The 72089-nt window shown below is 38.1% G+C and overlaps 1 non-coding gene across 1 annotated transcript; it reads left to right on the forward strand.

Moving 5' to 3' along the window:
• Positions 1-29389: 29389 nt before the first annotated feature.
• On the forward strand, positions 29390-29546 carry LOC121064213. Its single transcript, XR_005816416.1, has one exon. It is a non-coding gene; the product is annotated as a U1 spliceosomal RNA (small nuclear RNA).
• The last annotated feature ends 42543 nt before the right edge of the window (positions 29547-72089 follow it).

The following is a 72089-nucleotide window of genomic DNA, read 5'->3' on the forward strand; positions in this document are numbered from 1 at the left end:
TGGAACTCAATAGTGATAGGATAAATAATGTAAGATGGACAGATATTCTTAAAGACAAATGCAACAGGCTGCTAGTTCTAATGTAAATACATGCACACAGACATCTCTGCAGAAAGGAAATGTATCACATATCGCGCTGCATTCCTTGTCAAAACAATACCCATTGGCCTACGCCTAACTAATTATTAGCACACTAATGAAAATTACTGAATTGACAACCTTGGTCCCTCAAATACTCTTATTTCTTAGTATATTGATAAAATTTATTTCTAAAATTGCACTGTAAACTTCATCAATTGTTCATGATGTAGACTATATATTTTCAAATGTGAAAAAAAAATAAAGACATTTAATTTCTGTCAATGTAAAAAGTATTTATACTCGAAGGTTAGTTAGCATCTTGATAGTAGTTTTTCCAGCAGAAATGCTAACACTATTTCACTTAAAAAAAGCTCATATTCAGGCTTAATGGTTTTAATTACTGCAGGACAGGTGGTCATACATAAAATCCTTTTCTCAAAGAATGAGCTTTATTTTTCCATTGACTTCAATAGACCTAGAATCAGATTCCAGATTTCAAATTCACAAACCAGAAAAGAACTTTTTTTTCCCCCCATTCTAGTAAACAACATAGATCAAGAACAGCTTTAAATCTTGCAAGCTATAATAACAGCAACAACTTCCAAATATAGTTCTGTCTCTTTTCAATCTCAGTCAGTTGGCTTACATTTGCTTTTCTCATCGATATATTGGAAAAAATAGCAACATATTTATTGAATATATAATGTTAACACTCTCACAGCTCCAAAGCTATACAAATGATATATTAAAATGTAAAATTTAAATCTTTCTGAATATTTCTGAAATCCTAATAAGACCCACTTTATCTTACCATATTCATCTAGGCTTCCTCTATCAGCAACAGAGAAAAGCAGACGCTTCCAAAACAAATTTGTCCCATTCTATTTATTCCACCATCCACTGAGATGTCAAAGACAAATGGAACTAATTACTCTCCAGAGCACTTCTTTCTCTTCACTGGCTGTAGAAGGAATCTAGACAAATTAGTTTAGACTACTTTTAGGTGACTAATTTAAGATTTAAATGTGTACCACCCCTACATGGCACTTTATTATTTTTCCATTGTCTGCACTCTTGCAGAAACTGTTTTCCATCAGCTGTTAACTTCTGATAACACAGCTTTTCTTATTCCATCTCTTTTACCTACAGCAGTGAATCTCCATATGAGTAACCCTCTAGTTCATTTCAAATCTGTTCTGAAAAAAAAAAAAAAAAAATCTTCATCATTTTATTTTTTCACTGCTTTGCCTCATAGAGTGTTCTGAGGAGCTGAAAGAAAAGTATGGCAGTTTTTTTGTCTGTTTGTTTGTTTTTTGCTTTTGAGACATTTTATGTGTGTCTTTACTCCTCTCCATGCCTGTACTGCGAGAAACTACACCAGAGGGGGAAAACAAACAAACAAAAATCTACTAGAGTTTAAATATTCAAGGCAAAATTATCTTTACTGGATGACATATTCATCACTTTTATTTTTTAAATTACAGGGTAGCAGTGATGGAAAGTAAATAGATGCCTAAACTAAAGCTCATTCAAGTAAATAGATTTCAATGACATTTACATACAAGATGAAAAGAAGCAATATACACTGGTGATAAAAGAAACAAGAGTTATGTTACTGTTATCTGGGGTGATCCAAAGTTGTAAGAGCTATGAAATTACAGTGCAAAACTAAATTATATTTTCCATATATCCTAACCTACAGTACTGCATCTCCTTTTTTTTTTTTTTTTGTGTTGCATAAATCAAGTAAAAAATGATAGCTTTCACTCTCCACAAACTTATGTCTAAATGCTTCAGAGAAACCTTGATGATTCAACTACAGTTGTCTGCTTCATACGAACAGAAGGTTATAGCAACACTATGTCATGAATAGCTGAATTTTCTTTCCTATAGAAAAATCTGTTTTGTAACAGTTGTAACAGTAAGTTTTTGTTACTGTCTACAAATAACACCTTTCAGTACACCTCCAAATGGCTTGCGTACCTTCCTGTCCAAATGAGGATTTTCAGATTTTCATTAAAATGAAAGCAGGCTTAATATGTTTGCTCAGAAGAAAAATAATAATAATAATAATAATACAATAATAATTAAAAAATCTATCATCTAGTGACGATATTGGTAAGAAATTTTCAAAGATGTTGAGTGTGGTCTGCTGACTCATATCACACCATTCCACGTGGATTGTTACCCAGGTTTACAGAAGACAGGATGTGAGACAGACAAGCAAATGAGACAGATACTTAGGATTTATCTCTCCTTTAGCCCTCTTAAAACTGTGTGTCTTGTCTCAGTTAATTGTCTGCTCTTCCAGCTCACTTAAAATGATCATTGGAAAAAGATATATACCCCTATATTTCTATAGTTGCTGCCTCCATTAAAAACCTGTTAAGACAGGCTGCTGGGAAGTTCTTTCTCAATTTACAAAGGAGAACCTGAAGAGGGATATTAATCTCAAACTTAACATCGGAGGAACCATATGAGTAGTTAATAAAAAACATTTATTACTGCTATAGTTTTACTATCTTTGTCAGTGAACTTGTCAATTTTGCTTTCTTTATCCCATGCAACCATCATGGCTTGTTTGAACTATTGAAAGTTGTTTGTATTATTTGGTAATGTCAGCTGAGCTCTGCATAGACTTGTAAGTTGAACATATAATGAAGAAATACTTCTTAACTTTTGTTTTCCTGATCAGACGTAGAAAAAAATCACTTCTGTTTATAGGCTACTTTCTTGTAAAGACTTGTGCCTCTTTTCACCAGCATCTCTAAACAGAGGATGGCTCTTACATTTCTGATTATTTCCAAGTAAACAAACACTGAAAATACATCTAGATCAACTGTAAAAAATGAGTCATGAAATTTTAAACACACTATGGTAAAATATCTTTGAGATATATTTCATGTCAGTTAAAGGAACTGATACTTTGGTAGTCTTTATCCTTTTGAAAATGCAAAATTATTAATCTGGGCTGTGGATAAAATGGTGAGAACAGACCACTCGATAGAAAAGCTAAGACAAAAAAGAACTAAAAAAAAAAAAAAAAAAAAGACAGTTGATGGTTTGGGAGGATTTAGAAAATAAGAGGAAAATTAAGCGAAAACAAAGATCAAGAAGATCAATAGAGCAACACCACCATTTTATTTTTAATTAGTCACCCTTTCACCCATGGCTAACTTACTCAGTTACATCAGAGAAACCGAGGGCAGAGGCAGGATTTCAGGCAGTTGTTTTTTTTGTTTTTTTTTTCAGGTTGGAAACATGTTAAGTCAGCTTCTCTTGAACGACAGTATTAATGAGAAGGGTTGGTTCAGCACCAGTTTCAGAAAACTGGTCTATATTCAATGTTTGTTTCACTTACGCAACTAAATGCAGGCTGGTACCACCGGGAGTGTTTATAAATTGAACAGAATTTGGCCTTCAACATGACATTATGATCAAAAAGCCCAATCAGTGCAAAAAACAAGGAAGCTTAAGGCACACATTTTTCTGTATATATATATATATATATATATTATATATATATATATTATCCATAATGGGCAGCTATTAAAAGTTCTACCTACTTATTAGAAATGTCAACTTTCTAACCCTATATTGCACAATATCACTGTGAAGAAACAGAGATGCTGCCAAGAGCTTCAGGCAAAATTATTTTGGATCCTAATTTGTCAGGAAGCTTCTGTTCTGAAATGCTCCACAGAGCTGGCAGGACAACTCACACAACTGAATACAATAAATCAATAAACTCTTAGAACTGTTTTTAAATCAAAATTATTAACATTTTAGAAAAAACAAAGGGATATGAGGTACTAAAAAAGTGTAGTGGGGAAAAAAAAAAAAAAAAGCCAAACAACACAATGCATTAAAAACTCCTGAAAGAAAAATCAAAACAACTTATCTTAATTTTGACAAAATATCAAAATGACAAGAATGAAATTTAAAAAGTCCTGACAACTGTGAAGAATGTGAACACAAAATATGAGGAAATATGGAACACTGACAAAGGTTTATTTAAAAATCATGAATGTTATCACCATTGAATAAGCACGTTTTATGAACATTTCTACAAATGCACATATTTGCTTTATAAATTAAAAGAAAAGCTATACAAGTTGTCATGGTTACTGTCCCACAGATATAGTAGTCTGAATATGCATAAGGGGAAAAAAGTTAGAAATATCTTCCTACTCACCAAATAATTGACTATAATGGTATAAGAGCCATCTGTCTATTGCCTTTCCAAGATATACCCTTAATGGATATTGGTATTTCTGTAAGTGTTTTATTTGAATAGTTCACTTTCCTATTCAAAGGACAAGGTACTCCTCAGAAAGACAGGGTAGTTGTTGTTGTTGTTGTTTTCTTCCCCAAATTAAGTTCTGCTCTGTTACCTGGAGCGGGGAGGAGGATTCTCAGGCAACATCCTTTTCTTTGCCTCACCGATGGCAGCTGTAAACAAATGAAAGGAATTCATAATACGATGTGGAAAAAGTCCTAATGGGTTATTTTATCATCAGATAAAGAAGAGTTTCTCAATTAGACAGATGGCAGAATTTAAAATATATTAAAATGGAAATATATATACATATATATCTTTGCAATCTCTAGTTATGCTAGGGAAATAATTTCCACTTGTGTTCTATTGAAAAGAACCACCCAGATGTTAAAAACTTGTTTTCTTATAAGACACAGTTGATCCCAGATAAGGTACTATGTAGTTCAATGGTGTGGTCTCCTAGCATACCCAAGGTGCATCTCTAACCTCATAATTCAGTTGAGTCCTTGCCTTCTTAAAATTGTTTGGCTTAGACTTGTTCTAACAAAACAACTGCTGCATCAGCTTGTTTAGTATCTGTATAAACATAATCAATCTGCCAGCACACAAGCACTTACAGTGAACACATTTAAGTACTATTATTGTTCTAGAAAGTGTCATTGACACAATGAAAACAGAGAATTGATAGTGAAAATTGCATGAAAGTGTTTCTACAACTTTTTTTTTTTTTGTGGTCATGAGGGTTCAAGCTTATATTTTACTGCACACCAGAAAACCTTCAGAGTCACCACCCAGTGAAAGACAATTCTTTGTCCCTGGTTGAGCTAGTCCAGGTAGGCACTTGTTCTGCTACCCTTTAGAACACAATGGAATTTTCTGGAGGTGAGTTGGGTACTTGGGTTATGAGCCTAGCTTTTTAACATTTACTAGATTTGAGTTAGACAGTTGCTTTAAAATCATGCTTAACATGAGTGAGGAAAAAATGCAAGATTTTTTAATATCAAGAACAGTCAATCCAGTTGCAAATGCTTATAAAGCTCACAGGTAAGAAAAATCTGCTTAGATAAAGCTGGAGACTAAAAACTGTTACACCAGAAAGGCTTCCTTCGCTTCTCTCACTAGTTTCCTTCTTGATGAGGTGGTAGTCAAGGACTAAGGATTCACAAACTCCTCCTCCTCCTCCTCCTCCACCACCTCCTCCTCCTCCAAGTCTCTTTTCTCTTATGGTCAATCTTCTCTTCAGTGCCTGGCAGGAGTCCTCACTGGACACTTTATTCCAGAACCACAATATTCTGTTTTAGCAGGAACAAGAGCATTCCCCTTCCACAGGTACTTTGTTACAGTGGGAATTCTCTCTTGCATTTTTTTGGCTATTAACCAAACTTTGCTCTACTGTGGTTCAAAACTTTCTTTCTCTCTAGGTGAAATACTTGGTATTCTTCACTGAGAAATGTTGAACTTCACCATATATGCCAATCTGTACATTAAAAACATTCCTGATATAAACTTGACTTTCTAGCAGTCAGGAACTTTGAAGTGACTCATCCCCCAACAATTCCTCTTTACATACTATGATAGCAAGCAATTGTATTTCTTCAGAGAGTAGTGTTTTTCTGTAACTTGCAGACTATTTGCATCAGAAGCAGTCTATAGACTCCCACTACTTCAAGCTTGTCTGACAGCAGAAGACCTGATGAATTAGATGCCAGCTGGCTGGATGCCATATTTAAGCAAAGCATATTTTAACCAAGCTATAGGTAGGAGATACAATCTGGAGCCAGTTGGCAGCTGCAAATAAACACACACTGATTTATAAGCAAGCATTGTTAGGACCAGAAAATAAGTATTTGCAGCCTCCCGTTAGTAGTCCTATTATTGACTCACAGTGGAAAACACCATGCCTGGCAGAGCCTGCCAAATCAGGTTAAAGAACAGACTGTGAAGCTTGGATTCATGATGTATTGATGGTGTATCTAATTCAAGCTGTTATTTGTAATTAAAACTTAATTGCCAGAAATCATAAACATTTAAAATTATTCCTTTAACCCTGTTAAGATAACACTTTAAAGAAATGTCTGAATTTCAAGTTTCCTTAATTATCTTTCTTCCCTTCCCTACTACCCATAATTTTGAGGTGTGGTATGAATTAGAAAATATGTAATAGGCTAGAATAAATTACAATATACTTTCAAAATCTGAACTATTCTACTTAAATTTTAGTGTCAAACTGTATTTTCCTCCATGCAATTTCAATTCTATTGTTTCATTTATTTTTATTTTTCAGTGAAAAAACACACACACACAAAACTGTTCTCTGATTTTCCATTTTCTAAACATTTTAAGGACCCTCTAATCCATGAAAATAATTAGTTATGATTGTACATATAAAACAGTTTCTCTTATGTTGATCTTGAAATGCTAAATCCTGTATTGAAAATAAAGAAGTGAACTCATATATGTTCTATAGAAATTAGTTACTTCTATAAAACAACATGTTATCATAAAAGCAGTAAAAATTCCTTCCTAAAGCATTTTAGGAGTACAAATCAATTTATAAATCTAGAGTACTATCATTCATGATGAAATAAATCATTATGTACAGTTATTTTAAAAATAGAAGAGTCACTTCAAGATTCAACAGAGCAGATGATAATAAGAGAAATGCCCTTATTCCAAGAAATAGAACACATCACACAATTAGCAGATGTAGTCAACATTACAAGTTATGAAGTGTAAGAAATGCTAAAATAAAAACTATAGTAAAGGGTAATAGAGCAGGTCATTTCTCTCCTTTCAGTAATTTTGATATTTTAAAATGTTCTGCAAAAGTAGATTTAGAAAATGCGTAAGACATACATTAAAATATAATGGAAAAAATCTGATATTAATGTTTTCACAATTTTAAAGCATTAAACATAAGGCAAAAATTAAAACATGTTACATATTGAACAGCCTAAATGTGTTTTTGCACCTTTCTACAGTTACCGTGGTATTAGCACTTATTGGGAAGGGATTTTGATGGCAAGCTGTCTTTTCAGAGGGAAAAAATGTGAATACGGCACAAACTGGAGAACATACTGAGAAAGTTTTAATGCATTCTCTATTGGTAGTCTTAAATAATGTGACAAAGCAGAACTAATAAAACCCTCATTCAGTGCTTCTAGTATAAACTATACTTTTTTATTTTTTCCTAAACACACATTTTGGGAAATAAACTACAAACATTGATTAGTTTCTACATCTTAAAAAAGCATATATTGTTTTATTTGCCCATATATTTGCCTGGAGTCACAGGTTCCCCGGTCATCTAAAATGACTTTAGCTTCTTGGCACAGCTAGGTAAGACACTTAGCTGGCCTCACCTTTCCCTGCCGTCAGTAGAGAGATATCACCATGACACATTCAGCTGAAACGTATTGTCCATGGGTAATGAGTATGAGGTTCTTGCTTGAGCAGGTTGCTATTTTAGAGGCATCAGTAAATAAATGTAGGTACTAAAATACCTGGACCTTTGAAATGTGTTTTTTGTTGTTGTTTTTTTCTTCTTTTCTTTTATTTTTTTCAGTTTATCATAAAGTTTTAATATTGATGTTTCACAGGTCTCTAACTAAAATTAGTAATGTCCTGAAAAATTTGGAAAATGTTTTCATCTAGACCAATGCTTTCATTGTTTTCAGAAGTTTGTGTCTATATTTATTACATTCACAGATGAAGGCTTCTTCCCCCATCTTATTTAGCAACTGCATCAAAGCTGATCAGTACACAGGTGATCCTATACTATACTGCCTTCATCCTAGCAAACACCATCTCTATATTTCATTTTTATGTCCCTTTTCCCATTAATTTTCTAACATATACTTATATGAAATAAAACAACACTTGACATTTTTTAAGCCCATAAAGCAACAAATTTTCAGTAGAGAGATTTTCTCATGTTGTTTTTCCAATATAAGAATTTAAATTTTAATTCTATCTTAATATTTAAAATTTAAAAAGTGATATGTCTTTTCTAAATATCTGGATGGATGGCACATAGTATCTTAGCACTTATGCTCTATCCATTTCACTGTTTTCTCTTCTGTTTGTTTTCTAAATTTCTACATTACTTTTCAAATGCTCCATTGCTAGTTTTTTCCACCCTCCCTAGAATGTGATGAAAAGTTAAAATTCAGGTGGTAGTTGTCACTTGCACCCTATTTTGGGTAGAAAGGTTCGCTCATTCTCTGAAAAGGAATGTGAAGGGGCTGATTTGTATGCATTCAGGCAAACATGTGCAGTTGTTTAAATGTTACTGTCCTCTCACTTGCTGCCCTGCCTCTCAGTGCAGAGCCCCACTGCCTCAATTCAAGCTGTCACAAACACCACCTTGAGCCATGTGACTGTGCTTTGCTGACCTGGGCTCTCCAGGGAAAGTATATCCCCAAGTGGCTACAGTATTGACTGAACTAGGAAAAGCTGGGAGCTGGACAACTTGTTTTGTTAGATCCTAATCTACTGCACACAAATTTTCCAGATCTAGTCTGTCAGAGGAACCCTGTCCGATATTCATGTTTGAACAGCATGCATGCTCTGCCTCATTCCAAGTATATAAACAGTACAGTCTTTGGAGCAAGAGATCTGAAATTTCTCCCAAATCAAGAAAGCCACTGCACTGAGATCTGTAAATACTCATTTTCTTTTTGCTATGTTCTTTATAGGAAATGAAGAATTGGTGTAGTGTCCAAGACGATTATTGTATTGTTCCTCCTGATGGAACTGACTGACAAATTATTCTGCATCCAGTTGATGAAAGAACAGTATAGACATGCTTAGCATGACACTGGAGAAAAAAAAAAAAAAAAAAAAAAAAAAAAAAAAAAAAAAAAAAAGAGGTCTCCTTCCCTCTGGCAGCAGTATATTATAACAACAGTAATAAAACAGAAACTATATGTTTTTGTTTTATTGCAGCACGCTTCCTGAGTTATTTTATAATGCAGCTTATATCTGATCTAAGATGAAATTTGTATCAGAAGATTGAGATACATATAATAAAATATAAGTGCCATGTTGTGCACATGTTATACTGTAAAACATTGTTTAAATGTTCCTGTAAGAACTGCTTAGCGTTTTGCAGTCCTCAGCATGGGCAGGTGCTTCACAATGTAGTCTCTTATAAAACAGTTATGTTCTCATATAAAACAAAGACTAACCAAAGCTTTTTGAACACTGCCATATTCATGAATGTAGGTCTTGGGAACTAACCTCCCAGCTTATTACACAAGGAATGATTTAGATAGGAATATCAAACATTTTAAACATGGGATAAAATCAGAATTCAGAATATCCAGAAAAACTGTTACCTAGTTTGAAATTTGCTTTAACATACCTTTTCTTTTATGGAAATTCAGCTTTTCCAGTTTCAATGGCTGGCTTTTTCTTCCTATATTACTGTAGGATTTGACACCAAATATATTCAGGCTTTAGTAAACTTGGCCTGTGTTTAGACTTGCTAGCATCACTGGAAAAGCAAAGAAATTTAAACTTCAGCATTATTTGAAGTAGTTATGTGATAATAGAGTCACTAAATATCCCAAGTTGAAAGAGACTCACAGAAATCATCAAGTCCAACTTCTGGGTCCGCACAAGACCAACAAAAAATCAGATCCTGTCTGAAAGCATTGCCCAAATGTTTCTTGAACTCCGGCAGGCTCCTCGATGTGACCGCTTCCCTGAGAAGACTGTTCCTGTGTCCGACCACCCTCTCAGTGAAGAATCATTTCATAACATCCAGACTGAACCTCCCCTGACACAGCTTCAAGCCATTCCCTCAGGTCACCAGAGAAAAGAGATGAGCACCTGCCCCTTTGCTCCTCTCGTGAGGAAGCTGCAGGCTGCCATGAGGTCTCCCCTCAGTCTCCTCTTCTCTAGGCTGAACAAACCAAGTGACCTCAGCCACACCTCGTGCATTCTGCACTCTAGACACATCACCATCGTTGTTACCCTCCTTTGGACACCCTCTAATAGTTTTATTCCCTTTTTATACTGTGGTGCCCCAAACTGCACATAATACTCGAGGTGAGGCCGCACCAGCGCAGAATGGTGTGGGACAATCACTTCCCTTGACCAGCTAGCAATGCCATGCTTGATGCACCCCAGGGTATGGTTGGCCCACCTGTCTGCCAGGGCACACTGCTGACTCATATTCAGCTTGCTGTCGACCGAAACCCCAGATTCCTTTCCACAGGGCTGCTCTCCAGCCTTTTGACCCCCCAGTTTTTACACATATCCAGGGTTGGCCTGTCCCATGTGCAGAATGCAGCACTTGGTGTTGTTAAACTTCATACTGTTAGTGAATGCCCAGCTCTAAGTTTTCAAGATCTCTCTGCAAGGCCTCTCTTTGTCAGAGTCACCAGTTCTTCCCTATTTACTATCATTTTAAACTTCCTCAATACACCTTCTAATCCTACATCTAAGTCATTTATGAAAACATTAAAGAGAGCTGACTCTAAAATGGAGCTCTGGGTAACCCCACTACTGACTGGCCACCAGCATGATGTAACACCATTTACTACAACCCTGTGGGCCTGACCTGTCAGCCAATTGTTCACCCTTCATATTACACATTTATCTAGCTGTATGCTACACATTTTGTCAGGAAGGATACTGTGAGAACTGGTATTGAAAATTTTAGTGAAATCTAAGTTTAGATCAACTTGCTTCCCTAGGTCAATTAGAATCATAGAATCATTGAATGGTTTGGGTTGGAATGACCCTTAAAGATCATCCAGTTCTAATCCCCCTACCGTGAGTAGGAACACCAGGATCAGGTTTTTCAAAGCCCCATCCTACCTCGCCTTGAACACTTCCAGGGATAAAGCATCCACAGCTTCTCTGGGGAATCTGTTCCAGTGTCTTACCACCCTCTGAGTAAAGAATTTCTTCTTTAATATCTAATCTAAATCCCCCCTCTTTTGGTTTAAAGCCATTACTTCTTGTCCTATCACTACACTCCCTGACAAAGATTACCTCCACAGCTGTCCTGTAGACCCCGTTTAGGTACTAGAAGGCCTCCCTGGAGCCTTCTACTCTCCAGTCTGAACAACCCCAACTCTCCCAGCCTGTCTTCACAGGGGACATGCCCCAGCCTTTCATGATCCTCATGGCCCTCCTCTGGACCTGTTCTAATACATCCATGTCCTTCTTGTGCTGGAGGCCTCAGAGCTGAATACAGTACTCCAGGTGGGAGCCAAGAGAGCAGAGCAGAGGGAGAGAATCACTTCCCTCAGCCTGCTGGCCACTCTTCTTTTGATGCAGCCCAAGGTACAGTTGGCTTCCTGGGTTGCAAAAGTACACATTGTATGCTCATGTTGAGCTTCTCATCAGCCAACACCCCCATGTCTTCTCCTTAGGACTGCTTTCAATCCATTCTCCAACCAGCCTGTGTTTGTGCTTGGGATTGCTCTGGCCCAGATGCAGAACCTTTCACTTGGCCTTGTTGAACCTCATGACATTTTCACAGGCCCACCTCTCAAGCCTGTTCAGGTCCCTCTGGATGGTATTCCTTCCCTCCAGTGTGTCAAGCTCACCACACGGCTTGGTGTCATTGGCAAACTTGCTGAGGGTTCACTCAGTCCCACTGTCCATGTCACTGACAGAGATGTTAATTATTGCCAATCCCAATACTTAACCCCAAGGAACACCACTTATTACTGATCTCCACCTGGACATTGAGCTATTGACCACAACAGCCATCCAATCAATTCCTTACCCCCTGAGTGGTCTATGTGTGAAATCCATGTCTCTCCAAGTTAGAGACAAGAATATCATGCAGGACAGTGTCAAATGCTTAGCACAAGTCCATGTTTGTTGCTCTTTCCCTACCCACAAATGCTCTAGCCCCATCATAGAAGGCCACCAAATTTGTCAGGCATGATCTGCCCTCAGTGAAGCCATGCTGGCTGTCCCCAGTCACTTCCATATTTTCCAAGTGCCTTAGCATAGTTTCCAGGAGGATCTGCTCCGTGATCTTTCCAGGTACAGAGGTCAGACTGCCTGGCCTGTAGTTTTCCAAGTCTCCTGTTTTATCCTTTTAAAAATGAGGGTTAAGTTTCCTCTCTTCCAGTCAGTGGGAACTTCACCAGACTGCCACAACTTCTCAAATATGTTGGATAGTGGCTTAGCATTTACATTTGCTAGTTCCCTCAGGACCCATGGATGTATGTTATCAGGTTCCATGGACTTGTGCACCTTCAGATTCCTTAGAGGGTCTTGGATCTGATCTTCTCCTGCACTGGGAGGTCCATCATTCTCCCAGTTCCTGTCTTTACCTCCTGGGACTTGGGCTAGGTGGCTAGAGCTCTTGACAGTGAAGACTGAGGCAAAGGTGACCTTGTCATAAAAGGAAATTAAAAAGAACCTTCCCCTTGTGAACCTGTGTTGGCTATAATCAATGACCACATTGTCCTTCAGTTGTTTTTCAATAACTCCCGTAATAATCTTCTCCATAATTTTACCAGGAACTGAAGTGAGACTGACAGACCTGTAATTAGCAGAGTCTTCTTTCTTCCCCTTGGAATGATGTTTGCCAACTTCTAGTCAACTGGGACTTCTCCAGGTTCCCAAGACCATTAAAAAATAATTGAGAGAGGTCTCAACGATGACATCAGCCAGCTCTCTGAGTACCCTGGGATGAATCCCATTGTGCCCCATACATTTATAGGCATCCAAGTGGAGCAGCAAATCCCACACAACTTTGGGGTTTGCTGGTAGTTTATCATTACTGCAGTCACAGTCCTCCAACTCAGGGTGCCTGGAGTTGATGTTGAAAACAGAGGAGAAGAAGGCATTAAACATTTCTTATTTGCTGCCTATGTCCCTGTCTATGTGAGGTGACCATCCTCATCAAATAGTGGCCCAGTGTTTTTTTTTTTTTTTTTTTTCTGGTCACCCTTTTATTGTTAACATATTAAATAATAATAATAATAATAACAAAAAACAGACAGTACTGGCCAGCTTCAACTGTAATTGAGCTCAGTCTTGTGTAGAGCAATAATTGACCTTTTTTTTTTTCCTTAGTTATTGTATAGTGCATCCATAGAATTTTACTGCATCTGTCATCATCTTCTTGCACTTTGAATTCCCTAATAATTTTCTTACCCCTACTCGAGTCATGCAGTAAGCTTCTCTGAGGTCTATGTCCATTTGTCTTTAATTGATCCCCAGTAACTTTCTGAATGTATTACTATTTGCCCTAAAATTGCAGTTAAGTACCTTATATGTTTGATTTAAAAGTTGCACCCCTCCTTCTTATCTCTTTTCAGCTTTTCTTCAAAACCTTTGCAGATGTGCTCCTTGAATTCATGAAATGCTGAACAAGTTGATGAAAAGGTGATTCCAATTGTCATGGTTTGTTGAAAATTTGCTTTAACAGAGTAGTTTACACAATGCCTTATCATCATTCATTCTTACGGTTGTCAGAAAACAATGACTTTTGTCAACATGTCTTCTTCCATTTTTCCATCCAAACTAGCTGTTCTCTGTTCTCTAAAATCTTAGTCTTTTTCTGCAGCCTGTACGCTCTTCCTTGAGATTCTTTTTCCAAGCTCTACCTCATTCACTTATACTTGTGCAACAAGCTTCAATTGTCTGTGGTGTCTGCACAAATCAATATTATTCCCTTGTGTTCTTATTTCATTCTGCCCTTCTCTCTATCATATTCTTTCCTCTGGTTCTTTTATTTTTAAAAAATAAAAATAAAAATAGCATAGTTGAGCATCAACCAGAAACTTGATTATAAGTGAAATACCTAAAAATCTGTGAATGAAAGACTAGCCATTAACTGAGAAATCTACACACACAAATGAACTGTGAGATAAAAATAAACAAAAAAACCTCCTTCATAAATATTTATTTTAACAACACATTATTGCAACACCTATAGACCAAAAAGAAATTTGGCAAGTAAATTAAAATTATTCATCTCTATTCGAGGTATCAGGAAAGAAAAAAAAAAAGAATAAAGCAATTGAAACTTAGAACTTATTTTTGGAGAAAAGGACTGAAGTGCCGAGTGAATTACAAACAGTAATTCACATTTACAACCCACTGTCATGTGTACTCTCCTTTTACCTGAAGGCAATGGGCGTGAAAGTCTCTGTCTTCAGCTGATGAGGCCACTCCTAAATTCAAGTGGGGTTCAATGGGGTTCAGGTACTAGGGATGATGATTTCTCTTTCTGATCCTTACCTTAGATCTGAAATGTTATGAGCAATGCTACCACCAGAAGAAATCCTGTGTTATAACTAGCTTTTTTTAAAATTATTTATCTATCTATTTATTTATTTATTTACAATTCACCTAGAACAGCATAAGCAGGGACATCATGTCTATGAAACACTAGGTGGCTTAGTAGAGTGCACTCTATACTTCAAGGAAGTGCCACTTTTTATTTGCCCTGTTCTTATATTCTGCCTTGAGCATCTTTTGGCTGTAGATGGAGATAGAAGGACTGTTATATTAATGAGGTATTTGGCCTTCTTATGGACCCAGCACTACCCTTCTTATATGGGTCAGTGATTACAATCACCTGTGCAGAGATCTGCAGAGATTAAAAACAAAACAAAACAAACAAACAAAAAATCATTGCTTACAGGAGAGATTTAAGGCACTTTTCTATAGTTACTGCTTCTATTCCCCTGTTTTTAGAAAATAATTTAACACCTCACCTTATTTAAAAAAGTATTGCATTTAACTGATCTTGCTATGAATTTCTTATTTCTGATAAGTTTTGTGTTTTATAGATTATTTGGATATTTACTGTTTAGCGAATGATGATGTATTTTTCACAGGCAGAAAAACGTAAGTCTAGCTTCTAATCTTTTACATTTGTTCTTGCTCAAATACACAGCAAATGCACAACAGCTTAGTGCTGTATGTAATAAAGATATTTTTAAATTTAAAAATAGTTTGTCTAAGGTTTATTTTATCTGTCATAATTTTCGGTAAGCTACCTTTACACCTTTCTGAACAGTGTAAATGAGAATTGCTAAAGGTATTCAGCAGCTCAAAGTGGAAGTTAAGTTCCTAACTTTCTTAGGCTCTCTTGAGAATCCTACAGAAACCAATTTTTGACACCTAAATACCTTAGAGAGTCTGACTGTAATGTTCTTAGAATTAGTTTAATTAAAATTATACAGAGAGGAATATAGGGGTATTCAAAAGAAGGTTTTGGTTCATATGCCCTTTCTACAATGAAAAGTATGCTTTTTTCTTTCTTCTTTTTTTCTGCAAAGTATGTTGTGTCATATGAAAGATATACAGTACTTAAAATGCCAGCTTTCTTAACATGAGAACTCAACTGAATACGTTTGTATAGGGAAGGTGTCTTTATGACATAGACATAAAACCTATAATAAATTTTGATAATTCTGGCCATGAACTTTGTAGTAATATTAATAGCAATAAGTGATTTTTCTCTCCTATTTTTTGAGGCTTGCCAGTCCAATCCTTTATTGAAAAGCAAAAAGTAAATTAAGCCTTTAAGTATCTAGTTCTGAATGTAACCACAGTAACATCATAATATTTTGATTAAATTAATTCTTGCTCTCTTTTCAGAGAAGTCATGGGTAGTGTTTTCTTTCAAATAAGCAGATGATTATGTCATTTTTGCATCTACATAGCTTTGACGTAACATGGTCCCTGAATATCATTCATATTTACACAATAAATCTTCCTAATTAGTTTTACCTTGGTACAATCAACTAAGAAAATATTTATGAGTTAATCTACTGAAAAGCCTCCCTATCCGTTTTTGAGCAACAATAAAATATTTGGAGGCCTGAAAGATGTTTTGGTCTAAATTTAAAAAATACTCAAATTTAAGTTCATAAACAAAGAAAGAATAAGCAAGTTTTCAACATACAATGTGTGCATGAAAGGGGAATGTTTTTCTTACAAATTTTTGTCTTGACTTGAAATATTTGTACTCTTTTAGGGGGATATTTATATGTTTGTTGTATATGTATATATTTATATGTTTAAAAGAGGCACTCTGCTTCACTAGTTTATTTATTCAACCACTATTTTTCCAAGTTTCCTTTTTTTTTTTTTTTTAATCACAATACATACACCAAACTAATGGTGTATGTGCTTCTTATGGCTGATAATGGAATGCTAGCTATATTTCTTGAAACCTAACACAATATTGTTTGCATACTTCATTTTGCCTTTGATATGCAATCAGTGGAAAATGTTGTTTCAGCTTTCCACGCATAAAGGTCTAAGTTGTTTTTGCCTTGCTCTTCATGTTACTATGACTATTTGGTCTCTGCAACTTTTCTAATATGTATTTTAAGAATTACTTCTTCAGCAGTGCTAAAACACAAATTATTTTTTGAAATAGATATATCCAAATCTCCAAATGTACACATCGATTTTTCAAGGTACTTTGCCTTTCTTGCTTCTCCTGAATACTTCTCTTCTATCTTTATACACTACATAGTATTTGATTGTGGAAGGACATACAAGTTTTGGTTAAACAGAAATTCACAAGTGTTCAGTGTATAGCAAAGTAGAAAAATATTTTCATCACAATGTGTTTCACAGTATCTCTTGTAAATTCAGTTGTACATGTGGATGAATGAGAATGGCTGAAGCAGTGTCTCATTTCTATGTGCAGCATCTCAAATGTTGAATGGTTGCCTGTAAGTACAAGGCTATCTTTTTTTTTTTTTTTTTCTTTCTCAGTTTAACAGCTCTAAATAGCATATCATTCATGGCATACTCCAGGTAACATATTTTATAGAATTTAAGTTAGGAGGATAATGTCACCTTCTCAATCTAAGTAAGCAGACGGGGATGAAAAGTATCTGAAACACAGGCATTTTTTTTTTTTTCCATTTTTAGTTGATTTGAGTAGAATTGGCCATTGTTTTGTACCAATCTATTTACCTATGTCAAAGCTTTCCATTGAATGACTTTTGAAGACCTCTTAAAATTATTTCATGCAGTTTGCTATGACTATGTCATGGTATAACAGTTGAGAAGCAAGGATTCATTACCGGAATTTTGTAAGAGATTACCTACTACAAATTACTGTCTGACATTTGTTAATTTAATGATATCTTGGCTCTTCAAGGCAGAATTGTGATTTGTTTAACTTGGTCTTAAATTCTGTTTGTTTGTTTATCGTTTTTGTTTTTCCTTCTGAGATATTTTAAGGCTTCTGAGTTAGTTGTTTTAAAGGTTGACAGCATGCTTAACAACGTGTTCTTTGACTTGTAAAAGATGCAATGCGTTTTTAAAATGTTTTCCTAGTAGCATTTGAAAGGAAATGTTTGTCAAATGATTTGCCTTTAAAAGTTCCAAGTAGATGGATAAGCTTGAGAAATCCATTGGAAACTAACCCCAGAGTGCATTTACTCTTTGTACATCAAATTGAAAGGCCCACTTTTAAAATAGACATTGTAAATCACAAAGTACAAAGAAAGTATTGGATTTCTGTTTAGCTTCATGGCTTCAGCATGTTCTTGGGAACATTTTGCAAAGCAGTGATGGTAAAATATACAGGTATATTTATGGTTAATTCATACTGATGAATCTTTACAGTTTTAGTTGCTTTGTGTGTTTTGGAAATCAGCACAGCCATGCCGATCACACCGAAAAGTCTCACTTTTCACTTATAATTTTCACTGAAGATAATTTATACATGCTAAAGATACTCAGTGGTTGAAATACAAGCTCTCTCCAAAATCTTCCTGTAGCCTCTATTCTTCTGGTATTCAGCTGGTATCATTTTCAAATGAAGCTGTTGTCTCAGTCTCAAAATCCTCCTGAATGCTTGGAGAAATTATTCCTGGGCAGATGTTAATACTGAAGTCATTATACTTTCCTATGCTAGAAAGGTGTATTTATTCTGAAACCATACTGCTCATCTGGACAGTGACATTCAAAGCTGGTGAAAAATAAAGCACAGTAAATAGTTAAAAAAAAATGATTTCACTTCCAGCTTCCTGGTCAGGCCTCACCTGGAGTCCTGCATCCAGTTCTGGGTTCCCCGGTACAGAAAAGACAGGGATCTCCTGGAAAGAGTCCAGTGGAGGGCCACAAAGATGATATGGGGCCTGGAGCATCTTCCCTATGAAGAAAGGCTGAGAGACCTGGGTCTGTTCAGCCTGGAGGAAAGAAGACTGAGAGGGGATCTCATCAATGTGTATAAATACCTGAAGTGTGGGAGACAGAGGGATTTGGCCAACCTCTTTTCAGTGGTTTGTGGGGACAGGACAAGGGGTAATGGCCACAAGATAGAGCACAGGAAGTTCCGCACCAACATGTGAAAGAACTTCTTCACAGTGAGGGTGACGGAGCACTGGAACAGGCTGCCCAGGGAGGTTGTGGAGTCTCCTTCTCTGGAGATATTCAAGGCCCGTCTGGATGCCTACCTGGGCAGCCTGCTCTAGGGAACCTACTTTGGCAGGGGGGTTGGACCCGATGATCTTTTGAGGTCCCTTCCAACCCCTACAATTTTGTGATTCTGTGATTCCTCATCCTCTACCTCCTTGCTTGTGCTGGAAAGTACATTAGGATGCTTAAGAGAGCAAAGCAGTGTTTTTTGTTTTTTGTTTTTTTTTTCCTGTTCAGATTCATCAGATTCAGTGAAATGAGCTCTTTCTGTAGTATCAAAGAGAACATTTGGGGAGAAGAGTTAGCACAATGATTGTCCACCAGTGAGGATCATACTCAACAGGTGCATATTAAGAAGCACTGGCTTAAAGTGCGGCTTTAAGGACTAGAGTCTGCCCTATTATAAAGACGTGTAGATGGAGCCAGCAAGTTATTTGAGCATCTTCAGTGATTTTCACTCAAAATCATAGGATGGAAGGCATGGGGAAGTTATGACAACATAGCTTATTATTATTATTATTATTATTATTATTATTATTATTATTATTATTATTATTATTAATAATTTTTACCTCATGATACAATTTACTGAGATAAGACTAGGTCTTACTGTCAGTGCTTAAGTTGCATATTTATAAGCACATGGGCAAATCCGTATGCTGTATTTGGTGAACTTAAATGGACTGTGTCTTTTGGAAGACTTTAATGGAAGATCATGGAGCTTCAGACCTTTGCAACCATGCAAGCCAGACAATAAATATTCAAAATGTGACTATTGCCAGGACAGTAGAAGATAAGCTCTCAGATTTTACCTATTAAGAACAGAGCAGTTAGTCGTATATCAGGTTAGTATTACTGAATTTTATATTTAACTCTCACTGAGTAAGGATTGCCATTCTATCTCATCCTCCTCTGAAATGATTCCTTGTTGCTGAAAAGTGGAGTGATGGAGTACATATTACTGAGCATAACATGAATGCAGATAGCATGTGTTTCTTCATTTTTTTCCCTTCTTTTACTTTCCAAAAAAATCAGCAATTTATTTATGTTATACATTATCCAACATAGTCTTTTTCTGGGGTATCTGGCAAATTAGGGCTACAGATAATAGGCATTGGTCATAGCCAATGTTCATAAAGGGAAAGCCCTTCTTAAGTAACCTAATTTCCTTTTATGATAAGCTTACCCACATAACTGACCAAAATAAGCCAGCTGATGTAATCTTTATGGATCTTGTGAAAGTTTTTAATACTGTCTCTCATAGTATCCTTCCTGTAAAAATGTGTAGCATACAGCTAGATAAATGTGTAATACGAAGGGTGAACAATTGGCTGACAGGTCAGGCCCAAAGGGGCCTGTAATAGTAACTGGGGTTACATCAGACTGGAGACCAGTCACTAGTGGGGATACCTCCATTTTAGGGGCAGTCCTCTTCAATATTTTTATAAATTGTCTGGACATGGGAATTGAAACTAAGTAAGTTTTTAGATGATACTAAACTGGGAGGAGTTGTTGACTTCCATCCAATGTAGAGAGAGGCCTTGCAGAGAGATCTTGAAAACTTAGAGCTGGGCATTCACTAACAGTATGAAGTTTAACAACACCAAGTGCTGCATTCTGCACATGGGACAGGCCAACCCTGGATATGTGTAAAAACTGGGGGGTCAAAAGGCTGGAGAGCAGCCCTGTGGAAAGGAATCTGGGGTTTCGGTCGACAGCAAGCTGAATATGAGTCAGCAGTGTGCCCTGGCAGACAGGTGGGCCAACCATACCCTGGGGTGCATCAAGCATGGCATTGCTAGCTGGTCAAGGGAAGTGATTGTCCCACACCATTCTGCGCTGGTGCGGCCTCACCTCGAGTATTATGTGCAGTTTGGGGCACCACAGTATAAAAAGGGAATAAAGCTATTAGAGGGTGTCCAAAGGAGGGTAACAACGATGGTGATGTGTCTAGAGTGCAGAATGCACGAGGTGTGGCTGAGGTCACTTGGTTTGTTCAGCCTAGAGAAGAGGAGACTGAGGGGAGACCTCATGGCAGCCTGCAGCTTCCTCACGAGAGGAGCAAAGGGGCAGGTGCTCATCTCTTTTCTCTGGTGACCTGAGGGAATGGCTTGAAGCTGTGTCAGGGGAGGTTCAGTCTGGATGTTATGAAATGATTCTTCACTGAGAGGGTGGTCGGACACAGGAACAGTCTTCTCAGGGAAGCGGTCACATCGAGGAGCCTGCCGGAGTTCAAGAAACATTTGGGCAATGCTTTCAGACAGGATCTGATTTTTTGTTGGTCTTGTGCGGACCCAGAAGTTGGACTTGATGATTTCTGTGAGTCTCTTTCAACTTGGGATATTTTATGATTTTATGATTCTATGATAATTTAGTCTTGGTTTCACTAAATATTTATTCATGCTGCTTCAGTTACTTTATCACACAAGTATTTTCGTTGTCAGAAGAAACCTCTGAAAGATAAAACTACTATTTCTTATGTATTTTCTTTACTCCTATTTATTCTGCTTTGTTTGTTTGTTTGTTTGTTTATTTGTTTTAACTTCTGCAATCCTATTCTTGATCTTATTTGACACTTTGATATTTCAAATCAACTATATAACGACAGATAAAGGTTTAATGCTCTAGGAAAGGAACATTCAAAGGTAATGTATACTTTTGTGTCCAAGGGATTTTGTAGTGAGCAAAAACATTTTGGGTTTATCACCTGAAATCCTGGCATGCACGCAGATGCTACTCATACACTATACAAAGCAGGAGCTAGAAGATTTGTTTAATCAGCCCCCTGCTTTTAAGGACTTTTTATATTCCACATTGCTCCAAAGATATAAATTTTGGTATTCTGACTTTGCACATTGCTTTTTCTTTGCTGACTGAACTCCTTAAAAGAGTTCAGTTATTACAATAGGAGGTGAAGCATGGAGGATTTATACGTATGCAGCCATTCATGGTACAGTTCTTATTTCTCATGATGAGGCTATGATTGCACATGTAGGAGGATAGCTTCCTAGAGAGGAAGTGAACATTAGAATGGTAAGAGAGATTTCTACCAAAGGCAATATTGCTTACTCCTTACTACATTTGTAACCATGAAAGCCCAAATAATGTTGTTCATATCTCTCCTTTTGCTGTTAAGCATTACAGCAGATCACTTGTTTTTCTTGTCCTGAGGCTCCAACTGTTTTAATGGTTATTTCATTGCTCTGTTTCTACCTTGCTGCATTGTTTCTGCAGATGGGTACTTTTCTTGACTATACTGTCAGTGCATAATAGCCCTTGGCACTTCCACTTTAGTGCCGTTATATTTAATGGCAAAATGCTTCAAGCAGCTGCAACTTGGATGCTGTATTTTCTTAGGGCCAAATGGTTTCCTGGTGAACAAAAATCACCGAAAAGAAAAAAAAAAAAAAAAAAGTGTGAATTGTCATGTCAAATGAAAGATATATATTAAGGTATGCAAGAAAATACATTTCTGTATGCTGGAAACTGTATTTACCAGCCATTGTGTCACTGTAACCATAAATTTGTAAGGAGTACCTATGAGGTTCAGCATTACCTTTAGAGCAGCTTTCCAGTCCATGTTCCAGGAAGCATTCTGACCAGAAAAACTAATCCCAAACTTTGTTCTCCATTTTGCACCACCTTTAAGGTCTGAAACACAATAACATACATAAAAATAAATAATAATAATAATTAAAAAAAAAAAAAAGCAAACTTGAAAAATGTGATTAAATTAACTGTTTGTGGGGAACACAAAAATCCACCTATGGTCTCTGAAGAAGTTAATCCTCTTAGAAAATTGTAAGTATAGTAGTACTTTAAAGAAGGTACACTTAATCCTTCTTGCCCAGTGTACCACTCTTTAAATTGTCTTTGTATACAGCTAGTCACAGACTGTTATAGGGGAGAACTGCAGATCTTAAGACTGCAGATCAAACTTCAAGACATACAGTCAATTGTACTTTATAGTTCAAGCTAGGAATTAAACAGCTATAAAAGTTTATCCCAGAATATTTTTGGCACATGGTCTAAAAATCTGGATGCACTCAGGAAATAATGGATGCACTCAGAAAATGGTAATGAAATTGGTCCTGTAACCATGAGCAAATTATCTATTGCATCTTGACAATTCTAGTTATCATAAAAAGCTAGTAAGACATGGAGGAGATGCATATTCTCCGTGTTAGCTAACTAAACATCTGTAACAGTGAAGTTGACCATATCTGCTTAGATTAATGGTCCACAAATTGTTCCTCAGTTTGGGATATTTTAATAACATTCAATACTATCTAATTATACATACTGTCTTTGGGATATGTAGCAGTGTTTTGAAAGTTTCCTAATAAATACAGATAGAGCCCTCTAAAGGAGAATTATATTTCTTTATCCATTTATGTTCCTTTCTATCTTATTTGGTTGTATTAATTAAAAATATGTAGTCTCTTTCCTCTGTAAAATAGATTAACATCATGTCTTTTCACCATAAACTTATAGTTCCCACATCAAAATAGCTTCATATAAATCTCACTGAGAAATAAAATTCAAATATAAAATACAGAAATACCAGATGAGTAAAATATAAAGGTAAAGAAAAACAATATGGACTATTTTAATGTTGGAAGACTCTGGTCATAATAGCTAAAATGATTTTGGGCTTTCAGCTGCCTAGCTTAAAAGTAGGCTCACAAATTACTGAAGTATTCAAAATCATTATGAAAATGCTGACCTTTACTCCTGCTTTCCCTCCGCTATATTCTTTATATTGTATAGAATTATCACCGCTATGATTAGGAATTCAGGGTAGAGAATCAGTCACTAATTTATATGGATATATAATACTTAAAAAATTAGGAGCAGTCTTACCAAATCTAGATTATTCCTTCCATAGAAGTCAAGATAAACATATAATAGAAATAGAATAAATACTGACACACTGGCCCCAAAATTATTGATGAAAAGATAATTTTTTGAGACAAATACCTGTAATCTACACACAGAAGTCATGAAAATGGGGAAAGGAACAGAAGCAACAAACCTGGAGAGCAGTTTATTCCCTTCATAGCCATTAGAATGTATTCCTCTGGATGTTAAAGTGGACCTCTTATATAAATGCTAGATCTGTTTTGATCTTTCCAATGGGTGGAAGTCAGTAGTCTGGGATAAAGCGAAAAGGGATGAATAATGCGGTCCTGCTCTCCTCCTGATGGGGCTGTATTTTCGTTGTTCTGTACTTCTCTAGTAAATTTGCCATGAGAAGGAAGGATCTGGGTTCATGTGATTTGTCCAGAAGAGCATGCAATGACAGGATTTTTATGAAGATTCCAGGACACATAGTTAAGGTTCAGAGGTGATAAGCAGTGAAATAATTGCCTTTATTGAGAAAAACAAACAAACAAACAAATAAACAATAACATGTTCCTGGTCATGCTAAGCAGCATTCTGTATGCATAAGCATGATGTGATAGCCCTAGCATGCTAAAGAGATTGGAGAAGTATGAAAGACGAGTCATTTGAAATTTTATTGAGGAAGGAAGTCTTCTAACTTTATGAAAAATGGCCCATTACAGGCCAATTCTATTCTAATACTATTGGAGTGCATTTTAAGGTTATTCTATTAGGTCCACTGAACAGACAGTTATTTTGGATTTGAATATTATGTCATTAAACTCTGTTCCTGAACATGATTTTCACTTTTTCTTTAAATGTACTAACAGAAAATTAACATTATTGTGTCTTGAAAACTCTCACTATGAATTCAAATACACAATTTCTTAATTTAAAATAAACAATAATAAAAAAGAGGTATACAATGTCTGTGGTTTTGTTTGTTTGTTTGCTTGTTTCATTCCAGTGGAAATTCTTATTACATTTCCTGCAAAGAGAAAATAAATGAGCCATGAAGTCCTCTGTGGTTCCTTTCTCTACTGAAAATAGGACTGAGCATTACACAGCTATTGCATATTGCATCCAAGTATTAACTCAACCAGTTATTGATTTTGGTGATTAGGGAAATGTAATAAAATCTGTTTGGGATACTAGAAAGATTCAAAATTAAGGACATATATTTTGGACTGCCATACTAGATTTCATCTACTCACTCACATTTCCATAAGGAGAAAACACAAGTATTAATACTGTTGCAGATGTAAACTGTAGAAGGTTAATTTACAAAAAGCTAGTTTGGTATTCTGAGACAATATCTCATACATCCTGCATGTAATTTTAGAATTAGTGTATTCAATATGAAGAGCCATAAGAAGACATGTCCTTTTCACCTTCTCAACCATTAGTCTTACTCATCTGTCACTGGTTTCTCCTCACTTAAGTCTTTCTTGTTTGCAGAAATAAAGTGAGAGCCAACAAAACTGTAGTGTACTTGTCTCCACTTGACATCTCCTCAGAGATATCCCACTAGTGAACTCTCTCTCCCACTTGTTTCAGCCTTGCCAAAACCATTTTAAAAGTATAACTAGCATGCAACTTTAAACAATGTTTAAATTGTCTATTTTGTTAGATTTCCTAGCTCTTTATTTAACTGTGTGTAACAGGATGAGCTATCACAGAAGATTTCTTTAAGAAACAGGTAATCTGTTATTCTAAGACAACATAACTCCATCTATTTAAAAACATTTCCACAATTAAATGCATATTTTTCCTAAGAAAGACTTTTGCACAAAGATATTGATATAGACATGACTTTCTCACTTGCTAACAAAACTTACATTTAAATCCTTTCCCGTTTCAGCAGAGGATATTAGAATCACAGAATCATAGAATATCCCGAGTTGGAAGGGAACCACAAGGATCACCGAGTTGAGCTCCTGGCTCCCCACAGGTCCACCCAAAAACTCAGACCATGTGACTGAGTGTGCAGTCCAAATGCTTCTTAAATTCCAAGAGGTTTGGTGCCGTGACTACGTCCCTGGGGAGCCTGTTCCAGTGTGTGACCACCCTCTCAGTGAAGAACCTCTTCCTGATATACAGCCTGAACCTCCCCTGTCGCAGCTTGACACCATTCCCTCGGGTCCTATCACTGGTGACTAAAGAGAATAGATTGGTGCCTGCCCCTCCACTCTCTCTCATGAGGAAACTGTAGACCGCAATGAGGTCCCCCCTCAGCCTCCTCTTTTCCAGGCTGAACGGGTCTAGTGACCTCAGCCGCTCCTCATACATCTTCCCCTCTAGGCCTTTCACTGCCTTTGTAGCCCTTCTTTGGACACTCTCCAACAGTTTTACATCCTTTTTGTACTGTGGTGCCCAGAACTGCACAAAGTACTCGAGGTGAGGCCGCACCAGTGCAGAGTAGAGTGGGACAATCACTTACTTCCCTTGACCGACTAGCAATGCAGTTCTTGATGCACCCCAGGAAATGGTTGGCCCTCCTGGCTGTCAGGGCACACTGTTGGCTCATATTCAACTTGCTGTCAGCCAAAACCCCCAGATCCCTCTCTGTGGGGCTGCTGTCCAGCATCTTGTCGCCCAGTCTCTGCTTACACCCAGGGCTGCCCTGTCCCAGGTGCAGGACCCAGCACTTGCTCTTGTTAAACTTCATGTGTTTGGTGATTGCCCAGATCTCATTAGAAAAACTCCGAACTGATTAAAACAAACAAGACAGTGCAGAAAGCATATAGTCCTGTTCTCATTATAAGGTTTATGCAAGAAAAAAATAATACAAAATCTCATATATAAATTGATCAAAACAAGGCCATGGAAGAAGGATCATTTAGTACAGCTTAGTGGGTAGTATTGGTGATAGGAGGACGGTTGGACTAGATGATCTGGTAGGTCCTTTCCAACCTTCTGTTTCTATGATTCTATCTTCTGACTTGTTATCTACATTTCCATGGCTAGCCAAAAGAGTAGATTAGATTAGAATGGAGGCAAGGAGAGAGTGGAGAAGGAAAACTGATAGAAAATTGTCCAGTAACTCTCTTTTGCAAAGAATGAAATCATTGTTGTATTAAATGAATACAACAGAGGCAAAAGTCAGAGGCAAAACTGTCACTGACTTCCACAGGCCCAGAATTTTCAATCTATGCACACAAATATAAACAGACAAATGGATATACAACAAGAGCAAAGCATTGGAAGCATAGATTTCCCTAGCACTGGAATCATATTTTTGTCAGAGTTATAGAGATAACACCTCACACTTGGTACATTTAAATTTTATTTTACTTGTCCATGTCTAAAAATTTGCATTGTTTACGGAAAGTAGCATACACATGCCAAAGACATTTGGGTAGCACTTTGAAGTTATCACAATCTCATCAACAGTTACAGACACAGCTTCATAATGCTCTAGCCTCATTTGGGGGCACATTCAACCCCACGTTTCATTTTCACAAAATCCAAGCTGTTTTTGTGCTGAACCTAACACACTTCCAAGATCATCCTCTCCCCCCTCAAAAAATCTCCTATATTCCTGCTACAAAACTGTGGAAGATGTCTTTGGTTTTACATGTCTGCATATATGTGTGTGCAAAGTCATGTACAGTACTCATCATTGTTGCTGTAGGAGTGATATGGAATGTATAAGGATATGTAGGGATATACAACATATAGCTCTGTAACATGTCTACACTTCAGTTAGTCTTTCTAGCTTCATTTATACTCAATAAAGAAAAATAAAGAGGTCTAGAGTGTGAACCTTAAGGTTCACAGCATGGTTAAACAGCTTATGGCAGATATTTAAAATAAGCCACATAGGAATCTGTAGGGCGTATTTTGTTTCTCTTTGCTGACATTATAGGGACCATAAAGTGACCAGTCTGTACACATGCATTTGAAGGTATACAAAGTGAATCTGATCCTTTATATATATCATCATATGATATATATGATCATATGAAGAACATTCACATTCCATGCTGTGTACTCTCAACACTCAAGAAGTAAAAACAGCAGACAGAGATTAATTTCCTACAGATGCTTTAGGAGATTAATTTCCTATAGATGCTTTCTCCTTGCTCCATTTCAAATAGCCATGATCCATTCACCAACTGCAAGCCTGGAGAAAGGGAGGAAATAGTTCTTATAACTTAAAACCACCAGACAATCCATTTAAAATGATAATCCTCAGAAAAGAGATTCTACTTTCACAGCTGACTTGTGTCATGAATATTATTCAGACTTCAGCATGTATAATTCAAAATTCCAGCAAGTTACCCAGAATTTCTCCAATACATCAGAGCTCTCAGTAATCATCTAGATACTAGAGATGAATTTATTTATTAGATCAGTTTAGTCTACATCATCTCTCAGATTAAGAGGTGCATTTAAGGACACATACACATCTAGAACATCTTGCATGATGTAAAGAAATTATTCTCTCTTTTGCAGATGACATAAATACAAGTTGTCTTCTAGCTGTATTTTCTATTCTGTACATACACAGGGACCTGGAGCAGTCTATTCCTAAAATCAGATTAAATGTGTCTTTAAACTACAAGTGTTACCCAATACTTCAGGTGCTATGCTATTGTTACCAAGTAGCTTGAACATGTTTTTGTCATTTAGGTTAGCTAAAGAATCTCTGAAAATTGTTTTAAGAAGAATGTGGGAAAACATTATATGTGGCTTACCATGCAGTTGAGACACTTGAGGAAAATTCACATTCACCTGAAAGATTCTAAAAATAGGTATCTTAAAAAATAAGAATAATAATAAAAATAAAATCTTGCTTTTTATTCAGGTCTTAAAAACCTTCCATGTGTTTTGTAAGTAAACAATTTGTAAAAGAATATAAAGTCAGCTTTTTCAGACTGTAACAATAAAAAGTATTTACTCAACTTAAACAAACTGCTTTGTTTAATCAGAAATAAATATTTTCTGGTTTTGTATTTTGTCAGGAACATGAAAAAGAATCCTGTTGCTAAGAAAGAATCAGAGAAAGGTTTAATAAATTCTGCATACCTTAATTAAATTTCACATTTTTACTTTTTATCATCTGAAAAACTATGAAAATCTTGTGTAAATGATATTTTTTCCAGGTGTGTCCTATTATTTATGTGTCTTATTATTTATGAGGACGACTGATTACATAGGACCTGTAAAATGAATTATTTAAAAAACTGGCAGTTATAGCATGCTGCCGTGAAGCGTGAAGTGGCTTATACTATCCTTCAGACATCTTCCTTGACTTATTTACTCTGTAGGACTGTCTTAAAAATCCAGTTCACATGATTTTATTAATAATTCAGCACTGTATTTTGTCCACTGTATAAAAAAAAATATGGAGGAACTGTTTTCCCCAGAAAAGTCTACATTTACAAGATGTTACTTGATTTTTTTGTTGTTGTTATTCCAAAATTAGAAATGCTCGTTGATTTTGTAACTAAACATATTCTGTCCTCACTTAAGATTTTTTCTCCTGTATGTAGTTACATTTCATTTTTATAGATAGGTTCATTCTCAGTTCAGGATTAACACTGTTGGCCTAGTAAACTAATAAATTCAATTCAAAGTTCTAACAATTAAATTTTAAGTCTTTCAGACAACTGCATTTGAGAAATCATCATTCCTATCATAACAACTAAGCTCAATGAATTTGTTCCACCTTTTTTACTTCAAGTTAAAATATAACTTTATGGGAGCAGGGAGCATTCTAAATACAAATCCTGTGGTTGTTGAATATGGAACTAACCTTTCTCTCTGATATGGGAGGAGAAATAACATGATCAGGAAGGTGGTTTTCTCAGGATGAGGTTCATTCTTTGAAAGCTGGCTGTGCTGGCTCCTGCAGTTTCCCTAAATACAGGAAGCTCAGCTGCATAATTCATGGCATTTTTGTAATGCAGAAACAGAGATTTTGAAATTTATCTGGAGTTGCCTGGACAGTATCTGGTTTTGTTGCTGTTTTGCAATAACACATTTTAGACTATTTTCTGTATAAAATATCACAACATGAAAAGGGAGGTAACAATAAAAGGACTTAAATCCAGTGTCTTGTATTCATTTATTTATTTTCTAAACTGTATTCTGAGCAGGACTGTATCTTTTTATCATCATTTAGAACAAGGGCTGGGAATATATCTTTCCACCAAAGGAAAGCATAATAAAGCTTTGCAATGAGAGGATGTGACTATTATGGCAGTCCCTGTCCATCAGTCCTATTTTCTGAAATAATGCAGAAACCATCTAATTCCTACCTACCCCGAATGATTACTCTGAGAAAGTTCAAGACTTCAGAAGGAAATATGGGCTTCATAATGGAAAACTATGTTAATAAGATCAAGGAAAAAAAGGCTACATTTCATTTCATAATTACTGTCTACTTATAATCATTAACTATGTTTTGCTTATATTCCCAAACAAATTGTGATTAATGGCAAAAGGCTCCAGGACAGAAATTTTATTTTTTTTAATTATCAGAATTCTGTAAATTGAGAGCTATATTTATATTGTACCATCATTATTTTTAGCATCAGTGACATACAATGGAAGACAAGGAGCAGAAGAGTAAGTCTGAGGCTTATGTGTCATCTGCATGACAATGTCTCCCCCAGCTACTCCTGAATGCATTGATGCTCTCCCCAGTATACCTCTATTGCAAATATGCAGGTTATTATGAATAATTTGCATATTCATATTCATAATGAACATTTTATTTTGAATATAGAGGCATTTATATATGCCAGTGATTATGAATATGTGGCCTCACTTATTATAGCAGAGGGAGACAAAGACACGCATCCTAGTAATTTCCTAGAAAATCCATAGAGATGAGATCACACCCTTAGGTATGACAAAAGCACAGACCTTTTCCTAAACAATTTCCTAGTGAACCAAATTCATGAAAAGAATGATGATGAATCAGAATAAAGGCATGTATTAAGTCTACGTAGTGTCATGCAAAATGTATCTCTGAATTTAATTTTTCTGAAACAATGAAAACATGGATGTTGTAGATAATCTGCTTACACAGAGTACCAAAATCTATATGGCACGGCAGTCCAGCAAATGTTCATTGCTGCTACCGGTAACTGTCTTTAACTGGTAATCCCATTTTTTCTTGAAATCCATGGGAGAAACATGGAAGTTGATTTCATAATATGATCCTCAGTCACCAATGAAACAACGTGGGTCAGAGTCCATGTAACAATAAAGCAAACAGGTTCTTCTGGTAAAGGAATCCAAACTGAAGTCATATGCTTAATATGTGTAGGTTATTAGAATCAAAGGTAAGATTTTACAACATTAATATTAGATAGATTAAATGAATGACTAGGTTTTGAAATAAACTTTTCACTATAGGCTTAAAAGACAATGGAAGGATGCGTGTTGGATTTCAAAGAATCCAACACGTGCATAGCTCTTGTCCTACCTAGAACTCCAACCAGAAGCAGTTCTCTTTAGTTTCTCCCACTGCAAGATCATCACTTTCTCTCTTTCCTGGTATTTCCTCTGGGAAGAGAGTAACAGTCAAGGATACGGGAATAAAAGATTTTTCACATGGGCAATTTTGGTGGGCGGACATCAGCCAGCACCCAAATATCCAACCAGCCTCTCACTCCCTCCCTTCTCTGTTGGGATGGAAAGAAAAATAACAGGAAAACAAAAAGACTTGTGGACTATAACAATGACGGTTAATAAGAAAAGAAAAAGGTGTGTGCGCAAGCAAAGCAAAAAGAGGAATTCATTCATTGCTTTGCATCTGCAGGCAAATGTTCAGCTACTGACAGGGAAAAGGAGCCACAGCATAATCAAAGGTTGTTTCAGAAGAAAAGTGTCACATGCTGCATTTTCAGATTGTTTGGGCTTTGTTCTAGTTGTTGTTTCTTTGTTTGTTGTTGTTGTTGTCCCAACTACTTTTGTTCGGTTCTTCAGGGAGAAAGGCAAAAATGTCCAAAACGTTTAGTATTTCCTGACCTGTTTTTTTTTCCACTAAGAATGTTTTCACAAAAACAATTTTCTGTAGGCATCCCTGAGGAGCTGTGGGAATCATAGAATCATTAAGGTTGGAAAAGACCTTCAAGATCATCCCTTTTCTCCTTTGTTGCCTGTCCCTTCTGAAGAGCTTATAACCATCCATTACATCACTCCGGTCATGGGTGTGGTCCCACCATGTTTCAGTGATGGCAACTAGGTCATAGTTTGACTGCCATGCAATGGCTTCCAGCTCCTTCTGTTTGTTGCCTATGCTGCGTGCAGTACTGTAGATGCATTTCAGTTGCACCTTTGCCCTCACCCCCAACTGTGGCATTTGTCCCCCAGACTCATCTCTATCAAGCCTCATTTCATCCCCATCCCCCTTTATGCCTAGTTTAAAGCCCTCTTGATGAGCCCTGCCAGCTCCTGGACTGTGGTGGTTTTACTCAGGTGGGCGGCCGAGCTCCACCACAACCGCTCTCTCACTCCCCCTCCTCAAAGAGGAACGGGGAGAAAATACGATGAAAAGGGCTCAAGGGTTGAGATAAGGACAGGGAGATCACGCAGTAATTATTGTGACGGGCAAAACAGACTCAGCATAGGGAGATAATAAGATTTATTGCTAATTACTAACAAGCTAGAGAAGTGAGAAACAAAGGAAAAAAAACAAAAGCACCTTCCCCCCCATCCACACTCTTCCACCTCCTCCCCCCCGAGTGGCGCAGGGGAACGGGGGACTGGGGGTTATGGTCAGTCTATATTCTCCGCCGCTCCTTCTCGGTCACTCTCATCCCCTGTGCTGTGGGGTCCCTCCCACGGGATGCAGTCCTTCCCGAACTGATCCGGCGTGGGCTGCCCACAGGCAGCAGCTCTTCAAGAACTGCTCCAGATATGGGTCCGTACCACAGGGTCCATCCCTCAGGAGCGAACTGCTCCAACCTGGATCCCCCATGGGCAGCAGCTCCTGCCAGGTCACCTGCTCCTGCGTGGTCTCCTCTCGACGGGCTACAGGTCCAGCCTGGAATCTGCTCCGGCAGGGGTCTTCCACAGGCCGCAGCCTCTGTCGGTGCAGGTCCACCTGCTCCACTCTGGTCTCCTCCACAGGCTGCAGGGTGGAACCCTGCTCCACCGTGGTACTCCATGGGCTGCAGGGGGACAACCTGCTTCACCATGGTCCTCACCACAGGCCGCAGGGGACTTCTGCTCCGGCGCCTGGAACACCTCTCCCCCTCCTTCTTCACTGACCTTGGCGCCTGCAAGGCTATTCCTCACTCCTCTCACTCTCCCAGCTGCTGTGTGGCACAGCGTTGTTTTTTTTTCCCTGTCTTAAATATGCTCTTGCAGAGGCACAAAACAACATCATTTATTGGCTCGGCTCTGGTCAGCAGTGGGGCCCTTACCAAATATGGGGCAGCTTCTAGATCCTTCTCACAGAAGACACCCCTATGGCTCCCTGCTACCAAAACCTTGCCACGTAAACCCACTACAGTTCCTTGATTTGATCTCAAAGGAGACAGGTGGGACCCATCTGCAGCCATCAGGCCAGTTGTGAGTAAACTGCCCCATGGTCAAAAAAAAATAAAAATAAAAAAAATAAAAATTCCTGCAATGGCACCAGCCTCTCAGCCATGGATTTATTAGCTGAGCTTTCCAGTCCACTCAGTATCCCTCCCTGTCACCAAAGGGATAGAGGAAAACATCACCTGTGCTCCCACTCCATCAGCTAACCGTCCCAATCCCCTAAAGTCCCTTTTGATAGCCCTCAGGCTTCTCTCAGCGATTTTGTCAATGCTAGCCTGAATTATCACTAAGGGATAATAATCGGAGGGGTGAATCAGGCCAGGAAGTTTCCTCATAATGTCTCTGACCCAGGCTCCAGATAGGCAGCAGATTTCTCTGTGGGTAGAGTCTGGCTGACACATGGGGCCCTCTGTTCCTCTCAGAAAGGAGTTGCCTATGACAATTACCCTCCTTTCCTTCTAGGTGGAGCCAGTCTTGAGGCACGGAGTCGACTTCCTTGCCCTGGAGAACTTCCTGGGTAGACCTTCCCCCACATCCTCACCTACCCATCCCACAAGCTCCAGAGCCTCAAACCTACTGAGTAAGGGCACCTGGGTCGTGAGGTGGATAAGGAGGGGACATGTCTGCAATGCCAAGCTGTACTGGATCTGGCTGGGATGGAGTTAACTTTCCCTGCAGCAGCCCATACAGTGCTGTGCACTGCACTTGTAGCTAGAACAGCATTGGTATCACCCCAGTGTTGTGTCTGCTGCTGAGCAATACTGGCACAGCATCAGGCCTTCTTTCAACTCCCCCCCCCCCCCCCCCCCCCCCAGGAGCCAGCATGCTGGGGATGGGTAAGAGGTGGGGAGGGGACATCACCAGGGCAGCTGACCTAAACCAACCAAAGGGATATTCCATGCCATATGATTTCACACTCAGCAATAAAAGGTGGAAAAAGGGAAGGGGAGGGGAGGGGTGGGCCCTCGTTGTGAAAATGCCTGTCCCCCTGAACAACGGCTGCACGTATTGAGGCCCTGCTTCAAGGATGTGGTCAAGCATCGCCCATTGGTGAGGAAGTAATGGAGTAATTTATTTCCTCTTTGTGCTTCCACATGGCCTTTGTTTGTTGGTTTGTTTCCTTTCCTTTTCCCTTTAGTTATTTATTTTTCACTTAATAATAATTTTCCCTTAATAATTATTTTTCCTTTAATTAAATTATCCTTATCTCAACCCATGAATTGTTTTTTTTTCTTTTCTTCTTCCCCTCCTCTTCTGAGGAGAGGGAGTGAGAGAGCAGTTGTGGTGGAGTTCAACTGCCTAACAAGGTAAAACCACCACAAGAGCAGGGACCTGTTTCCATTCCTCTCCATTTCTTAGGTCCCCTCCCTCTGCCCGATGGCTACAGGGCAGAGGGTCCACCACCAGTTAGTTAGGGTGTATCACCCCAGTTCCTTTCTCGCAGGCATGGCAGGGAGTTGCTCCACCAATCTAACCCCTGCTCACACTCCCTGATGGTCCTTATTATCTCCACCTCCTCCTTCAGCTCTGCCACCAGGCTGATCAGACTTTTCACTTGCTCTCACCTCATGCCAGTGGTATCTCTGCCTCCCTCCATTGGCAGCAACAGCCTCTGGCACTCCCTGAAGCCAGAGACCTGAACAATTTCATTTCTGGGCAGGCACTCGGTCTGGGTTGCCACCGTCTTTTTGGCAAGAGCTTTCTGCCTGGTGGAGACCATGGCTGGATTTGCTGTCTGGAGGCAGCCAGTAGGTGAGCCAGTTTCCTGAGTGGGAAGAGATAGGCCGCCCTGCCTGCACACACTGCTGCGCAAACTGCCACGTCATGCCCTGACTTAGGCCCCACACCCTGTTCGCCCACGCTCCCTAGGAGCTGACTTTGTATGACAGAGGGGGGTCTTCTGGCTCCACCCTTGCCTTGTGAGCCACCCTCATGAGGGCTGCTGGGTCCTGGTAGCTCCCTTGGCTGCCTTGAGGGGCCTCAATGTAGGGAAACACCTTCACGCCGGGATCCTCCACTCTGCTGCAGAATGTGTCTGCCCTGGAGCCAATCACCTCGGCGAGTCATAGGGATAACCCCTATATGTAGGCACACTGTGTATAACCATTCCTCTCAGGAATATTTGAGACAGTCCTTGACTGACCTTCCCAGGATAACTGTAGAGATGACTTAAGCTTTTAAGAATGCTTCCTCTGAAATGGAGTATTACAGACTGGAGCAACTGCAGCTGGGCTGTCAGTGCAAACAAAACACCTTCCTTTGTCAGGTTTGACTCGGTTAGGTAAGAAATTTTCCTTATCTGGGGAGAGCAGCTGAATGTGGGAATTAATTACATTGCCATGCCAAATCCAATTCACATACACGTGAGGACAAATACTGTAACATCAAATTTATTTTCAGGGACAGGGCATACCTACAACTTCTAGGGACACTTCTACTACTTTCCAAGGACTAATACAAAAGTCAGGAAAGGAGGAAATTATTTGAATTGGAGCAACAGCTTTCCTCTGCCCATTGGTTCCCAGGAGCTACTGACTGTAATAGATGCAACAAGAGAGCATTAGTAGTTAAAAGACAGGCTTCCTTCAGGCTCTTCTGGGCTGAAATAAGAAAACAGTTAGCCTATTTTGACAATAGAAACACACACGCACATAATAAATAAATAAATATATAAATAAAACAGTAAATTACTTGGTCTACCACAGGATGGTTTAACAGCATTATATGCCAGAGTGCCACAAAAGTGCTGACACAGGTGAATTCAATATGACACCATGACACCCATCATATTGACAGCAGGCTTTTAGGTCTTAATTAGAATAGAATAGAATAGAATAGAATAGAATAGAATAGAATAGAATAGAATAGAATAGAATAGAATAGAATAGAATAGAATAGAATAGAATAGTTCAGTTGGAAGGGACCTTCAAAGATCATCTAGACCAACTGCCTGACCACTTCAGTGCTAACCAAAATTTAAAGCATATTATTAAAGGAATTATCCAAATGCTTCTTGAACACTGACAGGCACAGAGCATCAATCACTTTTCTAGGAAGCCTGTTCCAATGTTTGACCACCCTCACAGCAAAGAAATTTTTTTCCTAACGTCCACTCTGAAGCCCCCCTGGTTCAGCTTTGTGCCATTCCTGTGTCCTACCGTTTGTTACCATGGAGAAGAAATTGGTACTTCCCTCTCCACTTCCACTCCTCAGGAAGATGTAGAGTGCAATGAAAAATTCAGGAATTTCCTGCTGCAGAAGCTCATTGAGCTGGCCCTTGGTGGCAAAGGAGCCTAGCCAAAAGCTTGAATTTTGAATATGTGTGTTGCAAATCTGAGGAGGAGCTGGAGTTTTTAGTTTAGGTTAGGTTAGATTAAGTTAAGTTAGGTTAGGTTAAGTTTGTTTTTTATTTTGTTTTGTTTTGTTATTCCCTCAGAGCTTAGGACTTCCAGGATTCAGCCACTGCTAATCAATCAGTTTTGATTTTGCCAGCAGAGGGCATAAGGAGGCAAACTTCGATCTCAGTGGTACCCTTCCCATTTTCTAAGAGAAGGAACAGAACAACTAAACTGCAGTTTGTAACCTCTGAAGTCTCAAACCAAGGTGCTGATTAAAAGGAAAGAACTGCAGTTGACCTTCTGAGTAAAGGAAATCCTCGGGTATACCTTCATTACAAGGTCGTTCTGCTTTCACAGCTCTGTTCCCTAGAAGATAATGAGTAAAGGCAACAGACATAGCTTTGTGTCCTTGGTATGCGAACACATTCAACTAGAAATGAAGGTCACGCTGAAAACCTGTCAATGATCTTGTGAAAGTGCATCTATGGACATGATACTCTAGAGTATAATTTTAGCTTTCTCTTTTATGTGTTACATGACTATTGCCTTTATCATGACACAGATGCTGGGCTAATCATAAATTGTCCAGAAAACTGGACCATCACCTTGGTGACTATTTAGGTGAACTGGGAAGTGAATTTTCACTAGATGAACACATCATTGCTTTCCCATTGTCAGGATCCTAAGCCTACATCTATATGCAGTCAGGGGAACTGTTGCTTGAAATTAAAGGTATCACTCTAAACTCGTCTAACAGAGAAAAGATCAATTTTGAGATGTGGAGAATCCTCATGTTGGTCTATGTTATAAATCCAGATTCTGTTACCCTTAAAAAGGTCATAACAGAGCAGCATTACAACCATCAGGAACAAGAAGAAAAGGACTACAGAAAATATGCCCCTTCTGAATATGCAGAGGGTGATCTACAGCAACTGGGTAATTACTGAAAAATTGAACAGCACTGCCTAACATTTTTCATCACCAAAAAGTGCTTGAAGTACCCCTTTATCACTGTTCTTGCAGGGTTTTCTAGCTGCTGTGGGGGTAGGTCTTTTGGAAAATGCTGACTTCGCTATGCTTGCAAATATTGCATGTGTTACACTTGCTGGCAATTAATATATCAGAAACTGCTCTGTAAGCTTCTTTTGTCAAATTTGTGTAGAACTTAACTGAAGGTCTGGGGACTGTGACCTTCAAGATTCTGTTCTGCCACCAAAACAGGGCCATCCCACCAATACAAGACTCCCTTCTTTGGCAACCTCTCACACCAAGCTTGCAGACCTCCATCCACAAAGTCTGTATAAGCAGCGAGCTGTTCAACTCCCCTTTGCCTAAGGGTTGTGCTTATCAGTGACACTAACAAGACTGACTATTCTCCACAACCTGCACTCAGCATTAACAACAGCTGAGTTGATTCAACATCCTTGCATCAATATCAAGGCAGAACAGGAGTATGATGTCTTACTGTCTGAACAGCTCCTATCCCTCCTGGAGCTATTGATCTGTTCCTCCCCAGACTGGGGAAAGCTATGCTTTGAACTGCTTTTGATGACCTGATAAAAGACATTTCTGAATTGCCCTGGATACTTTGAAAGAGAACGTTCTGTTAAAGTCTTGCCAGATAAATGTACTCAAAAGCTGTTACAAAATCATTAAAAACCTGGGTAGTAAGAGTGTCTTTTGAAAGAAAAAAGCTGCTAGTGAAACAAGATGAAGGTATTATTATCCTCTTCCTAAATTTTGCTCTTCCTCATTTCCAGGGCTTCCTGTTAAGTAGTGATAGATTGCATGAAAATAAATAGATAGATAGATAGATAGATAGATAGGTAAAAGTACTTGGTATATGTAAGCCAGATGGAGTATGTAAGGGTACCACCACTATCAGGCAAAGACACTAGGGCTGACACTTCCCACTGTTCAGATCTGTTCAGATGATGAAATAAGGGACAGTCTCCAAAACCTAGGCTTAACATGAGATAAAAAAGCTAAGCTATTCAACAAACTTTGTCACATGTGAAGTAGAGCAATCTAAAGAGGAAATTAAGTATTATTCTAGTGGAACAACACAAATCAGAAGTGGTTGACCATGTGAAGTCTCCTGAGTACACTTACCCTGTTGCTCAGGAAGTATTGGACATTGTCAACCATCAATAAAGGAAAAATACAAAGGTTTGCCTAAGTAAACCAGACAACACAAGAATATTTATTCCTGGGACAGACTCAGAAAAAATTTATTTGGCAGAGAAGGCCAGCAACAATCCTACACCAACAACTATTTATTTCCCTCCTTCCCTTTCACTGTGAGCTTCTTTAAATTTTTTGTGAACAGTATCCTTATCATTGTTCATTTTTCTGAAGTTCTTAGGGGTAAAGTATTGCACCATTAGCTTTGTGACTGTAAACTATTGTGTGGTACATGGGTATCTGGTCAGCTTTTTCGTGATTTCATATACCATCAAGAGGATGGCCTCTGAACAGGATGCTGAGATTCCTGTGATACACATATCTAGCAACAGTTTTGCAACTCTCACAAGCAGAATTCATCAGATCATTGATAGCAATCACATTTATTTTATTTTGGCGGAAAAGATCAGGGGGTTACTTTTAGGACCTTCAGTTTAGTTCTTCACAAATTTGAGAAAAGGATACTTACAGAGCAGTTTCTGATATTTTAATTGCTAGCAACTGTAACACATACAATGTTTGCAAAGTAATAACAAAGTAAGTAGTCAGCATTTTCCAAAAGACCTTTCCCCACAGCAGCTAGAAAACCCTGCAAAAACAGTGATAAAGGGGTAAAAAGTCTTTTTGTTTTCCTGTTATTGATGCTTAGTCATATACTTGGCTATGACATTATGTCATGTCCAACGGTAGTGTTATGAGCAAATACATAGAATTAGAATCACTACAGCTAAACCCAATTCCTAGCCTTACTGTGTATTACTTAAAGTAGATATTTTGAATGAATGGCACTTCCACTTGGACTCAAAGAGTGTCATGCAGGCATATTGCTGGCACCAAGATATACAGAATCAGGGACTTGCTGTTTATTTCTTAAACTCCTGTCCCTAAATTTCCTTCTTCAGTTTTACACGTGTTAAATTTTTAGCAATGCCGTCAACTGTTAATAAAATCACAGAGAAACCAGGTAAGAAAAAGCCCCAGCCATTCCATACTTTGGCTTAGATTGAAAAGCAATACTTTTATTTTCAGAGACCTTGATCACTTCCCATTTTATCTGACATTAAGCATCAGGAAGTGAATGCTGTGTTCAGCTACATAGGTGCTATTCCACAAGAATCGGTGACTTCTCTTAAAATGAATCATGTCTTTAAAGTAATTAAGATAGTCCAATAATTTAAGCTGTAGGGAAGTAAAAGGAAGAGGTGTTTTTCTGTGGTTATTATATGGGGTAATCAATCTGTTCACAACCTACCTGGATGCAGATGAAGAGAGGACATTGTGATCAATTACAGGCTATTGGCATCTGTTTAGAAGAGCTACTGAATAAAAACTTATATCCATTTCTTTCCAATTTTATTTTCTTTGGGTACAAGACTTATGTATAAAAGTGTTTGTTGCCACATGTACTTTGCATACTACATGCCAGCTATCATGACTTATCTTTACCTACATATTTACTGATATTTGTCATTAAAACAGAGTAGCAAATGGTCAGGACACTGCCTGTGGTCCAGAAGCACTGGGGCTCTCCGTGGGGGTGGCTTAGGGCAGGGCCTGACAGCCGGGGCCCATCCCACTGCTCCAAGAGGAACAGGGCAGCCAGGTGCACCACGGCAGCCCCAGCTCCAGGCACCTCCTTGGGGATAGGCTGAGGCTGGGCTGGGCATTGGCCCTGCAGGTGGACCTAGCTGGGCAGAGCCCATGTCCAGGTGGGGCAGGGCTATGGGATTTGGACCCTGACCCTGCTGCAGCTTCTTTGGAGTGGGGGCTAATGGGCCAGGGGGCTAATGTGAGGGTCTGGGCCTGGGCTGGGTGGAAAAGTCCAGGGGTTATGCTGAGGGACAGTGAATGCTGGTAGTGCCCTCAGGGCCCTGACACACACTGAATTTTTGAGAACTCTTACAGTAGCATATGAAAATATACAAAGTAGGCCATCCATCAACATTCTGTCATCACGAGTGACATTACCTCAGCCACCAAATAATAAAGCAGACAAAATTGGGAAAATTAACTTCTATCTCCCACATCACATTCGAAAACACTTCTTCATTTTCCTTATTTTTCTATAAACATCTGAATGCTTACATCTACAAGAAGCATTATAACTTTTGTTAAACATTTTGGGTGAAATTTATTATCTCTTTGCTATCTGTATGTAGCACCAAAGCAGTGCTGAATGTACAGTGCTGTGACTGAGGCAAGAAGTCTGCCTTTCTTGAAAAGGATTTTGTGCTATGGTGCATGAAGAGTACTATTAAAGATAAATTACATTTTAGCTCTATAGACCACTTCCTTCTTATGCTCCCAATAAACTAGGAAGAGTTTTGGGTATTCAGCACTTCTGAGAACAACATCATTATGTGCCAGTTTATATATTTAGTATTAAATTCCAGAAGTTAACACTGTTAGTGTTTGAAGATATTGGCCAATTTTAGAGATGAGGCAGCAGCATTTTAATTTTGTATCAATGGCCTGAAAGTTCAAAATAGCTAATGAATATGTAAAGTTTGTTCTCCAATCATCCTCTTAAAAGACGGATGGTTTACATAGTTGGTCTTTTTTTTTTTTTTTTCTTCTTTCTGATATCCAAAAAGCAAACTCCATAGAACCAGATAGCCAGCTTTCCTTTCATTATGCTCCTGCATTTGGAAACTAGATTGTAACCTTTTCAAAACGTGCCTGGCCTGAAAACTAACCTTTTATATCTAAAGATTACGGCCTAGAAGCTAGAAAAGGAAAGATTATGGCCTAGAAGGCTAGAAGCTGGAAAAGGAAAAAATAATAATAATAATAAAATAATAAAAAAACACCTTGCTGTATTTTAATATTGTTGTGATTATTCCCATTGGATATCAAAATGTGTTACATTTGATTAGAAAATAACATACAACAAAGCTGCAAAACCAAGAATGTTTGCCTCCTAAATTGTTTTTTCTATCATCTCTCAAATACTGGAATTGAACTCTGAGTCATAAAGGTCCCACAGTTAATTTTCTAATTGTAAGAAATTGATTTATTTTTCAAGACAGAGAAACTGTGTTTCCATAATTATTGCATAGCAATATCTTCCTTTAATAAAGCTCTCTTTTGATCTTTTAAGGGAACTGAATTCTATTTTTATACCTAATTCTTTCATACTTAATTAGATCTAGTTGAGTTACTTACTGTACTCATAGGCAAACACCAATTGTCTTAAAAAAATACGCTGCCATTGATTATAGCCATTGATTTTCTTTTATATACAGAATTTTGAATCATGCATGAGTTCATGATTTCATGAAACACATAACATAAGAAGAGACTCATTACAATTATTTCAGGATTATTTTTTTTTTCCTAAAACAGGATCTTTCCTATCTCTGAGCTACAGATACTTATGTTGAAGTGGTCAGTGCACAATAAAACTTGGTACATCCCAAATCATGAAGTAGACTTTTTTTTTGTCATTTAATATTACAAATAGTGAAAAATAATTTGTTGTTATCTATATAAGGCATCCTTGTATTATTACTACAAGAATTATTCATCATTGGGCACACAGAAAATAACACTATTATTCTCCAGATAGAATGAATCACAGATATTTTTGAGACTGACATGAGTCAGGAAACAGTCATCTTACCAGACTAATATTACTTACCTCACTTATCATCAAAACAAACTACCAGTTCAAGTTTGGCTTCTCTTTCAACATGCATTAGAATCTATGTAAAATTATGCTATATATTAAAAACAAAGCAAACAAACAAACAACAAAAACAACAACAACAAAAAAAACCATGACAAACTTGCAGATAGTCCTTACTTCAAAACAGAAAAAAAGGTTGTGTATGCATAGTGTTATGTAAGCGGTTAGGCTTTTGGTTTTTGTGAGTCTGAAGAATTTACGAAGTAGTAATACGACTCTCCCCTCTCTATATTCATGAAAGTTAAGATTTTAAACTGAGTCCAAACTGCACATATTTTGTATTTCAAACAAGACCACAGAAATATGCAACTGTCTACACACTAGGGAAAGTTAAAGTTTCAGTTAGAAACTACTATAGGAAATGAACTGAAAATGATAAATATATATTTATATATTACATTCTTGAGCTGTTTCATGTCAGAAATTCCAAAATTATGTTATTATTATAGTTTTTTACAATTTTTCAAATTTATAATTTTACAAATGTATACAATTAAAATATTTTAGTTTTTTTGAACAGGAAATGTACAAATATTTACTATAAATATTTAATTCATTTAAAATTAAAATTAAAATTAAAATTAAAATTAAAATTAATAGCCAGCGTAGAATACCATTCAAAAGTTTTATGCTCTGGAAATATATCCCATCTAATTCAACATCCAGCCTTCAAAGAATGCCATAAACTGAAAATGAAATAATGCATTAAAAATTGCAGAGGATTTGAATGGGAGAAAAGAGTAAGATGTGAATGAAAGTGTCATACCAAAAGAGGGACAATAACCTCCAAAAGAATTGTTGTAGAAGGTTGAACATCATCTGCAACAGGAAGAAACCATAGAATCATAGAATATCCTGAGTTGGAAGGGACCGTGTAATAATCCTGAGTGAATGAGGGGCACAGGTTATCCATGGGTTATCTATGTTTGTCTCCTACTTTGGTATGTGTTATCAAGGACCCAATTATCTTAATAATCACATCTTCCCTTGACCTCCTGGCAGAAGTTTTAGGAAAATTGATATACACCCAAAAATAATATGGCACATCTCTTCATTTATGCATGCTACAGTGGCCTTTGAAACAGTTAACAGCCCTCTCAAGTTTCAAGTGCATCTGCCATGAGGCAGGAATTAACGAAGTTTTGGGGCAAATGGGCAGTCCGTGTATGCAAAGAAAATTAACATAATAATAGCAGAGTCAGGGTATCTCTATTAAACTATCACCTTTGAATTAAGACTATTGGCAATTATGAATGCTACCAGTTCATGAAGCAAATTGAATAGCTCATATTTAAGAACTATTGTCTCAGGCTCTATGTAAATTTTAATTATATATATATATATATATACACACACACATATATATATATATACAAATATGTATAATATAATATAATATAATATATGTATATAAATAATCAAAAGAAGTGAGGTACCTACATTTTCACTCAATGAAGTGGAAAGCAGAGATCACACTGTCTTTACATCAGCTCTGCCTGTTCCTCCATGCCTCACCAGAAATATTCTTAGGTTTAGAGAAAAAATATTGTATGTTTAGTGATTAAGTTAGGAACTGTAGATTGATTTTGTTGTACTTGGACAATTTTGAGACATTCTTTCCTTTTCCTTGGACTGCCCAGTTTGAATATGAATGAGGTGTTTGAATGTGAATGGCTAAAACATGTAAAGCTGGTGCATGGATCATTTATTTATAAAGCTTATCTCAGTGCTACATACATTTTTTTTTTTCTTATGAAATTGTCTAACAAAACTAGATATTCCACATCACTAGCATCAATCTCCTGCATAGCAGTTGGATCCAGGGCAGTGAAGTAATAGAGAAAAAAGCTCTCTATGAAAAACAGAAGCAATGACATGATTGGTGTAAAGGTGACACCTAGCCTCTAAACTTAACTGTAGGTAGCATCTCTGTACTCAAAAAACAATATGCAATAATAGAATTTTCCATTCCATTTGATGCTCAGTCTTTTTGCCTGAACACACAAAACTTCTCTTCAAGGCCAGGGCATATTTAATTATAAAACTTCATGTCTCTGGTGTACACACCACATGCTAGACCTGCTGTGGATTTTAATGTCAATGGAAAGATTAATTGAATTTACAGACTCTTTAAAATGAAGTAGAGTTTCATATTTATCAGAAGATGAATAAAACAAAATTGCCAAAATTTATTAGACTTCCTGTTTCCATTTTGGATATGATATATACTATATTTTTAGACTACTTTCATTAATGTATCTTTCTTCCCTTTTCTTTGTTCTTGTAGTCCACTTTTATTAAGTGACTTTTCATAAAAGTGAGCAAATACAGAGGCATTTATTTGAATAAAAGTTATTTCCTCTAAACCAAATTTGTATAATACCTCATTAACTTAACTACCTGGATTTGTGGTTTTAAAAGTATTTAAAAAACAAAATGATGGAAAAACTGTTTCCAGTGAAAAGAAGGAACATGCTCTCTTGTTTCTCAAGGAAACACACTTCCTTCATCATAAATACAGATCTTCTTCCTTTGTTTCATTTCAGTATTGTTTTCCAGATGCTGTGGAAGCAACTACATTCAAAGTAACACTAGAAATTATAATAATAAAATGAAGATGAAAACTGATTTAACATCTGGATTATTAATTAAATCTAATAATAATCTAATAATGACAGCTTCTGATCATTAACTCTCTAGTGATTTATATTAGATTGCTAAAAACAGAAGTTCTGAAGCCCTAAATCATTCCTCATTCCGTCAGTTATTAGAGATGCTTTTGATTTCAAACCAGTGAGGTTTCACTTTGAATTCTGCCACTCAGAGGAATGTCTTTTACTTCTACTAGATGCAGCAGGAGCAATGACAGTATTGCACTAGCTTGGATAGGTTAATGTTAATGTTACAAGGATGTGAAGGAAAAGTAGCATCTTTTATGAGACCAGACAAGGTCTAATGTTTAGTATAGAGAAGCTGAGAAATATATTGTATTCTAAAATGTGCACTTTGCCCTCATCACTCTTCCATAACAGTAAACCCAACAAACTTTCCACTTTCTTGCTTCCATAGAGAGGAATCATGGTCTTCTTCAACCCTGTTGAAATTACATCATTCTTGGGTAGATACCTATCTTAGAGGACTGGAAAATCAAAGCCCTGGAACACAGCTTGTTGTAGTTTTTAATGTGAAAAATGGCTTATATGCCTAAAGCTCACTTGCTTTTCAGCTGATATCTAATAAAGGTATTATTTTCCCCTTTAGAGAAACAATGAGACAAGTAGAAGCTCATCATCTTTTTCATTACAAAATTCTGGATGAAAAATGAGAATTGAGTCCTGGTTTTATCTGATTGCTTTAAGTGGGAAAAAAAAAAATTTAAAAAGTTAAATGCATAGAATGAGATTCACATAGTTTGAAAGGAATATCTGGAGGTCCTCTGGCCCAGCCTCCTGTTCAAAGCAGCATAGGACATGTCCAGTCAAGCTTCAAGCTTTGAATGTCTCCAAGGACATACAGGTTGCACCACATCTCTGGACATATGTTAAAGTCTTGTCAAATTGTTTTCTCCTTTTATGGAATGTTGTGTTTTAACCCTGTTAGGCAGCTAAGCCCCACATAGCTTTTTGCTCACTCTCCCATGATAGGATGGGTAAGAGAATGAGAAAGGTAAAATTGATAAAACTTGTAGGTTGAAATAAGGATAGCTAACTAGGTAAAGCAAAAGCTGTGCATACGAGCAAAGCAAAATAATATATTTTTTTTTTTCACTATTTCCCACTGGCAGCCAGATGTTTAGCCATTTCCAGGAAATGGGGGCTCCATCACACCAAACAGCTACTTGGAAGACAAATGCTATCACTCCTAATGTACCCCATCTCCTCCTTCTTTCCCCCAGATTCTATTGCTGAGTATGGTGTCATATGGTATGGGGTATCCCTTTGGTCATTTTGGGTCATCTGTCCTGTCTGTGTCCTCTCCCAGCTTCCTGTGCACCCAAAGCTTACTCACTGGCATGACAGTATGAGAAACCAAAAAGACCTTGATTCTGTGTAAGTACTGCTCAGCAACAACTAAAATATCATTGTGTTATAAACACTGTCTTTCATTACAAATACAAAACATGGCACCATACAAGCTACTATGAAGAAAATTAGCTCTGACCCAGCCAAACACAGCATGTTGACTCAGATTTTCCCACTTTCTTATTTGTGTCTGTTGTATCTCATCATTCCATTGCATACCATTAAGATGCATCCATCCCAACTCTTTTTTACACCCTCCTTTTAGGTAGTTGTAGATACAAATGAGAGTTGACCTTAACCTTCTCTCTCCAGGAGGAACAAATGTAGCCCCCAAACAACTTAACTTGCTCCTGCACCTCAATGTTTGTTTGTTGTTTTTGTTTTGTTTTGTTTTGTTTTCCTTAGGAGACCAGAGCTGGATGCAGCAATCTTTTTATCCTTAATCTTTAAATCTTTAATTAATCGTTAAGGTCTTTTTAACAGCTAGTACTCCACAGAATTATCTAATTTTTGTCTATGTCAAAAGCAATAGCTTAAGAATACTGGATGCATTATTATTAATTGCATCCATCTCACATATAAGAAATAATAAAATGCAAGACATTTTGTATATGACAGGCAAAAAGAAAGTTCTGAGCAAACAAGTTTTATTGGTGCTTTGTATTCTATAAAATAAACATTTAGAAAAAATAACTATATTTAACTGCTGTTTACTATTGGAGTTTAATTCATAATTTAGCCCCCCCAAATGCTTCTGGATCCATAAGCATCAAATTCAGAATAAATATACAAACAATTTTTAGTTAATGTAGAACAGTCAAAACAAAGAGTAACATTAGATAATTATACTTGAGATAGATAAGACTGATTGAAACTTATTTTGGATTATTACCTTGTTCAATATATGCTATAGTACAATTTATCTAAAATATGAAAGAAAATCATAAATAAGGCCAAATTTTTCCGTAAAATATATATATATATTTTTTTTTTTCCACCAATAACTAAATAAATAAATGCAAGTCTTTAAGAATAGAATTTAGCTCCAGATTCAGACATCTATATCCGTGTTGTAACAACATAGCTTACAACATGTAAACTGCTGTTTAAGCATCCATCATAATCAATGAAGATGTAGCCAGTATAGTCAATGAAGTCTAGGGACCTATTTATCTCATCCTAAAGTAGACGTCTGCTTTAAGATAGCTGAATAGCTCTGTATATCCACTGTCTGTATTGACTAGATTGGTATTGACTGTAGCAGGAGCTTAGTTACCTAGTTCAGGTGTAATCGTTTATATTGCAGAATATAGCAGAATGACTAAGCTGCCCAAACATAGGCTCCTGAACAGGATGATATATCCTGCACAAATTCTTCTAGAGAAAGAGCTGGCAGCCACAGCGTGATATACTGGCACTGGAGGTTTACATTCAAGCAGCCTTATGTGTCTGATTCTGGAGGTGAATCCTAGTCATGATCAGAGTATGATTCTTTAAGTTGCCAGCAAATTTCAAGTGTCCTACTGGTGAGCAGGAGGAAAACAACACCTGGAAATACCAAAGGTCTGATCTGGTGACTGGGTAAAGGGCCTGAGATCTGAGCCTAGGTATTCTGCAGGCTTAAAGCAATGTGACTATTCAAGTGATCCATAAGTGATCCATCTCTGTTTGCAACAGAGAGCAAGGGTGTGTCCATACTTCACCAGTGAACCTCAGTCGTAATTAGGCAGAAGGGAAGGATCAAGCTGAGCTTTTCTGTAGTATATTCTCATCCTTGCTGCTGGCTTGACCTGCAGACAGCATGAGCTGTATCCATTGGACCAAGACAGGAGGAACTACGTGCTGAGAGTGCACTGGAATCAGCTGTAAGCAGACTGGGAGGGAGCACTCCCCTGGATCTTGAAGGCCACTTCAGTTAGATTCACCTTAACATGCAGCAGAGATATGTGTAAGATACATACTTTGGAAGACTCATAAATACATTAAATTGTATCCTTAGATGAAACTAAGCTGAATCTGAATAAAGTAATCATATATAGTTCTTCTATTTTGAATTAATTTTGAATTGTTGATCATCAAAACAATCATATTCTTATTATTTATCTCTTACAAACAAATCACAATGTAGGACACATTGCTAAAGATTCAGTGAAAATATTTAACTGTCCTGTTTTCCTAGCTCTTTGACCTCATATTTGTCTTTTTTTTTTTTTTTTAAATCCTGCTTTTCCTTCCAAACCCTCGTTGCCAATGTTCATATTTTTTGGCCTATAGCTCAATTTGTTCCTTAATGTACTACTGCTACCTGTGAATCATTGCCAAATTCAGTAGGCTAGAAATATGGACATCTGTAGTCACAACAGGATATAGCAGTGATGCCATCATGTTGACATTACCTCCCTTAGTAGTATGGCCCACCAAATCTGCAACAACAGAGACAACTCTGCAACATAAACATTCATTCTGAAATTAGATTTAGCTCCCAAATAGTAGCCATAAATTAATATTTCCAATCCTTGATTGTACTTTAAAAATTTGACCTTTTCTTTAATGCAATTTTTATGAGCCATCACATCAGTGTTACAAAAATTGCAGTATCAAACTGGAAAAGAAAAATCTTGGTACAAATAATTGAAAATCAGTTTGGAAGAGGTACTGTTACTTCTCAAAGAGTATAATACCTTCATCAGAATGTACTTTTTTATATTTAATATAGACCAAGAAATTTGAGTGGGTTAGTTTCTGTTCACACAATATTTTTCTCCTAATTCCTTTACCTATACTAACAGCTTAAAGTAGTTATGAAATAAGTCTCTACTGTGTTTTCACTGTGCATGGCTTTGCATTTTAGAAGCTATATTTCTGCTGGGCTTGGAAAGAAGCAAGTACAGCTCTTTCAGCTGTGTAGTTTTCTAACAGTAGGGAGATATATCTTTCAAAGAACAGACTTTGAATACATTGCCAGATCTAGCTAATATCAATCATATCATTACTGTGTTAGTTCCCACTCTCTTCACCTTGGTTAGTCCTATGAAGAATTTAAACTGGCTATCAACAATTCCTTCACAAACATGAACATTTCAAAAACATATGCTGAATACTTTTATTATCTTTATTTTTTTTTAGTATTGCTACAGTGAGGCTACTCACATCTTTCCAACTTAATACTTAAATACTTAATATTTAAATAAATAAAATTAAAAAAAAAAAGCCACCAGAATTGAGCAAGTTCATAATGACCAGTTTCAACTAGCAATGCACTATTCAATCATTCCATTGAAGTAACACATTTAGCAGTATAAATTATGCTTTTTCCCTCTTTAAAATATTTAGCTGTCTTTTAAGAGTCTTCTTAATTTTGAATTCCTGGGCATATACTTTCTTTTTAGAGAATTACAGTACTAGATATTTTTTTCCAGTCATCCTTTGCTCTATATTCAGAATCTCAACTTCAGTTTAATTTAGTTTCTTTTATTTAGGAAAACTATCTCTTTTCTCGTACCTCATGCAAGTGTAACATTCATGTAGCTTTAGTGATTTCTGTGGCGTTACCCCAGCTCTCTACTGTGGTATTCTAGAGGAGAGAAAGTAAATAATAGAAAAGATGGGATTCATGCAATAAATAGAATACTATGTGTTTTTTCCACCTTTCAGATTAAAAAAAAAAAAAAAAAAAAAAAAGATTTAGGAAATATAGATTTATACAAGCATCACAGCCTTCCAGTGTTTTATAAATGAAGGAATGAATGAAAGATAGAAACAGAAAAAGCTCAGTGGCTGAGTGTCAATGTTTTCTGTTGGGTATGACTGTAACTTAATATTATTAAAAATTATTATAAAATTACTCTACAAATTTACAAAACCAAATTATTTTAATGTTATAGAAATTACTGCTCATATTTCAATTTATTAATCAAATATTACTTCCCTTGCATGTCTTTGAATTATATTTTTCTGTTGTCTTCTTTGATTTTGCCAAACAAGAGGTGAACAAAGACTGCAGGCTTATCATCACTTGCAATTCAATTTCATTCTGAAGGTCCATCAGAGATTCTGAAATTCATATTCTTCTTCTGTGCTATGAGTTTTGTTCTGTGACATTATCTATTTTTGCAGTGATTTTTCAAGATACTTACCATCAGAATAAATACTATGTTCCTGGGATCATAAAAGTGCTAAGAATAATTTGTAGTCATTTATGATGGCTCTTGCCATCTGCTAGTCTGATAGAATTTGGAGTGATCAGGTGAAATGATTCCAACAGAGTATTTCAGATATTATCCTCTTCCTCCTTCATGAAAACAAACAAACAAACAAACAAAAAATATTTACTTTTTTTACTTACCCCTTTATATACCTTGACTTACTTAAGCTTCGTCATTTTCACTGAAATGAGAAAATCAAAGGTAAATACACAAGCAGAAAGAATCAGAGTAATCCAACCCTCTTGAGGGAAAGGAGAAGTACTTATAACAGTGGAACGAAAATCAAAAAACAAAAACCAAACAAACAGAAAAAAAAAAAAAAACTCACAGAGTGTTTGAAAAGTGTTACAAGAGGATAGTTGTTGGCACCTGATCAAAAGTAAGATGGTAATTCCTAATAATAATAAAAAAAACACTGAATACATTTTTTTCTCTAATACCATGGCTCCTACATTGGCTGATTTACATTACTCCCTAAGACAGTATGGCTTTGTAGCCCCTAAACTCTGAAACAAATTATTTGGTGTATCCTGGGGAAATGTCACTATACAGTTTCTGTGGTCTAATGTTTTTCCTGAGAATTGATTTCTAGCCTCTGGGCTAAATTGAACTTTGATGTGGTTTAGTAGGGGTCTTCTTAAATTCCTATATAGCTTGGCTTTGTGAGTAACTAATGAGGAAAAGTGGCACAATCCTAGACAAATGTCCAAAATAACGGTTATTCAAGCCATCCAGGAACAGCCATCTAATATCATCCTTCTTTACTTATTAGAGAACAAGTCTGGGGAGTTTTGAAGGAAGAGAAGGGAGGTAAAATTCAAAGTGTGATGAATGTTATAACTGATTGGTTTGTTTAGAGATTCTGTGTTTGCATTACATGTTAGTCTTGTGGAATCTTTGTCATTGAAAAGCAGAAAGAGAAGTTGTTTTTTTGTGATCATATCTGTTGAACTCTGGTTTCAGAAGATTTGCAGTTGAGGATTTGAGAAGTTGAGGTAGAGTACCTACATTCAGAGTCCTGTGTAAGCAAAAACACAGTCAAGCCTTAGCATTAAGGAAAGAGCAGAGATCCTGAATTCACAGAAAATGTTGTGAATTTTCTCATAACTGAGAAGTTATGCTATTGAACTTAAAACAAGACTGGGTCAGATCAATAGGATGAACCTAGCATGGGCACGGCAGGTAGACAAAAAAAATGTAAATTAATCTTTTATTTTAATGTCTCAACCCTGAGATCAAAGATTTGTCTTTTAAGAAATCATTATGCTAATTTCTGTTCGATTAATACATATATTTTCTTGATTTTTATGCATTTACTTCAAGAAAAATTATGAGCAATTCAGTCTCATAGCTTTGACCACCTCAGTGTCTTATCCCACAAAGATACAGTAAATTTGTCTTTCAGTCCATACCCTCACTATGTTATAAAGTCATGGAAAATGCTACACATGCCAGCACTGGGATATATCATTAAGATATCCAGAAAGCTTGATTAGAAAGCAAGAAAAATGACTAGAAGTAAAACAGCTGCAGCATGAGTACTTAAGTGGATACATCCTAGGAGGAGCAGTAAAGGACTTAGTATAGCAGGTAGTTTTTTCATCATTCCTTCTGATCAAAGGGAAGGGGATTGAAAGGGCCAGTTGAATCTGTCAAACAGATGGTTACAGGACTGGTGTCATAGAAAGGGGATTGACTACTTAGACCATGGGACTCCGAGAAACCTGGTCTGCTGGGGGCTGATAGGGCCCACCTGTCAGAGAAGAGGAAGAGCATCTTCTGTCATAAGATTGTCAAGATGGTGAAGAGGGCTTTAAACTAAAGTTGCCAGGGAGTCCAAACCACAATCCATCCTGTTCTTCCCAGTTTGATGCAGGTGTCAGCAACAGGTGCCCAAAGCCTGGAGAAGGGTCATGGGTCAGCAGGAGAGCACCTGAAGAGCAGCACAAAGGAATTCCAGCTACTCCAGCCAGTAAGTCAGCTTCATCAGGGGCCCAACTCACGTCTCTATTCTAACACACGTAGCATGGAGAATAAACAAGAAGAGTAAGAGATGTACCTCATTAGCATTATGGAGATGTGGTGGGATGGTTCCCATGGCAGGAATGCTGGAAGGTAGGACACAGCTTTTTCATGAAGGATAGGCAGGGGAGATAAGGGGGAGGTATCGCCCTCTTTGTCAATGAGCAGCTGGAGTGCATGGAGCTCTGCCGGTGAATGGATGAGGAGCTGACAGAAAGACTGTGGGTCAGGATTAAAGGGAGGGCAGTGACATGGGACAGTATAGTGGGGGTCTGCTACAGGCCACCTGAAGATAAGGCCCTCTTTAGACAGAAGCAGCCTCATGTTCACAAGCTCTTGTCTTCACGGGAGACTTCAACCAACCCAGTATCTGTTGGCGGGACCACACATCAGGGCATATGCAATCTAAGAGGTTCCTGGAATGCATTGATGATGACTTCCTTCTCCAAGTGACAGAGAAGCCAACAAGGAGAGGTGTCATGCTGGACCTCATTCTCACCAACAAAGATGTGCTTGTGGGGAATGTGAAACTCAATAGCAGCCTTAGCTTTAGTGGTGTAGTTTTGGATCAGGGATCTGCTTGGTAGAGTGCCATGGGACAGAGCCCTGGAGAGAAGAGGGGCCCAAAAAAGCTGGATCATAGTCAAGGATCACTTTCTCCGAGCTCAGGAGCACTGCATCCCAAAAAAAGAGGAAGTCAGGCAAAAATGCTAGGAGGCGTGCATGGATGAACAAAGAGCTCCTGGCCAAACTCAAGCAGAAAAAGGAGGCCTACAAAGGGTGGAAGCAAGGATGGATATTCTGGGAGGAATACAGAGAAATCACCCAAGCAGATGGGGATCAGGTTAGGAAAGAAAGCCAAAGCCCTTTAAGAATTAAATTTGGCCAGGGATATCAAGGGCAACAGGAAGGCAAGATCATGGAGCAGATCCTTCTGGAAACTATGCTAAGGCACATGAAAAATAAGGAGGTGGCTGGGGACTCCCAACAGGGCTTCACTAAAGGCAGATGATGCCAGACAAATTTTGTGGCCTTCTGTGATGGGCTTACAGCATTGGTGGATAGGGGAAGAGCAACAAATATCATCCACCTGGACTGTGCCAACCATTTGACACTGTCCCCCTGATATCCTTGTCTCTAAACTGGAGAGACATGGATTTGACAGATAGACCACTCAGTAGGTAAGGAATTGATTGGATGGCTGTTGTGGTCAACAGCTCAATGTCCAGGTGAAGATCAGTAACAAGTGGTATTCTTAAGAGATGACTATTGGGATATTTTATTTAACATCTTTGTCAATGACATGGACAGTGGGACTGAGTGAACCCTCAGCAAGTTTGCCAGTGACGCCAAGCTGTGTGGTGAGCTCAACACACTGGAGGGAAGGGATACCATCCAGAGGGACCTGAACAGGCTTGAGAGATGGACCTGTGCAAATGTCATGAGGTTCAACAAGGCCAAGTGAAAGGTTCTGCATCTGGGCCAGAGCAATCCCAAGCATAAATATAAGCTGGTTGGAGAATGGATTGAAAGCAGCCCTGAGGAGAAGGACCTGGTGGTGTTGGCTGATGAGAAGCTCAACATGAGCATACGTGTGCTTTTGCAACCCAGAAAACCAACTCTATGCTGGGCTGCACCAAAAGCATCATGACCAGCAGGTTGAGGGAAGTGATTCTCCCCCCCTGCTCTGCTCTCTTGAGACCCCACCTGGAGTACGGTATTCAGCTCTGAGGCCTCCAGCACAAGAAGGACATGGATGTATTAGAACAGGTCCAGAGGAGGGCCACGGGGATCATGAAAGGCTGGAGCACGTCTCCTGTGAAGACACGCTGAGACAGTTGGGGTTGTTCAGATTGAACAGAAGGCTCCAGGGAGACCTTGTAGTAGCCTTCTAGTACCTGTAAGGGGCGTACAGGAAAGCAGGAGGGGGACACTTTATCAGGAAGTGTCATGAAAGGGGAGAGCTAATGGCTTTAAACTAAATAAACAAACAAACAAAAATAGATTATGATTAGATATTAGGAAGAAATTCTTTACTATGAAAGGAGGCACTGGAACAGGTTGCCCAGAGAAGCTGTGGATGCCTTATCCCTGGAAGTGTTCAAGGTGAGGTTGGATGGGGCTTTGAGCAACCTGATCTATTGGAAGGTGTCCCTGCCCGTGGCAGGGGGGTTGGAATGGGTCTATAAGGTCCATTCCAACCCAAATCATTGTATGATTCTATGATTACATGATTCTATGATTCAATGATTCAGTGATTCTATGATTAAATAGCCAGACATATAACTCTGGAAGAAGGACGGGTGTATTTTTCTGTAGACTCCAATAGATATCTGGAAAATTGAATCCTTCCCCAAATACATATATACCCCATTTTCCTTGACAAAAATAGGCAACTAATTGTTGTGTTTTGTTGTTGTTGGTGGTGGTGGTGGTATTTTTTGTTTGTTTTTTTGATTTTTTTCCAAAAACTAATAAAGAGGACAACAAAAAAACAAAAAAACAACAAGTGATAAACAGGAAAAGGTCTATCCCCCTCCCCCCAAAAAAACAAACAAACAAACAAACAAAAAAAAACATTGTGACCTATTAGCCTGCTTCTGTGTAAAGACTGCTTTTGGAAATATTTCTATTGCAGGCCTCAATTTACTTTGCAAACTTCTATTTAAACTTCTTTGGAGTTGCAGATTTCTCTGTGCCTTGGTCCTAGCTGAGACCTCTCTCATGACATATGATGAAGACTTTCATGGAAAGACTGCTTATAGGAGATCTCATATAACAGCCCTTTGGCAACCTTCATGAGCTGAAACTCCTTCTTTTTTTGTCAGAGTACTGAGAGCACCAGCGGGACTTATTTGCCCTGACCAGCTCTATATGGGTGTTCCACCCAAGTACCTTCAACCCACAGGCCTGGGAGTTGCATTTAAGATCAGGGAGCTTACCAGTGTTATGATGCCCTGGTTTCAGCTAGGATAGAGTTAATTTTCCTCCTAGTAGCTGCTATGGTGCTGTACTTTGGATTTAGGATGAGAATAATGTTGATAACACAGTGATGTTTTAATTATTGCAGAGCAGTGCTTACACTAAACCAGAGAATTTTTCGTCTTCTCACACTGCCCTGCCAGTGAGCAGGCAGGGGCTGCATCAGGAGCTGGAGGGGGCAGAACCAGAACAGCTGACCTGGACTGGACAAAGAGATATTCCATACCATCTGATGTCATGCTGAAAAATTAATATGGGGTGGCTGGCCAGGGTGGGTGGGGGCACTGCTTGGGGATGGGATGGGCATCAGCCATCAGGTGGTGAGCAATTGCTTTGTGCATCACTTGTTTTGTACACATTATTAGTAGCAGTACTATTATCATTAATATTTTTTTTTCTTTTCTGTCCTAATAAACTGTCTTTATCTCAACCCACAAGCTTTCACTTTTTTTCTGATTCTCTCCCCCGTCCCATTGTGGGGAGGGGAGGGTGAGTGAATGACTGTGTGGTGCTTAGCTGCCGGCCGGGTTAAACCCCAATACATGATCTTAAATAAAAGCTATCAGGGAGCAGTGAAGACCAGCTGCACTGTAAGGAAAGGGAGAGCAGAGCAAAGAGGCATCTGGTTGGGCAAGGGCCTTACTGGGGAGGTCTGAGGTTAATTCACAGGTCAAGATCAGGCCTGGTGAAGGTAACTAGCATCAGATGCAGCTCTGGATTGGTCAGGCACCTTGCTGGGGACAGGCTGAGTTTGGATAGGGACGTGGGCTTACCTTTGGGAGGGCAGGGCTGTGGGGAGCTGGAGACTTGCTGCAGACTCATCAAGTCAGGGACTGATGGCCCCAGGGGCGGAAGGTTGGTCTTGAGCAATGGGTGAGTTGCAGACAGCTGCAAGTGAACTGTCGTTTGACTGGAATGGTTTAGAACAAGTTACAGTGTGCTAATATGTTACTTGTGGAAGATGTGAAGGTTGGAGTCTGTTTCGGGCACAGCAATCATGAATTAATAGAGTTTTTGATTCTTGGAAAAGTAAGGGGGGGTGGGGGGGAGGGTAGCAGAACTTCTACCTTGGACTTCTGGAGGGCAGACTTTGGCTGTTTAAAGAGACTGGTCAGGGGAGTCTCTTGGAATGTAGTCCAGGAATGCTGGACACACTTCAAGAAAGAAGTCCTAAAGGCACAGGAGCAGGCTGTCCCCACATGCTGAAAAATGAACGGGTGTGGAAGAAGATTGGCCTGGCTGAACAGAGAGCTGTGACTAGAGCTCAGGAAGAAAAAGAGGGTTTATGACCTCTAGCAGAAGGGGCAGGCCACTCAGGAGGACTACAAAGATGTTGTGAGTCTGTGCAGGGACAAAATTAGAAGGGCCAAAGCCCAACTTGAGCTCAACCTGGCTATTGCTGTTAAAGACAATCAAAAAAAGTTTTCTAAATACGTAAACAAGAAAAGGAGGACTAAGGAGAATCTCCATCTTTTATTGGATGTAGGAGGAAACATAGTGACAAGATATGAGGAAAGGGCTGAGGTACTTAATGCCTTCTTTGCCTCAGGCTTTAGCAGCAAGACCAGTTCTGCTCTGGGCACTCAGTCTCCTGATCTGGTAGATAGGGACAGGGAGCAGAATGAAGCCCTCGTAATTCACGAGGAAATGTTTTGTAACCTGCTACTCCACTTAGATGCATGCAGGTCTATGGGGCCAGATGGGATCAACTCAAGGGTATTGAGGCAACTGGTGGAAGTGCTTGCCAATCCACTTTCCATCATTTATCAACAGCCCTGGCTATCAGGGGAGGTCACAGTCGACTCAAGGCTAGCAATATGACACTCATCTACAAGGAGGGCTGAAAGGAGGATCTGGGAAACTAGAGGCCTGTCAGTCTGACCTCAGTGCCAGAAAAGCTCAAGGAGCAGATAATCTTGAGTGCCATCACACAGCACTTACAGGACAGCTTGGTGATCAGCCCAGTCAGCATGGGTTTATGAAAGGCAGGTCCTGCTTGACGAATCTGATCTTCTACAACAATGCGATGTGTTCAGTGGATGAGGGAAAGGGAGTGAATGTGGTCTACCAAGATCTCAGTAAGGAATTTGACACCATTTCCCATAGCATTCTCCTGAAGATGGTTGCTCAAGGCTTGGAAAGGTATATGCTTCATTGGATTAAAAACTGTCTGGGTGGCCAGGCACAAAGAGTCATGGTGAATGGAGTCAAATCCAGCTGAAGGCCAGTCATTAGTGGTGTCCCCCAGGGTTCATTACTGGGGCCAGTTCTCTTCAACATCTTTATCAATGATCTGGATGAGGGGATTGAGTGCACCCTCACAAAATTTGCAGACAACACCAAATTCGGTGTGAGCATTGATGTGCTTGAGGGTAGGAGGGCTCTGCAGAGGGATCTGGGTAGGCTGGACTGATACGCTAAGGCCATTTCTACGAGGTTCAACAAGGCTAAGTGCCAGGTCCTGCATTTGGGGCACAAAAACCGGATGCAACAGTACAGGCTGGGGGAAGAGTGGCTGAAAAGCTGCTTGGCAGAAAGGGACCTGGGGATATATGTCAATAGCCAGCAGTGTGCTCAGGTGGCCAAGAAGGCCAACACAATCCTGGCTTGTATCAGAAATAGCATGGCCAGCAGGACTAGGGAAGTGATTATCCCTCTGTACTTGGCTGTAGTGAGGCCGCACCTCGAATGCCGTGTTTAGTTGGGGCCCTTACTACAAGAAGGACATCAAGGTGCTGGAATGTGTCCAAAGAAAGGCAACAAAGCAGGTGAAGGGTCTAAAGAATGAGTCTTATGAGGAATGGCTGAGTGATCTGGGGTTGTTTAGCTTGGAGAAGAGAAGGCTGAGATGAGACCTCACTGCACTTTACAATTACCTTAAAGGAGGTTGTAGCAAAGTGGAGATTGGTCTCTTCTCCCAAGCACCAAGTGATAAGATGAGGGGAAATGGCCTCGAGTTGTGCCACGGGAGGTTTAGGTTGGATATTAGGGGAAAAATAGAAAAAATTAAAAAAAAAAAAAAAGATGAATATGTGTCAACTCAAGCTAAATATCATTACCCCTCTTGGATATATGACATGCATCAGAAATGAGGTCTATAAAATCTCTTCCTTAAGACAATATGGGGTTTCAAGAATGGTTGAAATACAGAAGAAACCAAGGAAATAACAAGGTATAATAATACAGATGAGTTCACTGGTAATTTAGTGTATATGGAATATATGAAGACACTGAAATAAGAATTTCTTCACGGAAAGTGTGGCTAGGCATTGGAACAGGTTGCCCAAGGAGGTGGTGGAGTCACCATCCATGGAGGTACTTAAGAGATGTGTGGATGTGGTGCTTAGAGGCATGGTTTACTGGTGGACTTGGTTTAGTAGTATTAAGTGGATGGTTGGGCTTGATGACTTTAAAGGTCTTTTCCAACCTAAATGATTCTATGATTCTATGTGTCTTTACATCTATACTAGATTCCTTCTGGAAGCAATGTCGAGGCACATGCAGGACAAGGAGGGGATCTGAGACAGCCAGCATGGCTTCATCAAGGGCAAATTGTGCTTGACCAATTTGGTGGCCTTCTACAACAGAGTGACTGCATCATTTGAAAAGGGAAGACCAACCAATGCCATTTACTTGGACTTCTGAGAGGCCTTTGACACGTTCTCACATGACAGCCTGATCTCCAGATTGGATAGGTATGGACTTGATGGGCGGACTATTCAGTGGATAAAGAATTGGCTTGAAGGTCGCACCCAGAGAGTGGTTGGTGGTCAATGGCTCTATGTCCAGGTGGAGGCCGGTGATGAGTGGTGTTCCTCAGGGGTCTGTTCTGGGTCTGGTACTGTTTAATATCTTTATCAATGACATAGACAGTGGGATCGAGTGAACCCTCAGCAAGTTTGCAGATGACACCAAGCTGAGTGGTGCAGCTGATACAACAGAAGGAAGGGATGTCATTCAAAGGGACCTGGGAAAGTTTTAGAAGTGGACCCATGTGATCCTCATGAGGTTCAACAAGTGCAAGTGCAAGGTGCTGCACCTGGGTCAGGGCAATCTCAGACATGAGTACAGACTGGGAGAAGAACTCATTGAGAGCAGCCCTGCAGAGAAGGACTTTGGGGTTCTGGTGGACAAAAAGCTCGACATGAGCGGTCGATGTGTGCTTGCAGCCCAGAGGGCCATCTGCATCCTGGGCTGCATCAACAGAGGAGTGGCCAGCAGGTCAAGAGAGGTGATTGTCCCTCTCTACTCTGCCCTTGTGAGGCCCCACTTGGAGGTCTGCGTCCAGGTTTGGGGCTCCCAGCACAAGAAAGATGCTGATCTGTTAGAACGGGTCCAGAGGAGGGCTGCAAAGATGATCAAGGGGCTGGAGCATCTCTCCTATGAAGAAAGGCTGAGAGAACTGGGGCTGCTCAGCCTACAGAGAAGGCTCTGGGGTGACCTCAGTATGGCTTTCCAATACTTAAAGGGGACTTATAAAAAAGTTGGAGAGCAACTCTTTGCTCATTCAGATAATGACAGGACAAGGGGGAATGGTTTTAAACTAAACGAGGGGGATTTAGATTAGCGGTTAGGAGGAAATTCTTCACTCAGAGGGTGGTGAGGCACTGGAACAGGTTGCCCAGAGAGGCTGTGGATGCCCCATCCCTGACAGTGTTCAAGACCAGGCTAGATGAGGCCCTGGGCAACCTGATCTAGTGGGTGGCATCCCTGCCTATGGCAGGGAGGTTGGAACTAGATGATCTTGAAGGTCCCTTCCATTCTATGATTCTATGATTCTATGATTCTGTGATTCTGTGATTCTGTGATTCTATGATTCTGTGATTCTATGAAGATTGCCCTCATAATGCAGTACATCCCCTAGTTAAGTCTGAACCTGTAGTCTATGTTGAGTTTACAGTCTTGTATAATCTTTCTAGAGTCTTCTGAATTCTCTCCTATTTCATATCTTTTGGTAGGACTACTGAAGAGGAACATTGTGCCTACACAGTGTGTATTCCTGCAAGAAACCTATAGATATATAAAACGTTAACATTTATTTATTTATTTATTTATCATGTATACATATATAACTATAAGGTGTATATATTTATATATATCAAATATATATATAACTATATATAACAGCAAATAAATCATCTCCTAATTTCCTAATGCTCCCAGATAGAAATACATAAATAAATTTCTAAATGTATTCCGACTTTCACTTAATGATAATACTACGTCTCAAAACCTAGAAGAGATTTTCTCAGACTTTTTAACATTTCAGAGTGACTTTCTGAAGCTTTTGAAGTGATTGAAGATTTAATAGACTAAGTGAGAGGAGAATGGCTACAGTCCTTTAGATTTGCTAATACAAGTAATGTTGCCATGGTAGTTCTTTTTCTTTGTACAGAGAAATGGTGAACACTAAAGAGGTAATGGAAGTGCAATTTTTGTTCTGTTGACAATTTGCTATTTTTTATTTCCTTTTTTTCTTTCTGGAAACAAAGAAAACTTTGCTTTACTGCAAAACTCTACTGCACAAAGCCTAATGAATGTTTTGAGACTGCACTGAGCATGTTTCAATGATTTTGTACAGGGAGTTGGCAGGTAGAAAGATAACCAGGAAGACAGGACAAAAGTAAGCACGAGATTACCTATAAGAACGGACCCAGGACACAGGTCCTGCCAGGAAGCACAGTGTCACAGAGCATAGGGCTGGGCACAGGTACACCTCACCTATAGCTTAGCATGGGCCAGGACTGAGTGCCCAAGCCAGGGCTTACATGGTACTCCCAGGAAAAATGGACGGAAGGTTCATGGGTGGGGAACCCAGGTAAGGCTGGTAATGTTAGTTAAGGCCAGTTAATGCACTCAGGGCCATAACACTTAGATAAAGGTAAATTGTCATTTGGGAATCCACATAACTTATTCCACAGGGGGTCTGTTTACATGTGAGTGACATCTCTATCATGCATTAAACATCAAAATGAAACAGGAAAGGAAGGGATTTTGAAAAATATAAAGTGGAGGCTGCTAAAGCCAGCAGTAATAAATACATTCTCTGAAAAGTAACTAAAGATGGAGGATGCATTGCTTCTGCAAAATAACACCTTCTTATATTTTCAATCCACAAAATAAATTTACATAGTGGTATACATTTCAGACTATGGTTTGTGAAATCTAATTTTAAAATCTATGAAAAAGTCTATACCATCTATAAGGACAGCTTTGTAATGCAACAAATCTTTCTAATGATGAACGAGTCTCTAGGAGTGAGCAGAGTACTTATTTATATGCCTCATTTCAAGCCACTGAAATCGATGAGTGTGCTTAGCGTATTCTGTTGACTTCAGTTATTTTGAATACTGTTAGGAATATGGGATACATTTCCGAGTAGTATAAGCTGTCACAAAGAGGTTATACTGATTTACCCAAAGTATTACATGAGTTCCAAAAAATAACAATTTCATTGCAAACTAATGTCTCACTGTAGTCACCAGGGTTTTAATGGATAGTATATTGACTTATTTCTATCTCTTTCACTGACCAAGTACTAATGTAAGTGTATACATGAAATTAAACATTTCATTGAATCAAAGCCTGGAAAGTTCCCTTGGCTTCAGCATGAATAATTTGGATCTTGTTGTGAATGAAATTTGCTTTGCAAAATGAGGTTTTAAAAGCCTTATTACACAGATTAAGGGAAACAGGATTCCCTTCCTTTTGTCTCCCTTTACCCTTCTGTTTGGTTGTGTTTTGTTGTTGTTGTTGTTGTTGTTGTTTTCTTGTTTACTTGTTTGTTTGTTTAAATAAAAGATTGTTTTTGCTTTTTCAGATCTTTAGCCTATTCTCAGTAAAATATACCATCTAACTTGTGGAGGTAAAAGCATGGAAGCTCTATATATCCAAACTTTATGGTATCCATACTTGATTATGGCCATATTATCACACCATATCTGCTTTTGTTGGTAAATAATTCCTTTGAGCGGCATGTATCAGCAGACCCTTCAAAGGCATTTTCTCTGCCAAAACGAGGTTGCAGTCCTGCTCCCTGCTGTAAGAGGGTCAACACCTGATCTCAGAGAAGTCAATGTCTGCATTTACTTTGAGTTCAGAAAGGCTTGGATGAAACTCCACTGTTCCATATTTTACAAAACCAGAGACCAGCACTGAGAAAAGCTATACTTAGGTTAAAATCACTGAGCATGTTTCTCTGAGTTTATTGACATTTCCAGATCAAATTAATTATGTAAATGAAAAGGCTCTTTGATAGTGGAGACATATGTTTTTATTTAAAGAGAAAGCTGAATTAAATGTCAGTTCAGTGGGTGAAATGGAGTTATTTTTATTTGGGAAAAAATACAATTCACAATGGGAAGAATATGGGAAGATAGCATTTGAGAATTAACTTACAAATGCTTAGAAATAAAAATTTGTTGTTCACATATCAATTCAAAGGTTTTTGCATACCTCTTAGGTTTGCAAGATATGCAATGACACTGGTGGGAGCTGTTCATCCTGAGTGAGATGACTATAGAACATCTGGGCTAGTAAGTGTGATTCCTACTGCAGCTAATGAGAACATTTTCTCATATTGACAAGACTCCAAATTGGTCGTAAGATAATCATTGTGGCCGTATACAAATTTACATTCTGCGCCTTGCCACATCCTAAATATATGCATGTATGATCAAATGTCTCTGGAAACAAAAATGCAGGAGGCTGGTTTGTGCTGGAGCCTTTCCCCTGTGTAGAGTCAGGCCATGCACAGTGGTGGCTTTCAGCACAAAATACTTGGGAGTGCTCCTGGACCTGATGTTTGCATATTGGAATTGTAAAATAGCATCACTCTAACAGCTGCATGATTAAAATACCAATTTCATTGCATATGTGGAGGGTGCCATTTCAAAGGGTTTGACAAGCCACTCCAATTACAAAAAAACAAACAAACAAACAAACAAAAAAACTTTCTATACATTTGTCACCAGTAAGTATCATTTTCATGATCAAGGTTTTACATGCTACTTCCTGGTGCCAAAACAGACTGAAATGAATGCATTGCTATAGCAGTAAGCTTTACTTCATTGTCACCTTTTGCAAAGTATTGTTGAAGAAAATAGGACACTGCATTCATTTCAATGAGTTGCAGTATACATGTTAGGTGGTGACTACCAGTTTCTAAAGTTGTCAGGAAGTCAGTTTTCATGTAGATTGTACTGTGTGATATATGGCTACCCTACTTAGGTATTTGTTTGTCTAAAAGAAATTTAGAAGCATTATTTTGTTGATGTTGTTTAAATCCTATATTCTCCTGACATAAAAATGAGCAAACAAAAAAATTACAAGTCCTTGCAGCTTGAGGTCTGCCAGTATATGCATTTCATCATAATACTTTATACTAAAGCACACTCCCTAAAGCATTTGTAAATTTATGTTTCAGCAGAACAGATGACAAAGAATCTTGACTGTTAACCAGCAGAGGAATAAACAGAATAAGGAAAGTCTTGTTGTTAAATACAACTGGGTATGGTTGGAGACCGAGACTGGGCTGCGGGAAACGTTTTAAGGTGTAAACAAGGTTTCACCATACTGAGACAGGTGAGGGCTGCAGGTTTTAAGGCAATGAGTCTAATGAACTTCCCTTATGAGAAAAAGATCAAAAAAGAATAGAGTACAGTGATGGCCATTACCAGGTCCCATCATCAGGGCACAGACTTTTCTTTACATTTATGATGTTCTGGAATAGATCAGGAGCTGTTTTGTGACTTCTAAGCAGTCAGGTCCTAACCAGCAATATGATTAACATTTCATAAAAGCAATTGGGATCCTCTGTCTTGGTGCAGAGTTATGAAGATGTGGGATTGCAGTTCATGATGATGTGGGTCACAAATCACCCACGTATTGTACCAGTCTCATCACCATCAGTATCACAGAGATAGTGAATATATAAACAACGTGGACAGATGACAGTGGCTGACAGCTTTGTAACAGGCAAGACTGATGCAGCAAAGCCACTGATAAGGGCTACTAACTTCTCCCTATCTTCATTGCTGCCTCCTCCTGCCAGTGCTGCAGACATGACAGAGCATAAACGAGAGGGATCTGAATACCTGTCCTTTGAGATCTAGGAAAAACAAACAAACAAACAAACAAATAGATAAATAAATAGCCATTTTAATTAAATTATGTGCAATGAACAGTTCCCTGAGAAAAGACATCAGGTGGGTCCTGAGGACACTCACAGGCCATAATGCACCTGCCCAGGACCCCACATCATCTCGGGGGCCATCAGCCCTTGCACCAGCAGGCTGCAGCAGGGCTGGGCTTCAGCTCCACACAGCCCTGCCCTTCCTGGGTATGGCTCCAGCCCAGACAGGCTCACGTACAGATCCATGGCCTGACCCAGTCTCATCCCCAGGGAGGTGCCCAGTGCTGGGACTGGGGCTGCACCAGTTCCCCCAGCTGTTCTGCTCCTCATGGGGTGATGGGAAAGGCCCTGCCTGCCAGGACCTGCTCTGAGACCCCCATGTGGGGAGCCCTGGTGGTTCCAGACCACACAGAGTGCCCTGATAATTTGCTACTGTTTTAGTGACAAATCTCAGTAAATAAGTAGGTAAAGAAAACTGATGATAGCTGTCATATAGTGTGCAAATTATGTGAGGTAGCAAAAGAGTTTTATATGTAAGTCTCGTACCCAAAGAAAATAAGATAGGAAAGAAATAGCTGTAAGATTTTGTCCAGTAGTTCTTCTATTCTCTTTGAATGACGACAATAAAACAGTAGTAGTTAGATACCCAGAAATGGAAAACTCCTACTATTATGCAGATCAGAGGACTTTGACTAGTATGCTTTTTCACAAAGGGAACAGTTTGTGTTTTCATGTGAATCACATTACTCAAATCTTCTACACAAGTTGAGCTGTTGTGCTTTTTCCTCCAGATATGGAAACGCTGGCCTCCTTTTACCTCCTATGAAGTATTGTGATTCAATTGTTTTTCTTCTGGGTGAGAATTATTTTTATCCGTTACAACAAGCATACAGCATTACATGGTCTCTTCAATCACTTCACAAATTTATGTGGAGTAACAGCAACTCCACACTATCACAAACATCAAGGAAATGCTGCTACATTTAATATCTTGACACCAAAGTTTGAAAAATGAGAAACAAAGCAAAATGAACAAATGACAACAAAAAGCCCTGTCATACAAGACAACCCAAATACATCCTGATGTACAAATAAGAAACACATTGTTCAACAGAAGTGATTAATGTGGTGATATTCTCTGTGGGTGGGTATTAGAAACAGAAGTATTAAAAATCCTTTTTTTTTTTTTCTTTTTTTTTCTTTTTTTTTTCTCCTTGTTTTTAATGTTTCCTGTGACTTTTTAGAATCCCTCCTTTTTCAGTGCTTACAAAGAGAATCCATAAAAACAGGTTACTAAAGCCCTAAGATTTATTGAGAGTTTTTGTTGTTGGTGGTGATGTTTTCTGTATATGTATGTATGTATATATATATATATATATATATACATAATGATCTGACATTTCTGATAGCCATCTGAATAGACTTTAGTTAATTTAATTTCTATTATCAATAAACTATGAGAGTCATACACAGGGTGTAAAGACCTAATTTAATTAAATTCTTTTTTTTGTGTTTGAAAGCCGCTTGCATTTTAACATACAAATAGAAAATTATTGCATTATTAACTTGAAATCTGTTTTTCTTCACAAATTCATATCTACCATAATTATTTTCTGAGAGTTTTTGATGTTTAGGCATACATTCTCAGTCTCTTCATCTAGTATAATTTAAATTAACTTCTCTTTAATTAACTTCTGTTTAAATTAACTTCTGTTTTGTTTTGTTTTGTTTTTCCCAGCTATATTTTTTCTCCTGATTTTCTTTTCTGTCTGCTTTATTCTTTCTAGTTTGGCCTGATATAGAACCCACTGAGTAAAGAATGTTTTCCCAATTTATTTGACTCTGGTTCATGACCCTTTTTCCTCCAGCCTCTTCACTCTTTCCTGATCTCAAGGTCCAAATCTTTCTTTTCTCCTTTAGCTGATAATCTTCCTCTTTCCCAATATCTCTGTGATCTTCACGTTCCTTTTTTCATCTGCCTGATTTCATTACCTTCTACCTGATCTTCCAAACATGTCACCACCACCTCTTACTGCTTCAAAGATACTTGAAACACGCCTCTTCTGTGCTTGCTGTTCCTTTCTTGCTGATCTTCTTATGTCTATCGTTCAGCTTCAAATGCATTAGTGTAAAATTCTGCCATTTATATAAATGTCTTGTCTAGGATTTTTTTCTGGAGTCTCTTCAGTTGGATATTTAACTTCTGGTTCCAACACTGAGTTGTGTGGCACTGGGTAGGTCAATTCAGCTCTCTGTGCCTCTGTGCATTTTCTTCTCACTTCTGGGAGTAACAAATTCTCTGTCTTTCATATGTCTTCTGTGTGAATAAGCAGAATTATAACACAGTTAAACACTATGATAATGGGGTTATGTAGGAGTCTTAGATGGATAAGAAGCTTGTGGTGGTGTACACACATTTTGTATGCTCTCAAAACAGCAAAGTGGGGCAAATTTACTGTTTAGCATATTCACAGAGCATAGGATTGGAAATACTGCCATATTTCAGCAAGTACAAATGATTGATGTCCATTCTTCTTCACCTTATCCAGTGCATTAATAATACTAAATATTTATTTCTAGTGTTGAAAGAACCTTATCACAATCTTTAATTATTCCAAAAATGCTAGAGGTAATGATGAATCTACAAAAAGACTTCAACTACAGCTTTTTCTCTCTTCTGGATTCCAGGGGAATAACAGATTTAAATTCCTCATAGTCTGAGAAACATGATCACTTTTACTTTTGTTTTCCAAATCCTGAGACAAATAAATTAAATTATACCTGTATATCATCTTTGTTTTTGTTCAGCATTCTTTTCATAATTACAAGAAAGGAAATGTTTGGAAAAGTTTGAAACTTTATTCTGAAACTATGATATTCCAACCCCAAAAATATCAGTTTCATTTTGTGAATAGCAATTCGTACTTTGATATGTTTAAGATTTTTTTTTTTCTCTTCTCCAATGTAGTTCTGTTGTTTTCCCTCTTATTTCATCAAATGGCATTGCAAAAATATTTTCTGTTTACAACTGATTTTAATTTTCCTTTCAGAAATATATTTTGAATATTTTTATAAGATGGAACAAAAGAAGGAGGAAAAAGAAAGTGTTAATTCAAAAAACACTTCCTCAATAATTATTATTTTATACCTTAATGTAATCCATTGAGGTTTCTATGTGTTTGTTTTTTAGTGTTTCAATTGTTTAGAAAATCTGAAAAAAATATGTATCTGAAAATATATATCTGAAAAATATATATATATGAAAATATATAAAAATATATATAAATATAATATAATATAATATTATAAATATTATATAATATAATATAATATATAAAAAATATAAAAATATATATCTGAAAATATATATCTGAAAAAATATGAAAAAAATAGGAAAAAGATATAATTTATCTGAGAGCCACTTTCCCTCAGAAAAAATTCTCATTTTTGCTCTTCATAGTGCATAGTAGGTTTGATGTTTGATAAAAAGGTATTTTCAGCCACCTAGGAGGAAAATGTAAGCCATCAAGACATACTCAACTTGTAGGTTGTTAAACCTTGGGGAGGCAAAGTATAACATTGTCTGCCAGAGTGTTCCTTAGTTACAGATAGAAGAACTGAATTGTTAGCCGTATACATTCAGGAAGCCAATTTACTACAGTAAAAGGGGAATTAATACCAAAGTATTGATTGAATGTTAATATATATTTAAAATGTATATGTATTTCAACTGTCTGCTTGAGTAGAAGAAATTTGTCAGGAAAAGAGTTCTGAATAAAATTACCTTTTTCCTGAAATACTAGTATAAATAAATGTACTTCGGAGCCTCCAGTATGCTAGTATTCAATGTTAAACAAAAAATATATTTTTATATAATAGAACACCACAAGATGATTCTTTAGCTTCTGATACACACAGAATAAATTATACAAATATGCTAACATGTCAAATCAAAGAGAATTCCTTTAGGCAGAAGCTCTTTGTTCTGAAAGCTAAAGGAAGATGAAAAAATGAATAATAATTGTGAAATGTAGGTCACAATTCTGCTCCTTTCATTTTGGTAGCAAAAGGCTGTAAGTTAAGTTTCAAGTGTATCTGTATCTATACCATAGTGAAGTACGTATTACAAGATTTCTTTATATAATCCCTTTTATACAGTTTAATTGTTTAAATATGAAATAAACTAGATTTAACATAGAATTTGAAAAAACTTTATAACTGAACTCTTTCTCTACTTTTTGAGGGGAGGGGGGGGATGTTGGAGGAGTTGGGGAGGAGTGGAATAGCTTCACCAAGGAATTTTAAGCTTCAGCAGTTGGCTCATAATTTGAGCAAAAAGATCATGGAAATAATATATTCTTTCAATACATTAATAAAAAGTGATTTCAAAATATGATCCCAACATTGACATTTGACTCAGTCCATGGATACTTTCCTTCCCAACCAGATGTGGATGATTGTACATTATTCTCTCTCCTGAAGCTAGAGACCACGTTAATTGTGGCTATGTATTGGATTGATGAAGAATAGACATCCTGTTCTCCTCCAGTAGAGCTACACCCAAGGTAACACAATCCACATTTCATGTTTATCTTTCATGTGTGGTTTGTCCATTTGGAAGATGTGAATGAATCATTAAGGAAGGAATTAGTACAATGGCACAAAAGTATTTGATGCAGAGTCATGGTTTCTCATTGACACAGTCTCATATCTACTGAGTTTGGAGTGAATGTGGGAGAAGGTAACACTGTCCTGCGCAGGTGTCATATTGTGGGTGTTTCCAACAGGAAATTTCCCCTCCAGTCTAAGCAGTTCACTGAGCTTCATGTTCTTAAGGGGAGCTAAACAGAGTCACAAAGAGAATGGAACTGATCTTTTGTAAACAGTTAGTGTGGAAAGATAACACATAGTGAAAATGAGGTCTGAAAACATTGAAGAGAAAGACTGGAGTAATTCAAAGCCTCATTGGAGCTGTTTTTTTGTTGGTGGTGTTTTTTTGTTTTGTTTTGTTTTGTGTTGTTTTTTGTTTTGGTTTGGTTTGGTTCATTTTTTTTTTCTTTTTCCTAAATATGGAGGAAACCAGGACAGCTTTCTGCATTATATCAGTCAGCAATGGATATCCTTAAGTGGAAGTTAGTCAGAAGGCAACTCTATAACTGTGGGTTCTATTGCACTGTTGTGTTCTTTTTCTTTTTTTTTTCCCACTTAATTCAAGCAGCAAGTAAGTTTGAAATTGTATTTGATAAAATGAAGTGCAGTCACACTACATAAGTACAACAACTAAGAGGTATGTTTTTGATCAAAGATCCTGAAAAGAATAATTAAGTCTGTAGGCACATGATGTCTGTATTTCTAGCTTTGCAAGGAAATTAAGGGAGAACTCTCAGTATTAGATGGGATTTTCTTTAAGGATGTCAATTCTGTAGTTCTTCATAAAGTCATATTAATAAGAAGGACATATGAAGGTCATTTAAAAAACAATAAGAGAGCGAGAAATATTTTATATTGGTTTTAAATGTAAGAAAACAGTGAGAAAGCTATTGTTTACATTGTTTACTTCAAAAGTACAAGCTTCACTTCAAGCTTTACTTCAAAAGTACAAGCTAAGTCAAATGGATGGTTTTTATTCAGCTGACATGGAAAATTTAGGCTCTCATACTGAGATGTTTAAGACAATTTGGGAAAAGGGACTTTGTTCTTGTATTTTCATTTTTACTTCTTCTAAGACTGATTTCTGGAACATGTAGATTACTGAGTTATTGGTTTTAGATATCATTTGCTAAACATGATATACCTAATTTAATCTAATACTTATTTGCTAAACATGATATACCTAATATAATAATTAACACATAACGATGGAAACATAACGGAAATTTTAACGGATGGAAATTCACTTAGTCAGGATTACTTTAAATAGTTGCCAGGGAAATAAAGTTTTTTACATGTAATCTTCTAACTATCTAGTTAAAAATCAAACTAATCAAACCGATATCTAGTAAAAAATAAAGTACTACAAGTAAAGTGCACAGAAGTATGTTCTGTGAAAATGCAGAATGTATTTGGTTAAACCTAGTTATCATTTGTGAACATTTTAAGTAGAAAAAAAAAAAAAAAAAAAAAAAAAAAAAAGGTCTGCAAAAGAATTTTTGTAGAGCAAAAGACTAATGCCAGATATTGTAGACCTGCAAAAGCATTGAAAAGATAGACAAAACAAAATAACCAAATAATACGGATCTACTGATCATGGGTGCTTCCAAGTAAAATGGTGTATATTTGTGAAAGGAAAAAATAATAATAATAATAATAAATTTATACTCTGCTTGTTATAGGAAGTAGTCGTATAGTTATTTGATGTCATTTGCTACACAAAAAAGCAGAATGCTGGAAGAAAGGAAATCAACATTAACTGATGCTTCTATTTCTCTTCAGACGGGTCTAACAAAACAATAGAGCTATAATGTATAATCAGAAAAAAGTGGAATCATTTTCACACAATAGTAGAGACAATGCTCAAGCAGAGACTCAAAAGTATTCAGTCAGTGTTGTGGGAAAATTTAAATAGCAAAGGCACACTTAGTGATCATAGTTAAACATTGCCTCAAAGCATCTGGAACTACACTCTTCTTGTTATGTGTAGTTTGGACAAGTACCCAGTAGAAATCAAAGGTCCTGTAAACATCTTAAACAACAAAAAGTACTGGGGTAGACTTGCTGACATGAATGTGTGTGTGTGTGAGGTGCAAGCAGGTGGATGACCTGGTCCGCCCGGTGGCAGAACTCAAAGAGGAGGTGGATAGGTTGAGGGCTATCAGGGAGTGTGAGCGGGAGATAGACTGGTGGAGCAACTCCCTGTAGGGCCTGAAGGAGAGGTACCAGGGTGAGACACCCCAAATGGGGGTGGACCCCCTGCCCTGTCGCTGTCGGGCAGAGGGAGGGGACCTAGGAGTTGAGGAGGAATGGAGACAGGTCCCTGCTCGATCTCACAGGCAACACCCCCCCCCTACCGGCCCCACCTTCCCAGGTGCCCTTACATAACAGATTTGAGGCCCTGGAGCTTGAGAGACCGGTGGGAGAGGACAAGGTAGAAAGTCTACCCAGGAGGATGCCTAGGGCGAGGAAGCCGACTCCACGCCTCAAGACTGCCTCCACCAAGAAAGACAGAAGGGTGATCGTTGTAGGCGACTCCCTTCTCAGGGGAACAGAGGGCCCTATTTGTCGACCTGCCCCTACCCGTAGGGAAGTCTGCTGCCTCCCTGTGGCCAGGGTCAGGGATGTTGCCAGAAAGCTTCCCAACCTGGTTTGCCCCACTGACTACTACCCTCTTTTGATAGTCCAGGCTGGCAGTGATGATACTGAAGAGAGAAGCCTGAAGGCTATCAAAA

This window comes from Cygnus olor, chromosome 1 (assembly GCF_009769625.2).
Source record: "Cygnus olor isolate bCygOlo1 chromosome 1, bCygOlo1.pri.v2, whole genome shotgun sequence".
NCBI classification, from domain to species: Eukaryota; Metazoa; Chordata; class Aves; order Anseriformes; family Anatidae; genus Cygnus; species Cygnus olor.